The sequence below is a fragment of the Aquarana catesbeiana genome, linkage group LG12, assembly GCF_042186555.1.
Source record: "Aquarana catesbeiana isolate 2022-GZ linkage group LG12, ASM4218655v1, whole genome shotgun sequence".
Taxonomy (NCBI): Eukaryota; Metazoa; Chordata; class Amphibia; order Anura; family Ranidae; genus Aquarana; species Aquarana catesbeiana.
The window spans coordinates 143,729,134-143,801,222 of NC_133335.1; positions in this window are offsets into that span (position 1 = coordinate 143,729,134).

The window sequence follows — 72,089 nt, forward strand, 5'->3', positions numbered from 1 at the left end:
CTAGTCTCCTCCAAAAGCCCCTGTACCAGTTGGGTTTGTCACAAGATCTAATTGCCTTTTCACTTCTGTAATGTTTGGAGCATCGCTAGCTTTCCATTTTTTTTTTTTTAGATATAGAAAGCCTAGCTGTAAAGAGAACATGCATAACTACTATTTTAAGGTCAGCGGTGAATTTCTCAATTCCTAAGCTAAGGTTAGCTAGCTCAGGACTGGGTTTCAAAATATATCCTGTTATTGCAGAAACTAAAGTGGTTCTAAATTCAGAATTTTTTTTTATCTTAATACATTCTATGCAAAAACCTTCTGTGTGCAGCAGCCCCCCTCAGCCCCCCCCCAATACTTACCTGAACCCCATCTCGATCCAACGTTGCACGAGAGTCTCGGCTGTCTGGGACTCTCCCTCCTCATTGGCCGAGACAACAGCTGGGCACCATTGGCTCCCACTGCAGTCAATTTAAAATCAGTGAGCCAATGAGGAGAGAGAGGGGTCAGGGCTGAGCCGTGGCTCCATATCTGAATGAACACACAGAGCAGCGGCTCGGCTCAGGGACTCAAATAGCAAGCTGCTTGCTGAGGGGGCACTCAGCAGTAGGGAGGGGCCAGGAACGCCGGCAAAGGACCCCTAAAAGAGGAGGATCTGGGCTGCTCTGTGCAAAAACTCTGCACAGAGCAGGTAAGTATAATATGTTTGTTAGTTTTAAAAAAAATGAGACTTTAATATCACTTTAATCTAAACACTAGAAATCTAGCACAAGTGGATCAATCAACCTTAGTTAAAAAACACCTCTCTCCCAGTGCACATAGATTTACTTATAAGATATATTCCAACAGAACACGATAGCGGCTACTATAAATTGCACAATATAAACTCATATGCCTTAAAATATATTCACATAAATATCCTATAGCATTAGCAGCGCTCAGTAGGACAGTCCACCCAATGTGTTTCCAATAAATGTGTTTTGCAATAAATGAATGTCCAAACAACATACAGTAAGATTCAATCCAAATGAATGTGATATTCAGAAAGTTGTCCAAAAACAATTCACATATCCCGTCACCACACCTCGTGAGATCTCTCCCCTAAGGTATTAGACTCACCAGAATGATGACATTGCTATGTGACGCTTATGGCAGAGAGGCATTCTCCCCCACATTTGCTGTGGAGCGTTCACACCGCATGTCAGGCAGGCCTCCGCCAGTAGGGGCACCCCCTCGTACATTTATCGCCAAATGTCGCAATTTTAGAGACATGGATGTCATACTCCGTCGCAGCAGGGAAAAAGGCAATATCCCTTTTGGCAATAAGATGGTTGCCGTGTTCCCGGCTTTTTCTGCAGAAGTACAGCGTAAACGTAAAACCTTCATGGAAGCGAAACGACGCCTGCGCATTAAAAATATCAAATACGCAATGCTCTTCTCAGCCCGCCTACGAGTGGAAGGTGATGATCAAGCACACTTCTTCGAAGATCCAGAAGCGGCCATTGCGTGGCTTGAACAAAGGGAAGAACACAGATAAGTGACCTTATATTCAACACCTTTTTTATTTCCTTCATTTTCTCATCTGTTCATCCCTGTTTTGCCTGCACCCCTGATTAACTCTCCGCAAAGAGACAGGGCAACGAACTGCATCTAGACATTGCTCTCTACTATACTTGCCCCTGAGCTGAAAGCTGCTGCACTTTCAATCCAAGTATGCACATCACGGATCTAATTATTCACACACACATGGTCCTTTGACTGATGACCGTGATATCGGAGATACAATATTTCCCCTATCAGTTTCTCCACAAGAAAATTTCCTGGGAAAATCTACCCACAATTATGACCCCCATAGGGTCCAACTACACGTGACATCTGCTCACCAAATTAATATCGCTATCCTCCTCCAGCGGAGGAAAGTGATTGGCAAGTAGGCTCACTGAAGAGAGTGAGCTTAGTCCTGTAATGTGCTACGTTATGCAGTGAAGTTTCACCCCACTATCCAGGACACCCAACTCAAGATGGATTCTATCAACCACCGATATACAGACCGCATCTCCTGCCACTGTTGAGATGATGTTTACTCTCTCTGTGATGGCAGCGATAAAGGTTTTCTTTATTTTTTGTTTCACATACTTTTCTTACAGGTTGGGTAATGTTCACGCCATGTTGGCAGTTATGGGAAAAAGCCCGCACCAGTTGGGGACAGTGCAAGGCAGGGAGGGGGGTTGTAAGTTCTACACTATTGTGAGACAGAATTTTTCAATCTGCTTAATTTTGTTATTCTTTTTTTGGTACCATGATGCTATTGTTGTATTGTTGCAAATTATCCTATACTTGAGCATGTCTACACCTCTGACAAATATTAGGGTTGGTCGGAGTCCTGGAGTATCATATTATAATTACCACACCACATGGCCACATTGAAATTCCTCACATGGAATGTGCGTGGAGTGAGAGATCCAATTAAACGGTCTGCTGTTTTCGCTCTACTTAAACAACAGAGAGCAGATGTAGTAGTTTTGGTAGAAACACACGCAGAAGGCTCGGTTCAAAGAACACTTAAACGTCCCTGGCTGGGGTGGGCATACCTTTCCATCCACCCCTCACATTCTAGAGGGGTCTCGATATTTGTCGCCAAGACCACTCACTTTGAACTCCAGGACTCCGTATCAGATCCCCACGGTAGATATGTCTTTTTGAAAGCTAAAATACATGGAGATATGATACTATTAATGGCATTCTATGTACCTCCACCATTTCAATCCTCTATTTTGTCAGATGGGTTTAATTTTATGGCTCTACACCCTAATGTGTCAGCAATATGGCTAGGTGACTTCAATAATGTACTAGACCCGACATTGGACAGAATGACTAGCTCCTTTTCACCTAACCCACCTCACCATCTAACGAGATTTGCGAGACTACTTTCAGATTTCAATCTAGTTGACATGTGGCGATCTAGAAACCCTACAGCCAGGGCTTATTCCAGTTTTTCCGCATCACACCATTCTATGTCCCGCATAGACCTTATATTACTCTCTAAATCACTTCTACCCAGGCTAGTTGATGCGGGTTTCTCCCCTAGATCACTGTCTGATCATTGCCTATACTGGATTAAACTCTCTCTACAACACAACAGACCACCGGCCTTGTGGCGGTTGAACCCCTTCTGGTTAACCTTGTTTCCGGAGGCTGATGACATTACCTCGGACTGGGCACAATACTTTGAGACTAATGAGGGCTCCACATCGTCACAAATAGTCTAGGAAACATTTAAGAAACATGCACGCATGACACTTACAGCACACATTAATAGGCTAAAACGCACCTCTGAAGCGACTGTGGACGTAGCTATTGAGCGTCTGCTTTTAGCAGAAAAAGCGTTTACGGAAGATCCCACTCCAGAAAGGGCAGATGATCTTAAACTGTGCTCTAGGGCCATAGATCAACTTATATATAAAAAATCTAAGCGTAAACTTTTTTCCATTGGCAAAAGTCATTTGAACATGGGGAGAGAGCCGGGAAGTTACTGGCTTACCTTGTGCACTGTGAGGAGAGACCTCCGGTGGTGATTTCGCTTCACTCTCCTGATAATGCATTGGTGACAGAACCTACTCAAGTAACAACACTATTCCAAGATTTTTTCACCGCCCTATACACCACCAAAGCCCCGAGTGATGATACCTTAATGGAATCATTCCTAGGTGAACTATCAATCCCCCAATTAACTGAGGCCCAGATGAAGAATCTAGAAGCCCCACTAACAACGGATGAAATTTTCAAAGCCATAGCGGAATTCCCCAGATCCAAAGCTCGGATGGACTACCCATAGAGTTTTACTCCACCTATTCGGAACTATTGGTCCCCAGATTACTGTCACTATATAACTCCATATTTGATGACTCTGAACTCCCAGCATCCATGAGGGAAGCTACAATAGTGTTAATTCCCAAACCTGGCAAAGACCCACAGCATCCGGGGTCCTACCGCCCCATCTCTCTACTCCAGGTAGATGTTAAGATACTCGTGAAGGTCCTCGCTATACGTCTCAATACAGTTATCTTGTCCCTAGTGCAAGAAGACCAGGCTGGCTTCATGCCGGGATGAAACACATCTTTTAATCTCCGCAGATTGTTTATAAATTTACAGGCAACACACGACAACCCGGGGTCCAGAGTTATCGTAGCTTTGGATACGGCCAAAGCATTTGACTCAGTTGAATGGCGATACCTCTGGACCTGCCTAGACAGATTCGGTTTTGGCCCCAAATGCATAAAATGGGTCCAACTTTTATCCAACTTTTATACCAGAACCTAGTGGCAAGAGTAGTAGCAAACGGATGGCCCTCTGAACAATTTCCCCTATCTAGGGGCACAAGACAAGGGTGTCCTCTGTCGCCGCTGCTTTATGCATTGGCGGCAGAACCACTCGCAATAGCTATCCGTGCACACTCAGGAATAGTGGGACTGCAAAGGGGAGAGGTGACGGAGAAAATTAGCACATATGCAGACGACACCTGACTGTATCTAGATGACTCAGAGGAATCCCTACCATTAGTTCTAGCCCTGATAAAACGCTTTGGCATATTTTCCGGCCTTAGGATCAATTGGGACAAATCCCAGATACTCCCCTTAGACAGCTTTCCACCACCCAGAGATAGAGCCCTCCTCCCCTTGCAGAGAGTTAATACCATAAAATACTTAGGAATACAGACCACTCGAGACCCAATAGACTACATTGCACTCAATATAACACCATTATTTGAGATGCTTAAGCGAAAGACACAGGAGTGGGCTCACCTTCCACTCGGAGTGCATAAATCTTGTAAAAATGGTCCTACTTCCAAAAATTTTATATATGATCTGGCACTCACCGGTGTACTTGATACTCAGACACTTCAAAATAGTGGAAACTATACTCAAACCATTTGTCTGGGGCAACAACAGGCACAAAGTCCCATGGCATAAGTTAAAAAACCCAACTGACCTTGCTGGACTTGCATTTCCTGATTTTAACGCTCATTACCTCGCAGCTCAATTGTCACAAATCTTTCATATTGATAAAACAGATAGGAAAAGATTTCTTTATTCTTTATGCCCAAGGTGGATACAGTTGACCCTAGATCCTCTGGTGGCAGTAACAGGCGCTGGAGGTGAGGAGAGCCTAATAAACGATCGACGGTCCCTTTTATACCAATATAGGAAAATTTGGGACCTTGCCTCAGACAAACTACATATTGAATCACCACATGATTATACTTCCCTATGGCACAATGAGTCACTCCCCGAGTTCAGACTCATACAAGACAGTGGAGTGTGGAGTTCAAGAGGAATAGTCTACTTATCTCATATAACATACAATGGGAAAATGAAGTCTTTTGATACTCTAAAATCTGAATTTGCATTGCCAAATCAAATGTTCTTCAGGTACATACAACTAAGGCACGCATTTCACACACAATACCCCTTAGATGATCTTGCCTTAAAGGATAATCCCTTAATGGCAGCCATAAAATATACAGACCCTAGGAAATTAATCTCTCAATTCTACGCTAGTTTAACACTTCCACAAGCAACCACATTGGCATACGGTTTGAAATCCAGATGGGAGGAAGAGGTGGGCCTCTTAGAGGATGCCGAATGGAGTGATGCTCTAGATACATGCAAATTAGTATCCCCCAGGTTATCAGACCGACTCACCCAAATCTTCATCACACACAGAGCATACCTCACGCCACTCAGGGTCTCCAGATATAAAAGCAACCAATCAGCCAATTGTCCAATGTGTGACCAAGCAGTGGGCACCTTTTTCCATCTACTTTGGCACTGTCCTAAAATCCAGCTGTTTTGGACTCAGGTGGTACGGTTTTTGCATGACACAATGGGCTCCACTATTACGCTTCAACACAAACCTTGTCTTCTCGGAATGTTTTCTGACCCAGAATTCAATAAATTCACTAAAATATTTTTACATTAAACACTTTTCTCTGCTCGTAAGGTAATAGCTAGAGTCTGGATGAGACCCACTCCACCTGAGTTCTTGCAATGGTTGATAGAAGTCAATAACGTTTTGCCATATAAGAAACTGATATATTCTCATAGAGGATGCCCTACTAAATACGATAAGATATGGGAGAGGTGGCTCAAATCACCAGAAACTTGTACTAATAATGTCTAATATAATCTACTATACAGATCCTACTATTAGTATTTCTCTTACTTTTGCTCATGTCTCCTTTTCCACCCTACATAATGTGCCTGCTTGGGGAAATTAGAGCCAAATTAGACTTAAATTCCATGCAATATAAAAGAGACCGATTGTACATGGTACCAATGCAAATGTCTTACATTAATATATATAACAATAAGGGATGTTGTTATATGTTCTGTATAAATGATACTGTTTATTAATACTGATACCTGTTATGATGGTCTACTGAATGTATTTTCCCTTATTTGTTCAATAAAAGACTTTATAAGGAAAAAAAACAATCACCCCCTTACAGATAGATGTACACTTACAAACAGTATTTAAAAGCATGAAAAGTGGTTCGGTTCGGCTGGTATGTCTAAATCTCACCGCTCCACAGATCTCTCGGTATGCGGTGTTACCCCTGCCCCGGTCCATGTGACTGCTGGTTTTGCATTTCCGGTTTCAACGCCATTCTGGTAAACCTGGTCAAGACGGGGGTGTACCTCACATGAGATGGTGGCACGCAACCCTCGGCTGCTCCCACAGTATTCCCTGTATTATGGCAGGAAGTTAGGTGGGGAATGGAGAGGCCTACTGTGATAATATCGGCTATCCTCTGCCCAATTAGGACCCCGCTCGTGGCATACCCAGCAGCTTTTGGAGGTGTCCTGCTGGGTATATATACAGTATCTCACAAAAGTGAGCACACCCCTTACATTTTTGTAAATTTTTTTTATATCTTTTCATGTGACAACACTGAAGAAATTAAACTTTGCTAGAATGTAAAGTAGTGAGTGTACAGCTTGTATAACAGTGTAAATTTGCTGTCCCCTCAAAACAACTCAACACACAGCCATTAATGTCTAAACTGCTAAGTGAAAATGTCCAAATTGGGTTCAATTAGCAATTTTCCCTCCCTGGTGTCATGTGGCTCATTAATGTTACACGGTCTCAGGTGTGAATGGGGAGCAGGTGTGTTAAATTCAGTTCAACATGGCACCTCATGGCAAAGAGTTATCTGAAGATCTGTAAAAAAGAATTGTTGCTCTACATAAATCTGGCTATAAGAAGATTTCCAAGACCCTGAAACTGAGCTGCAGCACGGGGGCCAAGACCATGCAGCGGTTTAACAGGACAGGTTCCACTCAGAACAGGCCTCGCAATGGTTGACCAAACAAGTTGAGTGCATGTGCTCAGTGGCATATCCATAGGTTGTCTTTGGGAAATAGACCTATGAGTGCTACCAGCATTGCTGCAGAGGTTGAAGGGATGGAGGGTCAGCCTGTCAGTGCTCAGACCATACACCGCACGCTGCATCAAATTGGTCTGCATGGCTGTCGTCCCAGAAGGAAACCTCTTCTAAGATGATGCACAAGAAAGCCTGCAAACAGATTGCTGAAGACAAGCAGGCTAAGGACATGGATTACTGGAACCATGTCCTGTGGTCTGATGAGATTGAGATAAACTTATTTGGTTCAGATGTTGTCAAGCGTGTGTGGCAGCAACCAGGTGAGGAGTACAAAGACAAGTGTCTTGCCTACAGTCAAGCATGGTGGTGGTAGTGTCATGGTGCTGGACTGCACGAGTGCTGCCGCACTGGGGAGCTACAGTTCATTGAGGGAACCATGAATGCCAACATGTGCTGTGACATACTGAAGCAGAGCATGATCCTCTCCCTTTGGAGATTGGGCCGCAGGGCAGTATTTCAGCATGATAATGGCCCCAAACACACCTCCAAGATGACCACTGCCTTGTAAAAGAAGCTGAGGGTAAAGGTGATGGACTGGCCTAGCATGGCTCCTGACCTAAACCCTATTGAGCATCTGTGGGGCATGCTCAAACAGAAGTTCTAGGAGCGCAAGGTCTCTAACATCCACCAGCTCAGTGATGTCGTCATGGAGGAGTGGAAGAGGACTCCAGTGGCAACCTGTGAAGCTCTGGTGAACTCCATGTCCAAGAGGGTTAAGGCAGTGCTGGAAAATAATGGGGGCCACACAAAATATTGACACTTTAGGCCCAATTTGAACATTTTCACTTAGGGGTGTACTCACTTTTGTTGCCAGCGGTTTAGACATTAATGGCTGTGTGTTGAGCTATTTTGAGGGGACTGCAAATTTACACTGTTATACAAGCTGTACACTCACTACTTTACATTGTAGCAAAGTGTCATTTCTTCAGTGTTGTCACATGAAAAGATATAATAAAATATTTACAAAAATGTAAGGGGTGTACTCACCTTCATGAGATATTATAGTACATCCCCTCTTCCAGGTAGTTGCTTTTTCTACTCTGAAGGGGAGAGACATAACATCTTTTGATTATTGGTCTATGCATAGGTAAAACTTTATACTCCTCTTCTTCTCCTCTGCTAACACTGTCTTAACCACTTGCCCACTTGACACTTAACCACTTCAGCCCCAGAAGGATTTACCTCCTTCCTGATCAGGCAATTTTTTGCAATACGGCACTGCGTCGCTTTAACTGACAATTGCGCAGTCCTGCGATGTTGTACCCAAACAAAATTAATGTCCTTTTTTTCCCACAAATAGAGCTTTCTTTTGGTGGTATTTGATCACCTCAGCAGTTTTTATTTTTTGCCCTATAAACAAAAAAAGAGCGACAATTTTGAAAAAAAACAATATTTTTTACTTTCTGCTATAATACATATCCCAAATATATATATATAAAAAAACAAATGTATTCATCAGTTTAGGCCAATATGTATTCTGCTACAGATTTTTGGTAAAAAAAATCGCAAAAAGCGTATATTGTGTTTGGTTTGCGCAAAAGTTATAGAGTTTACAAAATAGGGGAAAGATTTAGGGACTTTTTATTTTTTTATTGTTTTTACTGGTAATGGGGGGCGATCTGTGATTTTAGAGGGACTGTGACATTGCAGCGGACAAATCTGACCCTAAGTGACACTTTTTGGGGAGCAGTGCCAATGGCACTGGCAGGGAAGGGGTTAACACTAGGGGGCAATCAAGGGGTTAACTGTGTTCCCTGGGAGGTGTTGCATATGTCGCATACACACAATCGGACTTTCCAATGCGAAATGTTGGATGTGAGCTTGTTGGCGGTAAGTCCGACTGTGTGTATGCTCGATCGGACATTTGTTGTCCGACTTTCCGCCAACAAATGTTGGCTAGCAGGTTCTCAAATTTTCCGCCAACAAATGTTTGTTGTAAAAAAGAAAAAAGAATTGCGCTAGGTGCGTGAGTACGTGGAAAAATGATTAATAAAAAAAAAACTTTGAAAAGTATCCTGCAGCTGAACACTGTAACCCCGATATGAGGGCACATAGATAACAGTATAAAAATAAGAGTGCAGCTCTAGATAAGTACCACAAATAATAAAATTGTGTATAGTAACAATTATAGAATTATGAAACTATACAATTATTTATAGTATACAAAACAAAAGCAAGTTGTGCCAATTAAAAATCAATAGAAATGAAAAATCAAGTGCGATAAACACTAACTAGAAAAGCTTCAATTTCAGGGGAAATTGTTTGAAGTGTTCTTGACTCTACAACTGGAGTGGGCGGAGTAACTGGGTGGAGTGGCTTGAGTAACTGTGAAAAGTGTTAAAAAGCTTAATATTTTTTTTTTCCACATTGGCTCCATAATTTTGCCATGTAAAAAGCTTAATATTTTTAATAGTATAAAATAGTATTTTTTATATTTACTTTTATTTTTAAAAGTATAAATAGTAGTAAAAAAGTTGAAGAAGTTCCATCCTTAGCTGAAAGAGCTGAACAATTTTTTCAAAAATGATTTTTTTTCCAAAAATGATTTTTTTCAAAAAAAAATTTTTTCAAAAATGATTTGTTTTTTTCAAAAATGATTTTTTTTTAAAAAAAATTATTATTTTTTTTTCATGGGGTGGTCATGTTTTGGCTGATCATGGGGTGGTCATAAATTATTTGGCTGATCATGGGGTGGTCATAATGTTTTGGCTGGTCACAATGTTTTGGCTGGTCATAATGTTTTGGCTGATCATGGGGTGGTCATAATGTTTTGGCTGATCATGGGGTGGTCCTAATGTTTTGGCTGATTATGGGGTGGACATAATGTTTTGGCTGATCATGGGGGGTCATAATTTTTTGGCTGATCATGGGGTTGTCAGCTTTTGTCACCTCCCACTCTAGTTTTGAACATTTCGCCATTTATTCCTATGGGACCAATTTCACCGCAAAAAACAACGATATTTCGTGAACCATTCGGTGAAACGTTCCACAAAGTAATAGCACACCAATTAAATGACTGATTCTGGATACACACTGGTATTTTTCAGCTTTTCACAAAGTTCCACAAGGTAATAGCACACCAATTAAATGACATTGAACATTTCACCATTCATTCCTATGGGACTAATTTTGCCGCAAAAACAAAGATATTTTGTGAACCATTTGGCGAAACGTTCCACAAAGTAACAGCACACCATTCGGGAACAATCCGCACGTTTCGGTATATTACTTGTCTATATAGTGTAAAAACTGTGGGAGGAGTTAGGGTGGTAAATTTGGCTATAATAATAATAAGAAGAAGAACTAGAAAAGCTACAATTTCTGGGGAAATTGTGAAGTGTTCTTGCCTCTACAACTGGAGTGGGCGGAGTAATGGTGGGGTGGAGTGGCTTGAGTAAAGGTGAAAAGTGTTAAAAAGCTTAATATTTTTAAAAGTATAAATAGTAGTAAAACAGTTGAAGTCCCATTATTAGCTGAAAGAGCTGAACATTTTTTTCAAAAATGATTTTGTTTTTGTTTTCAAAAATGATTTTTTTTTTCAAAAATGATTTTTTTTTTCAAAAAGGATTTTTTTTTCAAAAATTTTTTTTTTTTTCAAAAATTATTTTTTTTCATAAATGATTTTTTTTCCTCAAAATTAATTTTTTTTTTAAAAATGAATTTTTTTTTCAAAAATTTTTTTTTTTTTTCAAAAATTTTTTTTTTTTCAAAATTTTTTTTTTTTTCAAAAATAATTTTTTTTTTCATGGGTCGGTCATAATGTTTTGGCTGATCATGGGGTGGTCATAATGTTTTGGCTGATCATGGGGTTGTCAGCTTTTGTCACCTCCCACTCTAGTTTTGAACATTTCGCCATTCATTCCTATGGGACCAATTTTGCAGCAAAAACGACGATATTTCATGAACCATTCGGCGAAACGTTCCACAAAGTTATAGCACACCAATTAAATGACATTGAAGCCAGATTCACACTGGTATTTTTCAGCTTTTCACAAAGTTCCACAAGGTAATAGCACATCAATTAAATGACATTGAACATTTCGCCATTCATTCCTATGGGACCAAATTTCTGCAAAAACTACGATATTTCGTGAAAAATTTGTCGAAACGTTCCACAAAGTAATAGCACACCAATTAAATGACATTGATTCCGGATTCACAATGGTATTTTTCAGCTTTACAAGGTAATAGCACACCAATTAAATGACATTGAACATTTTGCCATTCATTAATATGGGACCAATTATCCGCAAAAACTACGATATTTCGTGAAAAATTTGGCGAAACGTTCCACAAAGTAATAGCACACCAATCGGGAACAATCCGAGCCTTCGGTATATTACTGTCTATGTAGTTTAAAAGCTGTGGGAGGAGTTAGGGTGGTATGATCATGGGGTTGTCAGCTTTTGTCACCTCCCACTCTAGTTTTGAACATTTCTCCATTCATTCCTATGGGACTAATTTTGACGCAAAAACAATGATATTTCGTGAACCATTCAGCAAAACTTTCCACAAAGTAATAGCACACCATTCGGGAACAATCCGCACGTTTCGGTATATTACTTGTCTATGTAGTGTAAAAACTGTGGGAGGAGTTAGGGTGGTAAATTTGGCTATAATAAGAATAATAACTAGAAAAGGTACAATTTCTGGGGAAATTGTGAAAGTGTTCTTGCCTCTACAACTGGAGTGGGCGGAGTAACTGGGTGGGGTGGAGTGGCTTGAGTAACTGTGAAAAGTGTTAAAAAGCTTAATATTTTAAAAAGTATAAATAGTAGTAAAAAAGTTCCATCATTCGCTGAAAGAGCTGAACATTTTTTTCAAAAGTAATTTTTTTTTTCAAAAATGAATTTTTTTTAATCAAAAATGATTTTTTTTCTTCAAAAATGATTTTTTTTTTCAAAAGTAATTTTTTTTTTCAAAGGTAATTTTTTTTTTCAAAAATGAATTTTTTTATTTCAAAAATAATTTTTTTTTCGAAATTATTATTTTTTTTAAAGTAATTTTTTTTTCAAAAATAATTTTTTTTTTCAAAAATATTTTTTTTTTCAAATATATATTTTTTTCAAAAATAATTTTTTTTTTAAAAGTAATTTTTTTTTCAAAAATATTTTTTTTTTTCAAAAATAATTTTTTTTTTCAAAAATATTTTTTTTTTCAAAAATATTTTTTTTTTTTTTCAAAAATGATTTTTTTTTTTTCAAAAATTATTTTTTTACTTTTTTCAAAAATTTTTTTTTTTTTTCAAAAATATGTTTTTTTTTACATGGGGCGGTCATAATGTTTTGGCTGATCATGGGGTGGTCATAATGTTTCAGCTGATCATGGGGTTGTCAGCTTTTGTCACTTCCCACTCTAGTTTTGAACATTTCGCCATTCATTCCTATGGGACCAATTTCGCCGCAAAAACGTCATTTCGTGGACCATTCGGCAAAACATTCCACAAAGTAATAACACACCAATCAGGAACAATCCGCTCGTTTCGGTATATTATTTGTCTCTGTAGTGTGAAAACTGTGGGAGGAGTCTACAAGCATTATCAAGTCTAGCAGATGAAGTCACATGCATTTGGGGTGTCTCAGCATCTTGTGTTTACAACCACTGTTTCCTAGCAACGCTCATGCCCTGTTTATGCTTCCCAAATACTGCTTCATCAAAACTGCCCCATCAGAATTACCCCATCAAAACTGCCCCATCATATTCCTCTATTATAAATCAGTACATGGTGTGTCTGTCCCCTCCCCCGGGCTCTGTAATCAGCTGAGATGCTCCAGCCACCTTCCCCCCTGTGTATAACAGAAGCTTTGGTAACCATGGCAACAAAACAAACACTAACAGTACACTCTGATTAATGGCTAAAATTTCCTGAAATGACCTCTAAACAAATGGCCGTATTTTAAAAACTATACATCCTACAGCGAAGATCTTTATATTGTGAGAATCACAAGACCCAGACCTAGATTTTGATGTATAGTATGTCTCTGAAATATTAAAAATGAAGGCACAGTCGCAGTTTAGAAATTGCCCTTCAAATTTGGAGGGGGCTAGAGTGTAGTTTCAATGAATGTCAATGGACGGCGTGAGTTACAAACAAATGGTCATATTGTGAAAACTATCAGGACTATGGCTTAGCCGTGGGCATGTTTAGTGGCAGCAGGGATAGCTGAACGTTTTGATATAAGATTTGTGTAGGTGGGCTTGAAAATGAGGGAGTGGCGGCAGTTTAGAAATCATGTTCTGATTTTCCAGCTTTTGTCATCTCCCACTCTAGTTTCCCCATTCATTCCTATGGGACCAATTTCGCCGCAAAAACGACGATATTTCGTGAACCATTCGGCGAAACGTTCCACAAAGTAATAGCACACCATTCGGGAACAATCCGCACGTTTCGGTATATTACTTGTCTATGTAGTGTAAAAACTGTGGGAGGAGTTAGGGTGGTAAATTTGGCTATAATAATAAGAATAATATATATGTGAGATAACAGTAAGTGGTCTTGCTATGCAAGAACACTTAACTAGAAAAGGTACAATTTCTGGGGAAATTGTGAAAGTGTTCTTGCCTCTACAACTGGAGTGGGCGGAGTAACTGGGTGGAGTGGCTTGAGTAACTGTGAAAAGTGTTAAAAAGCTTAATATTTTAAAAAGTATAAATAGTAGTAAAAAAGTTCCATCATTCGCTGAAAGAGCTGAACATTTTTTTCAAAAGTAATTTTTTTTTTCAAAAATGAATTTTTTTTAATCAAAAATGATTTTTTTTTCTTCAAAAATGATTTTTTTTTTCAAAAGTAATTTTTTTTTTCAAAGGTAATTTTTTTTTTTCAAAAATAATTTTTTTACTTTTTTCAAAAAATTTTTTTTTTTTTCAAAAATATTTTTTTTTTTACATGGGGCGGTCATAATGTTTTGGCTGATCATGGGGTGGTCATAATGTTTTGGCTGATCATGGGGTTGTCAGCTTTTGTCACTTCCCACTCTAGTTTTGAACATTTCGCCATTCATTCCTATGGGACCAATTTCGCCGCAAAAACGTCATTTCGTGGACCATTCGGCAAAACATTCCACAAAGTAATAACACACCAATCGGGAACAATCCGCTCGTTTCGGTATATTATTTGTCTCTGTAGTGTGAAAACTGTGGGAGGAGTCTACAAGCATTATCAAGTCTAGCAGATGAAGTCACATGCATTTGGAGTGTCTCTGCATCTTGTGTTTACAACCACTGTTTCCTAGCAACGCTCATGCCCTGTTTATGCTTCCCAAATACTGCTTCATCAAAACTGCCCCATCAGAATTACCCCATCAAAACTGCCCCATCATATTCCTCTATTATAAATCAGTACATGGTGTGTCTGTCCCCTCCCCCGGGCTCTGTAATCAGCTGAGATGCTCCAGCCACCTTCCCCCCTGTGTATAACAGAAGCTTTGGTAACCATGGCAACAAAACAAACACTAACAGTACACTCTGATTAATGGCTAAAATTTCCTGAAATGACCTCTAAACAAATGGCCGTATTTTAAAAACTATACATCCTACAGCGAATATCTTTATATTGTGAGAATCACAAGACCCAGACCTAGATTTTGATGTATAGTATGTCTCTGAAATATTAAAAATGAAGGCACAGTCGCAGTTTAGAAATTGCCCTTCAAATTTGGAGGGGGCTAGAGTGTAGTTTCAATGAATGTCAATGGACGGCGTGAGTTGCAAACAAATGGTCATATTGTGAAAACTATCAGGACTATGGCTTAGCCGTGGACATGTTTAGTGGCAGCAGGGATAGCTGAACGTTTTGATATAAGATTTGTGTAGGTGGGCTTGAAAATGAGGGAGTGGCGGCAGTTTAGAAATCATGTTCTGATTTTCCAGCTTTTGTCATCTCCCACTCTAGTTTCCCCATTCATTCCTATGGGACCAATTTCGCCGCAAAAACGACGATATTTCGTGAACCATTCGGCAAAACGTTCCACAAAGTAATAGCACACCATTCGGGAACAATCCGCACGTTTCGGTATATTACTTGTCTATGTAGTGTAAAAACTGTGGGAGGAGTTAGGGTGGTAAATTTGGCTATAATAATAAGAATAATATATATGTGAGATAACAGTAAGTGGTCTTGCTATGCAAGAACACTTAACTAGAAAAGGTACAATTTCTGGGGAAATTGTGAAAAGTGTTCTTGCCTCTACATCTGGAGTGAGCGGAGTAACTGGGGGGAGTGCCTGGAGTAACTGTTGTGTGGTTGGAGTAACTGTGGAAAGGTTGAACTGGGCAGATGGGCAGAGTAACTGTGTGGAGTGTTTGTAGTGAGTAAAGATAGTAAACATTACACTAACCAATTGATTGATCAAATTTAAAAAGTGCACAAGTGCTAATGATGTAGAAGGTAGAAATATCGGTAAATGACTTTGTCGGACACAGACTTAAGGGTTACCAGGATTTATTCCGCCCCAGCCAAAGCATAGCACCTGACGGACTCGCGTCCCAAAATCAAGTGTGTCAAAAACAGTTTACACAGTGTACATATAATTTCAATATATTGCATCACAAGCGAACTGGCGGTATATTTCCGTTATACATTAACATTAACATTAACATTTTGAACAGTCAACTTTTTGAACTTTTTGGATACAAGGCAATTCATTAAAGCATATACTTTAAACCCTTACAAATTTTCAGTTTCTCTGCAGTTTTGCTCCTTGCTGTTTCTTTGTCTTACTAATCAGCAAGCAGGCTATAGCACAGGAAGGAGAGGGTGAGTGTGATGAGGACAGTGTGATAGGGCGAGCTGACGTGCTGCATCTACCGTCTGTAGGACGGGTGATCGTTTTAGCCAGCCGGCTTCTTATGCTTATTTGAATCTGCTACACTGTAAGTGTTATTTTAATTCTTTTAATAAACCTCAAAACCAGGATTACGCTATGTTGTTTCCCTCTCTTTTCCCGGGGTACCCCTAAATGAGAACAACCCCCCAGCTAGGAGTCTTTTATTAATCTCCATGATAAGAGTGATTTCCTGTGACTTGGTGGACTAGTGGTATCATCACCCTTTGGCTGTATGAAGTGGCATGTCGTTTCCTAGAAGCCCATCCAATGAAAGGCCCTGACCGGGTTAAGGTCGCCAGCCCCCTTGTGCTTGCCGTTTGGTAAGCGCGCATTTTATTTTCAGCTACCACCGTGGTGCGGTGGAGGAATTTTTTCTATTTTACATTTCCTGCTTTAAAAAAATGGGGTCTGAGCCTATGTATTTTCACAACATTTATTTGGACTTTATTCACTGTGTTAGGACTGTCCAGTGAACACTTATTAATTTAGGTTTCAAGAACTGTGTTAGTTATTTAATTTGGGTTCTAACCAATTAGTCCTATTCAACACTGGTACTAGTATTTACTCCTATTTACAGCGCTGCTATATTTGTTATATTGTTGTATTAGTGTGTGTATCTCACATAGAGTGGCTGCTTTTGTTATTATGTAGTTTTTTTTAATTTTTTTTCACTAAGTTATTTTCATCACTATTTTGGTTATCCCCTATTTGGTCATTCACAATATTTCACGAACAGGTACCCTTTTTGGGTGCACTACAGCGCGGTATTCCTCTTACTATATGATGAGGACAGATGTCTGTGATGGATGGGGGGGAGTAAGTGAGTTCAGTGTCTAACAAGTACACCGAACATGAAATATAGAGAATGATGTTTAGCTAATTGTAAATGGTCCCACATAACTATGGCCACGTAAACTGACCCTCATTGCCACTTTATCTGTTTGATGACCACTGTCTCACAACCACTGTTTCCTGGCAACACTCATGCCCTGTTTATGCAGGCTCTAAGCGTGTTCACAACCACTGCTCAAAACACAATACACAGGATAATGGTAGCTGTAATAACTGTGCAGTACTCCTGACTGGAGACACTGCTGCACCCTGGAGATGTAAATGTGATCCAACAGTGTGTTTTTTTCTGTGGTGGCTGCCCAGACCAGTTGAGTATATCCTCTTGAGTGAAGAAGGTCAGATATTGGCTTCTTTTCTCTGCACAGAAAATCTTCATTGAAATCTCCACAGAGTATTATAGGTTGGCAATCCATTATTTCCAAAGATTCCAAGAGGCCCAGCAGGTTAGTAAGGAATTGGCCAATACTGTAATCCGGTGGCCTGTAAACGACAGCGATCAAAGCTTGTACAGGGGACTCCAGTTTGACAACTAAGAACTCCAAGTCAGTCACATTGTGATGATACTGCTTTTCATAGGCCTTGAAATGGTTTCTGACATACAAGGCGACACCTCCGCCACTTTTACTTGCAATGTCAGGAAGGTTTGTGTACGAGAGGTGTCTGTTGCGTTTGAACAGGTTGTAGCCCTCCAGCTGGAGACTTTCAGCAACAGAAGAGCCTGAGAGATGAGTTTCAGTGAAACATAAAACATCTCCAAGTGTCAACTCATGGTGAGATTTGATATCTTCAATGTGAGCTGGTAATCCTTCCGTGTTGTGATGGATAATTGTTAATGTTTGCTGTTTGTCTGTTGTCTGTAGAAACTTTAAGAGGGGCATAACACTTTCCAGTGATGCATTCTTCATTGAATCCAGGGAAGCTGTGATTTCAGGATCAGCAAAGATCTTCTTCTCATCAAAGTCGGTTATGTACAGTCCTTGTAGTGTAGTCGTTCTACTCAGAGCAACATAGGCCATTCCCGGTTGGAAGACCCGTTTCAATGAGACCACTGCCGACTGTATCGACATCCCCTGACACTTATGAATCGTACATCCAAAAGCCAACTTCAGGGGGAACTGCCTGCGAACAACTCCTTTCTGTCTCAGGTTTTCCTCTACCCTTTCTATGTACACCAAGTTGTCAGCATCACAAGACGACTTGTTACGGTATCTCTGTCCTGCATTTGGATTGTCCAGCACAAGCCCAAGCTTGTTTACCGTAGTAGCACCATTCTCAGTCTGGATGATTATTCTTGCAATCTTGCCAAATGTCCCGTTAACAAGCCCGTCTTCTACATCAATGTTTCTTGTGATCATGATACGGGCACCTTCAGCTGCTTGCAGTGTGTCAATCAGATTGTCTTTGTGTCCTTTGAAAGGTTGGTGTTGCCTCAGCATCACTCCTGTCTTAGGGTCTTTTCTGTAATCGTCGGCATCTATGTTGGTGACGTTTGAATGGAGAACAGACACAGTTGCAGCATTATGTTTGTGAACCTCTTTGTTGGTGGCAAATATGTGTAGCACGTCATTAGGGCAGTGGGTGGGATCTGTAAAAGCCTGAGCAAGCAGAGCTTTGTGATCATTGCTTAAGGTGCCAGTCTTCTGCTTGACTCTGATTCTATTCAAAAGCTCAGCAAATGAAATGTCTTCCTTCTGTCGCATGATCTCTGTCAGCGTGATCATCTGAAAGTTGTCTTTCCAGACGTCATTGGTATTTTCCTCAAACACGCAGAGTGGCTTACTTTTTCCCAGCGGGGGGACCTGGTAAAAGTCTCCTACTGCTAGTACTGACATACCACCAAAAGGTTTCTTACTGCCTTTGATTTGCTGTAATCTCCAGTTGATGTAGGCAAACAGGGGCTTTGAAATCATTGACACCTCGTCAATAACAATGATCTCCGCATTTGACAGCTGTGCCCTCACTTCATCTATTAGATTTCCAAGTCCTTGGTAGGGTGGCTTCAAGCTTCTTGGCAACTTCAGCAGAGAATGCAATGTGTTGCCTGAAATGTTGAAAGCTGCTGTTCCTGTAAATGCAGTTAGTAAAACGCTGGGCATGGATATGTCTGCTTCCTCACGTAGTCTGGTAAGTTTACAGAGTATCTTTGTCGCCTCAGCATAGATGCACTTTATCAGGTGTGATTTGCCTGTCCCTGCACCACCAGTGACAAAGTAATAGAATGGGTCAGGATTTAGGCCACGCACACGGTTAGTGCACCAGTCACAAACTGAGTAGAATGTCTGAGCTTGTGTCCGGTTAAGGTTTCTGTACATTTTCCGAAGGAAATCAGGGCACATTTGTGGGGCTTTCACAGTAAGCGCAATTCCACCTGTTTGTTTGTGACGTGTATACTCCGGAACATCATCTTGTTCATTCTCATGAAGTGGCTCCCCTTCTTTGCGTTCCTCTACACATTCCAACCTATCCAACTCAGCTTCTGGGGCAAAGGTGTTCCAAGCATCTTCAACAGGTCCGTTTTTTACAAAGTCATCCAAGACTTGTTCCACAATTTTGTTGTGTTGTTCGAACTTCTTTTGGTTGCTGGTAACAATTGCAGACACTGCTTGGATTGCTTCTTCTCCTGGTAAGCTCACACAGGCGCCTTTGTAAAAATCCTGGTGTGTTGGGAACCTTACAGTTTTCAGTGATGACTCTGAACGGTGGGGGAGGTACAGTTTAAGCAGTCTGCCGTAGTAGTTCTCAGGGTCCTTCTTCTCTGAGAAGCGTGCGTACCTGATGATTGCAGGCTTCCCTCTCGTGCGTTTTTGAATCATTCCCATTTCATTCAATAGGCTGACACGCTTGCTGTCTTCCTTTTGCTTGCCATCTTCCTTCTGCTTGCCATAGACAACCCTGTAATGGGATGCAAAGTCTGCCAGACACATGGACTCAAACTCTGGTGTTTCAGGTCTGGCTCTGTATTTGTCGACAAAACTCGTCATCCACACATTAAGAGAATCGGCTGGTTTGTTCTGCAATGCACTGAGCGGGAGACTCATTTTCAGTGCGTTGTCACCAGTTGGCAGAAAAACAACCTCACGTGAGCAAGACTTCATTTTCAGGCTGCACGTACGGGCCACAGACTCCTGGGCGCTGACCTCTCTGTGTTTTGAATAAGCCTGAAGAACCTCTTTCATTTCTTCTCGTTCTGTCGCTGTTTCTGGGCTCATTTCTTTGACTATTGTTTTGAGATAGTCACTCAGCTCCCGTTCTGGCTTGGATATGTAGGACAACATGTACATGATGCAACCATACTCATCAAGAATGTACTGGATGTCCATGTTGGCGTTCCAGGCCGTCAGCAAATGTGGATTATAGTTGTTCACCCAGCAGTCCTTGACATCACGCTTCATTAGAATCACGCTTGAGGAGGTCAATGCCTGAATGTACGAGTTGTACTGATTCAAAGTCATATCACACTGTGCCAGTAGCTGTGACATGTCTTCAAGCTGCACTTTTGGGTTATTAAGCAAATCCCAGACTGGTTTCAGTTTGTTTTTGGCTGCTTGTGGTTTCATTGCACAATCTCCTTGTTCTTCTGGCATCGGGTAAGTTATCCTCGTTTTTCTAATAGGTGGCTTTGGAAATCCAAATCTGCATACTCTGTTACCTTTCTTGCATGATTTTGAATGAGATCTGCTGTGCATTTGAAGTTCTGTTACAAATCTGTGAAGTAAGGCCTGTTTGGCTTCATCAGGCAGCTGGCATGAGATGTTATGATCTATAAAGGCACACACCTTGTCATCACTGTCTTGTCCAAATATAGGAGCTCCTGCTACCCAACAGAGACAATGTATATGAGGGCTCCCTCTCGCCTGAAATTCAACCCGGTAAAAGTAATCGATAACTTCACCAATTGGCTGTGCAGGACCCAACAGCAGCTCTCGCATCAGAGCATCAACCCGTTTGTCAAACATGCGCATGGTGGTCACTGGGTTGCCTCGAAGAATGTCACACTTTTCAGCCCAGTCTAGCCCCGCAAAATCCACCTTTTGACCTTGTTGTGCCTTTATTGCCGTTATTACCTCTGGCCATCTGAATTCTGCAGCAGAGAAGGTAAGAAAAAATGTTGGCTTACCCAATTGTCTGACCATGGCTAGCAAATTCTTCAGATTTTTATCCCAGTAAGCTGGACTCCCTCTCAGTGGTTGCATGAACCTTGTGGCATCTCGGTTTCGCACCAACCTCTCAACCTCACACTTGTCCTGTAGCAGCTTGTTGGATATTTTCCGTCCATCCCTGGTATTGGGTTTTCCTTTCCTTAACTGGATGGACATGCTGCTTTTGGCCATGTGTGTTTCTGTGACAAACTGCGCAAAGAAGAGGTAGCTTGTGTCTCTTGCAAAACGAGTATCAACACAAAAAAGCCTTGCATTGAAATACATGCTCGGGGACAGTTTGACTTGTCTTGCCTGGTCCAATGTATTCTGTCCAGTAGGGAACTGAACAGGGAAAGCCATTGCCTCAAGCCTAGGAACTTTAAAGAAGCTGACAGGTGTGTTTCCTTGTGCAGGTGCAATGCTGAATATTCCATCACCGTGTGTCAGTGCTTCCTCTCCAAGGTCAGATGGCTGCAAACAACTGTCTAGGCCAATTCCAGGTCTTAGTGTATCCTTCTCATCCTCTGCATTGGGAGGTTGTTGGTCATGGCCTTCCTGTTGCTCAGAAGCAGCCGGTAAACATGCAGACTGTACCTCTGATGGATCACAATTTTCGATGCGTTCAAGTATCTCCATCATTTCAGTTTCGTCACAACTGTCGAGTTCCATCCCATCATCATTATCATCATCATCAGCGATTGTCTCATCCACTCTAATTGAAATGTCACTGTAGTCGGGGTGTGTGTCAATGAGTTTTGACAGACCTGCTACTACATTTCCCATGTTGACATAATGAAACAGCTGGTGGCCTTTGTAAGTCAGACGTCTTTTCAGCTTGACTCTGTGTAACTGGGATTTGCTGTGCGATCTTGGTAGAGTATTGACCGTGGTTTCCACCTCGGATGGCACACACACTACAGCGCCATGTATAGCTGCCTGTCGACCTTTGGGAAGTGTGATGATCTTGGCAAATGGCAGTATTTTGGCCAAAAGTTGTCTTTCCAGCACATTCAAATCGCAGAGCTCTGGGGGAATGGGCGCCAGCTCCATGTTGTTAGCTACAGCGATGGATGATTTGTGTCCTGCTTTTAAATGTAAATCACAGTTGTGACAAATCCATTCTTTGGTCCTTTCATCTGGTACGGTGCATTGTTCAGGTCCTTGACAGTGATTGTTGCACACATGGACATATTTCCCTGTCAAACAGGCAGCAACAATGTGTAGATTCTTCTTGTAATTGCTGTGAATGCAATGTTTCACTTGGTTAGGGAAAAGGGTGCGATGACACATCGTGCACACAAATGTTGGCCCAGCTTTAATGCATTCATGGAAAGTGGATATAGCTGTCTGCATTAGGCTGTTGTCCACTGGTTGACTGCATTCCCGCATGACACGAGTCCATCGTCTGTATTTCATTCTTATTTTGAAGGCACATTGCATCTTATGGGTTATGCGAAAATCTGCTTGAGTTTGACGCTTCATTTTCATGTAACTCATGCAATGTTGCAAGTGACGTTTTCTGAAAGCAGGATCATTATGATATTTTCTGGTGATGTATTGCTTCTGCTTCAACTTGAAATCGACATTTGTGGCATATTTTCTGGTGATGTATTGCTTCTTCTTCAAGTTGTAATCTGCATTTGTCGCATATTTTCTGGTGGTGTACTGCTTCTGTTTCAAGTTGAAATCTGCATTTGTCGCATATTTTCTGGTGATGTATTGCTTCTGCTTCAAGTTGAAATTGGCATCTGTTGCATATTTGCGAATGATATATTGCTTCTGCTTCAACTTAAAATCAGCATCTGCTCTGTATCGGCTGGTGATGTATGTCCTTTTCTTATTGGTGACAGACATCTTTGTAGCCTTGAAATCACGCCTTCTTTCATTTCTGTGTCTTGTCTTCAGTTTTTGTCGTCTCTGTGCATTTAATTTGGACAATGCCTTACTGTCCTTCCATATGCCCTGTGAGGATTTCGCATCAACTGACCGTGGAGAATGCTTGCTGGCTGGGAATCCAGTGTGTGTTACATCTTTGGTCATCTGTGTCACTTTGTTCTCCACATGCTTTGCATTATGTGGTTTGTCAGATTGCACCAGTGGGGACAGCAAACCATCTGACAGACGTCTTGCACGATGAAATGAGACTGGCATGAAGTCATACTGCAGTCCATCAATAGGGCCTCTGGTGTCTGTAAGGAGCAATTCATACAACTTATAAATCCTTGCCCCCATATCACTCAAATGTGTAAAAGTGATCATAACAGCTTTTCCTTTTCCAGTGGCAGGAAGTCCATCCTTATTTCGACTATGAGAATCAAACAGTCCATATCTCCCAGACTTGTCTCTGAACAATGCAATGCAATATGGCACTACTATAAAAAGTGCATGTGTAACATCTGCATTGAGGCACTGAAGTCTTGTGGAGAGGTCAACAAACCAACCTTGGTTGTCACTGTCTCTCATACATCCCGATAACACTGGAGATTTAACAACGTTATACTCATATTTGTCAGTGTTGACTCTGAGGGGCACTTCTTCCATTGTCAAGTGTTGATGCTGATAGACATTTCTTTGTTTTAGCTGTTTTATTGTTGAGCCATACAAGCTGTTGCCCTTCTTCAGTATTTGATCAAGATCACCCTTTCTCACATCATCAAGCTCACTGTGGTATGCCAAAAATGTCAGAGCCATGCATGTACACTGTTTGTTCCTTAACCTTCCATAGCCATGATGACCCTGATGAAATGATGCCTGCACAGAAATCTCACTTGGTACACATGGTTCTTGCATGCCATGGTTTTCAGAAGTGCCCATCACACTGTCACTGTGCTCTTGAACTTGACACTGAGTTGAACATGAAAATGACACCACAGGTTCACTATGTACCTCCTGGGCACATTCACTGTCACAAACCTCCATATCCACTATGCTGCTGTGGGGCTCCGGATCCAGTTTAGTCCAGCGTATCTTTGCAGCTTTAGATCTCTTTCCTTTAGATGGCATGATGATATTTGTGGAAGGAGCTATAATTCTCCTCAGAGCTTTGTTCGAAGAGCTATAATTCCCCTCAGAGTTGTGTTGGAGGAGGAGCTATAATTCGCCTCAGAGCTGTGTGGGAGGAGCTATAACTCCCCTCTGAGCTGTGTGGGAGGAGCAATAATGCTATAATTCCCCTCAGAGCTGTGTGGGAGGAGATACAATTCCCCTTAGTGTTGTGTGGGAGGAGCTATAATTCCCCTTAGAGCTGTGTGGGAGAAGCTATATTTCCCCTCAGAGCTGTGTGGGAGAAGCTACATTTCCCATCAGAGTTGTGTGGGAGAAGCTATAATTCCCCTCAGAGCTGTTTAAAAGGAGCTATAATTCCCCTCACAGCGGTGTGGAAGAAACTATAATTCCTCTCAGAGTTGTGTGGGAGGAGCTCTAATTCTCCTCAGCTGTGTGGGAGGAGCTATAATGCTAAGCTGTAATTCCCCTCAGAGCTGTGTAGGAGGAGCTATAATTCCCCTCACAGCGGTGTGGGAGAAACTATAATTCCCCTCAGAGTTGTGTGGGAGGAGCTATAATGCTAAGCTATAATGCTATAATTCCCCTTTGAGCTGTGTGGGAGGAGCTATAATTCCCCTCAAAGCTGTATTGGAGGAGCTATAACTTCCCTCCAAGCTGTGTGGGAGGAGCTATAATGCTATAATTGTCCTTAGAGCTGTGTGAGAGGAGCTATAATTCCCCTCAGAGCTTTGTGATTTTTTTTTTTCAAAAATGATTTTGTTTTTTTGTTTTTTCAAAAATGATTTTGTTTTTTTGTTTTTTCAAAAATGATTTTTTTAAATGATTTTTTTTTTCAAAAATGAAATTTTTTTTTTCAAAAATGATTTTTTTTTTAATTTTTTTTTTCAAAAGTAATTTTTTTTTCAAAAATATATATTTTTTTCAAAAATATTTTTTTTTCAAAAATATTTTTTTTTCAAAAATTAATTTTTATTTTTTTTAAAAATATTTTTTTTTTTTTACATGGGGCGGTCATAATGTTTTGGCTGATCATGGGGTGGTCATAATGTTTTGGCTGATCATGGGGTTGTCAGCTTTTGTCACCTCCCACTCTAGTTTTGAACATTTCGCCATTCATTCCTATGGGACCAATTTTGCCGCAAAAATGACGATATTTCGTGGACCATTCGGCGAAACGTTCCACAAAGTAATAGCACACCAATCGGGAAAAATCCGCACGTTTCGGTATATTACTTGTCTCTGTAGTGTGGAAAATGTGGGAGGAGTCTACAAGCATTATCAAGTCTAGCAGATGAAGTCACATGCATTTGGGGTGTCTCAGCATCTTGTGTTTACAACCACTGTTTCCTAGCAACATTTCCTTTTGAACATTTTGCCATTCATTCCTATGGGACCAATTTCGCCGCAAAAACGACGATATTTCGTGGACCATTTGGCGAAACGTTCCACAAAGTGATAGCACACCAATCGGGAACAATCCGCACGTTTCGGTATATTACTTGTCTCTGTAGTGTAAAAACTGTGGGAGGAGTCTACAAGCATTATCAAGTCTAGCAGATGAAGTCACATGCATTTGGGGTGTCTCAGCATCTTGTGTTTACAACCACTGTTTCCTAGCAACGCTCATGCCCTGTTTATGCTTCCCAAATACTACTTCATCAAAACTGCCCCATCAGAATTACCCCATCAAAACTGCCCCATCATATTCCTCTATTATAAATCAGTACATGGTGTGTCTGTCCCCTCCCCCGGGCTCTGTAATCAGCTGAGATGCTCCAGCCACCTTCCCCCCCTGTGTATAACAGAAGCTTTGGTAACCATGGCAACAAAACAAACACTAACAGTACACTCTGATTAATGGCTAAAATTTCCTGAAATGACCTCTAAACAAATGGCCGTATTTTAAAAACTATACATCCTACAGCGAAGATCTTTATATTGTGAGAATCACAAGACCCAGACCTAGATTTTGATGTATAGTATGTCTGTGAAATATTAAAAATGAAGGCACGGTCGCAGTTTAGAAATTGCCCTTCAAATTTGGAGGGGGCTAGAGTGTAGTTTCAATGAATGTCAATGGACGGCGTGAGTTGCAAACAAATGGTCATATTGTGAAAACTATCAGGACTATGGCTTAGCCGTGGACATGATTAGTGGCAGCAGGGATAGCTGAACGTTTTGATATAAGATTTGTGTAGGTGGGCTTGAAAATGAGGGAGTGGCGGCAGTTTAGAAATCATGTTCTGATTTTCCAGCTTTTGTCATCTCCCACTCTAGTTTCCCCATTCATTCCTATGGGACCAATTTCGCCGCAAAAACGACGATATTTCGTGAACCATTCGGCGAAACGTTCCACAAAGTAATAGCACACCATTCGGGAACAATCCGCACGTTTCGGTATATTACTTGTCTATGTAGTGTAAAAACTGTGGGAGGAGTTAGGGTGGTAAATTTGGCTATAATAATAAGAATAATATATATGTGAGATAACAGTAAGTGGTCTTGCTATGCAAGAACACTTAACTAGAAAAGCTACAATTTCTGGGGAAATTGTGAAAAGTGTTCTTGCCTCTACAACTGGAGTGGGCGGAGTAACTGGATGGAGTGGCTTGAGTAACTGTGAAAAGTGTTAAAAGGCTTAATATTTTAAAACGTATAAATAGTAGTAAAAAAGTTGAAGTCCCATCATTAGCTGAAAGAGCTGAACGTTTTTTCAAAAGTTTTTTTTTTTTCAAAAATGAATTTTGTTTTTTTTTCAAAAATATTTTTTTTTTTTTTTTTTCAAAAATACATTTTTTTTCAAAAATAATTTTTTTCTCAATAGTTTTTTTTTTCAAAAATATTTTTTTTTCAAAATTAAATTATTTTTATTTTTTCAAAAATAATTTTTCTTTTTTTAAAAATATTTTTTTTTTCAAAAATATTTTTTTTCTCAATAATAATTTTTTTTTTTCAAAAATTTTTTTTTTTCAAAAATAATTTTTTTTTCTTCAAAAATAATTTTTTTTTCAAACATACAATTTTTTTTTCAAAAATGAATTTTTTTTTTCAAAAATGATTTTTTTTTTTTTAAAAATGAATTTTTTTTTTCAAAAATATTTTTTTTTTCAAAAATGAATTTTTTTTTCTCAAAAATGAATTTTTTTTTTCAAAATTTGGCTATAATAATAATAATAATAACTAGAAAAGCTACAATTTCTGGGGAAATTGTGAAAAGTGTTCTTGCCTCTACAACTGAAGTGGGTGGAGTAACTTGTGTGGTTGGAGTGGCTGTAGTAACTGTGAAATGTGTTAAAAAGCTTAATATTTTAAAAAGTATAAATAGTAGTAAAAAAGTTGAAGTCCCATCATTAGCTGAAAGAGCTGAACATTTTTTTCAAAAGTTAATTTTTTTTTTCATAAATAAATTTTTTTTTTCGAAAATGAATTTTTTTTCTTCAAAAATGAATTTTTTTTCTTCAAAAATGATTTTTTTTCTTCAAAAATGGTTTATTTTTCAAAAATATTTTTTTTTTCAAAAATAATTTTTTTTTCAAAAATATATATTTATTTTTTCAAAAGTAATTTTTTTTTCAAAAATAATTTTTTTTTTCAAAAATAATTTTTTTTTTTTTCAAAAATGAATTTTGTTTTTCAAAAATGAATTTTTTTTCAAAAGTAATTTTTTTTTCAAAAATAATTTTTTTTTTCAAAAATAATTTTTTTTTTTCAAAAATAATTTTTTTATTTTTCAAAAATGATTTTTTTTTTTTCAAAAATGAATTTTTTTATTTTTTTTTTCGAAAATGATTTTTTTTTTCGAAAATGAATTTTTTTTTTTCAAAAATGTTTTTTTTTTTTCATAGGGCGGTCATAATGTTTCGGCTGATCATGGGGTTGTCAGCTTTTGTCACCTCCCACTCTAGTTTTGAACATTTCACCATTAATTTCTATGGGACCAATTTCGCCTCAAAAACGACGATATTTCGTGAACTATTCGGCGAAACGTTCCACAAAGTAATAGCACACCAATTAAATGACATTGAGGCCGGATTCACACTAGTATTTTTCAGCTTTTCACAAAGTTCCACAAGGTAATAGCACACCAATTAAATGACATTGAACATTTCGCCATTCGTTCCTATGGGACCAATTTTCCGTAAAAAACTACGATATTTCGTGAAAAATTCGGTAAAACGTTCCACAAAGTAATAGCACACCAATCGGGAACAATCCGCATCTTCGGTATATTACTGTCTATGTTGTTTAAAAGCTGTGGGAGGAGTTAGGGTGGTATGATCATGAGGTTGTCAGCTTTTTTCACCTCCCACTCTAGTTTTGAACATTTCCCCATTCATTCCTATGGGACCAATTTCGCCGCAAAAACAACGATATTTCGTGAACCATATGGTGAAACGTTCCACAAAGTAATAGTACACCATTCAGGAACAATCCGCACGTTTCAGTATATTACTTGTCTATGTAGTGTAAAAACTGTGGGAGGAGTTAGGGTGGTAAATTTGGCTATAATAAGAATAATAACTAGAAAAGCTACAATTTCTGGGGAAATTGTGAAAGTGTTCTTGCCTCTACAACTGGAGTGGGCGGAGTAACTGGGTGGGGTGGAGTGGCTTGAGTAACTGTGAAAAATGTTAAAAAGCTTAATATTTTAAAAAGTATAAATAGTAGTAAAAAAGTTCCATCATTAGCTGAAAGAGCTGAACATTTTTTTCAAAATGAATTTTTTTTTTTTCAAAAATGAATTTTTTTTTTTCAAAAATGAATTTTTTTTTTTCAAAAATGAATTTTTTTTCTTCAAAAATGATTTTTTTTTTCAAAAGTAATTTTTTTTTCAAAAGTAATTTTTTTTTTTCAAAAATATTTTTTTTTTTTCAAAAATGAATTATTTTTTTTCAAAAATGATTTTTTTTTTCAAAAATGATTTCTTTTTTCAAAAATGATTTTTTTTTTTTTTCAAAAATAATTTTTTCTTTTAAAAAATGTATTTTTTTTTCAAAAATCAATTTTTTTTTTCAAAAATGAATTATTTTTTTTCAAAAATGAATTTTTTTTCAAAAATTATTTTTTTTTTTCAAAAATATTTTTTTTTAATGGGGCGGTCATAATGTTTTGGCTGATCATGGGGTTGTCAGCTTTTGTCACCTCCCACTCTAGTTTTGAACATTTCGCCATTCATTCCTATGGGACCAATTTCGTCGCAAAAACGACGATATTTCGTGAACCATTCGGCAAAACGTTCCAGAAAGTAATAGCACACCAATTAAATGACATTGATTCCGGATTCACACTGGTATATTTCAGCTTTTCACAAAGTTCCACAAGGTAATAGCACACCAATTAAATGACATTGAACATTTCACCATTCATTCCTATGGGACCAATATTGCCGCAAAAACTACAATATTTCGTGAACCATTCGGTGAAACGTTCCACAAAGTAATAGCACACCAATCGGGAACAATCCGCACGTTTCGGTATATTACTTGTCTCTGTAGTGTAAAAACTGTGGGAGGAGTCTACAAGCATTATCAAGTCTAGCAGATGAAGTCACATGCATTTGGGGTGTCTCAGCATCTTGTGTTTACCACTGTTTCCTAGCAACGCTCATGCCCTGTTTATGCTTCACAAATACTGCTCCATACACAGTACACAGGATCATGATAGATGTAGTAACTATGCAGTAATTCAAATGGCCGTATTTTAAAAACTATAAATCCTACAGTGAAGATCTTTATATTGTGAGAATCACAAGACCCAGACCTAGATTTTGATGTATAGTATGTCTCTGAAATATTAAAAATGAAGGCACGGTCGCAGTTTAGAAATTGCCCTTCAAATTTGAAGGGGCTAGAGTGTAGTTTCAATGAATGTCAATGGACGGCGTGAGTTGCAAACAAATGGTCATATTGTGAAAACTATCAGGACTATGGCTTAGCCGTGGACATGTTTAGTGGCAGCAGGGATAGCTGAACGTTTTGATATAAGATTTGTGTAGGTGGGCTTGAAAATTAGGGAGTGGTGGCAGTTTAGAAATCATGTTCTGATTTTTCAGCTTTTGTCACCTCCCACTCTAGTTTCCCCATTCGTTCCTATGGGACCAATTTCGCCGCAAAAATGACGATATTTCGTGAACCATTTGGCGAAACGTTCCACAAAATAATAGCACACCATTCGGGAAAAATCCGCACGTTTCGGTATATTACTTGTCTATGTAGTGTAAAAACTGTGGGAGGAGTTAGGGTGGTAAATTTGGCTATAATAATAATAAGAACTAGAAAAGGTACAATTTCTGGGGAAATTGTGAAAAGTGTTCTTGCCTCTACAACTGGAGTGGGCGGAATAACTGGATGGAGTGGCTTGAGTAACTGTGAAAAGTGTTAAAAAGTTTAATATTTTAAAAAGTATATATAGTAGTAAAAAAGTTGAAGTCCCATCATTAGCTGAAAGAGCTGAACATTTTTTTCAAAAGTTTTTTTTTTTCAAAAATGAATTATTTTTTTTCAAAAATGATTTTTTTTTTTTTAAATGAATTTTTTTTTTCAAAAATGATTTTTTTTTTCAAAAATGATTTTTTTTTTTTTCAAAAATGATTTTTTTTTTCAAAAATGATTTTTTTTTTCAAAAATGATTTTTTTTTTCAAAAATAATTTTTTCTTTTAAAAAATGTATTTTTTTTTCCAAAATGAATTTTTTATTTCAAAAATGAATTTTTTTTTCAAAAATGAATTATTTTTTTTCAAAAATTAATTTTTTTTCAAACATGATTTTTTTTTTTCAAAAATATTTTTTTTTTATGGGGCGGTCATAATGTTTTGGCTGATCATGGGGTTGTCAGCTTTTGTCACCTCCCACTCTAGTTTTGAACATTTCGCCATTCATTCCTATGGGACCAATTTTGTCGCAAAAACGATGATATTTCGTGAACCATTCGGCGAAACGTTCCAGAAAGTAATAGCACACCAATTAAATGACATTGATTCCAGATTCATACTGGTATATTTCAGCTTTTCACAAAGTTCCACAAGGTAATAGCACACCAATTAAATGACATTGAACATTTCAACATTCATTCCTATGGGACCAATATTGCCGCAAAAACGACGATATTTCGTGAACCATTCGGCGAAAAAAGTTCCACAAAGTAATAGTACACCAATTAAATGACATTGAACATTTCGCCATTCATTCCTAAGGGACCAATTTCGCCGCAAAAACTACGATATTTCGTGAACCATTCGGTGAAACGTTCCACAAAGTAATAGCACACCAATCGGGAACAATCCGCACGTTTCGGTATATTACTTGTCTCTGTAGTGTAAAAACAGTGGGAGGAGTCTACAAGCATTATCAAGTCTAGCAGATGAAGTCACATGCATTTGGGGTGTCTCAGCATCTTGTGTTTACAACCACTGTTTCCTAACAACGCTCATGCCCTGTTTATGCTTCACAAATACTGCTCCATACACAGTACACAGGACCATGATAGATGTAGTAACTATGCAGTAATTCAAATGGCCGTATTTTAAAAACTATAAATCCTACAGTGAAGATCTTTATATTGTGAGAATCACAAGACCCAGACCTAGATTTTGATGTATAGTATGTCTCTGAAATATTAAAAATGGAGGCACGGTCGCAGTTTAGAAATTGCCCTTCAAATTTGAAGGGGCTAGAGTGTAGTTTCAATGAATGTCAATGGACGGCGTGAGTTGCAAACAAATGGTCATATTGTGAAAACTATCAGGACTACGGCTTAGCCGTGGACATGTTTAGTGGCAGCAGGGATAGCTGAACGTTTTGATATAAGATTTGTGTAGGTGGGCTTGAAAATGAGGGAGTGGCGGCAGTTTAGAAATCATGTTCTGATTTTTCAGCTTTTGTCACCTCCCACTCTAGTTTCCCCATTCATTCCTATGGGACCAATTTCGCCGCAAAAATGACGATATTTTGTGAACCATTTGGCGAAACATTCCACAAAATAATAGCACACCATTCGGGAACAATCCGCATGTTTCGGTATATTACTTGTCTATGTAGTGTAAAAACTGTGGGAGGAGTTAGGGTGGTAAATTTGGCTATAATAATAATAATAACTAGAAAAGGTACAATTTCTGGGGAAATTGTGAAAGTGTTCTTGCCTCTACAACTGGAGTGGGCGGAGTAACTGGGTGGGGTGGAGTGGCTTGAGTAACTGTGAAAAGTGTTAAAAAGCTTAATATTTTAAAAAGTATAAATAGTAGTAAAAAAGTTCCATCATTCGCTGAAAGAGCTGAACATTTTTTTCAAAAGTAATTTTTTTTTTCAAAAATGAATTTTTTTTAATCAAAAATGATTTTTTTTTCTTCAAAAATGATTTTTTTTTTCAAAAGTAATTTTTTTTTTCAAAGTTATTTTTTTTTTTCAAAAATGAATTTTTTAATTTCAAAAATAATTTTTTTTCGAAATTATTATTTTTTTTAAAGTAATTTTTTTTCAAAAATAATTTTTTTTTTTCAAAAATATTTTTTTTTTTCAAATATATTTTTTTTTCAAAAATATTTTTTTTTTTAAAAGAAATTTTATTTTCAAAAATATTTTTTTTTTCAAAAATTTTTTTTTTCAAAAATATTTTTTTTTTCAAAAATATTTTTTTTTTTTCAAAAATGATTTTTTTTTTTTTCAAAAATTATTTTTTTACTTTTTTCAAAATTTTTTTTTTTTTTTCAAAAATATTTTTTTTTTTACATGGGGCGGTCATAATGTTTTGGCTGATCATGGGGTGGTCATAATGTTATGGCTGATTATGGGGTTGTCAGCTTTTGTCACTTCCCACTCTAGTTTTGAACATTTCGCCATTCATTCCTATGGGACCAATTTCGCCGCAAAAACGTCATTTCGTGGACCATTCGGCAAAACATTCCACAAAGTAATAACACACCAATCGGGAACAATCCGCTCGTTTCGGTATATTATTTGTCTCTGTAGTGTGAAAACTGTGGGAGGAGTCTACAAGCATTATCAAGTCTAGCAGATGAAATCACATGCATTTGGGGTGTCTCAGCATCTTGTGTTTACAACCACTGTTTCCTAGCAACGCTCATGCCCTGTTTATGCTTCCCAAATACTGCTTCATCAAAACTGCCCCATCAGAATTACCCCATCAAAACTGCCCCATCATAATTGCCCCATCAAAACTGCCCCATCAGAATTACCCCATCAAAACTGTCCCATCATATTCCTCTATTATAAATCAGTACATGGTGTGTCTGTCCCCTCCCCCGGGCTCTGTAATCAGAGCTGAGATGCTCCAGCCACCTTCCCCCCTGTGTATAACAGAAGCTTTGGTAACCATGGCAACAAAACAAACACTAACAGTACACTCTGATTAATGGCTAAAATTTCCTGAAATGACCTCTAAACAAATGGCCGTATTTTAAAAACTATACATCCTACAGCGAAGATCTTTATATTGTGAGAATCACAAGACCCAGACCTAGATTTTGATGTATAGTATGTCTCTGAAATATTAAAAATGAAGGCACAGTCGCAGTTTAGAAATTGCCCTTCAAATTTGGAGGGGGCTAGAGTGTAGTTTCAATGAATGTCAATGGACGGCGTGAGTTGCAAACAAATGGTCATATTGTGAAAACTATCAGGACTATGGCTTAGCCGTGGACATGTTTAGTGGCAGCAGGGATAGCTGAACATTTTGATATAAGATTTGTGTAGGTGGGCTTGAAAATGAGGGAGTGGCGGCAGTTTAGAAATCATGTTCTGATTTTCCAGCTTTTGTCATCTCCCACTCTAGTTTCCCCATTCATTCCTATGGGACCAATTTCGCCGCAAAAACGACGATATTTCGTGAACCATTCGGCGAAACGTTCCACAAAGTAATAGCACACCATTCGGGAACAATCCGCACGTTTCGGTATATTACTTGTCTATGTAGTGTAAAAACTGTGGGAGGAGTTAGGGTGGTAAATTTGGCTATAATAATAAGAATAATATATATGTGAGATAACAGTAAGTGGTCTTGCTATGCAAGAACACTTAACTAGAAAAGTTACAATTTCTGGGGAAATTGTGAAAAGTGTTCTTGCCTCTACAACTGGAGTGGGCGGAGTAACTGGGTGGAGTGGCTTGAGTAACTATTTTAAAAAATATCAATAGTAGTAAAAAAGTTGAAGAAGTCCCATAATTAGCTGAAAGAGCTGAACATTTTTTTCAAAAATGAATTTTATTTTTTTTCAAAAATGATTTTTTTTTCAAAAATGAATTTTTTTTTTTCAAAAATTGTTTTGTTTTTTAAATATTTTTTTTCAAAAAAAATTTTTTTTTTTAAATGAATTTTTTTTTTTTCAAAAATGAATTTTATTTTTTTTTTTCAAAAATGATTTTTTTTTCAAAAATGATTTTTTTTTTCAAAAAATTTTTTTTTTTTTTCAAAAATGATTTTTTTTTTTTTTTTCAAAAATGAATTTTTTTTTTCAAAAATGAATTTTTTTTTTCAAAAATTGTTTTTTTTTTAAATGATTTTTTTTTCAAACTTTTTTTTTTTAATTTTTTTTTCTTTAAATGAATTTTATTTTTTTTCAAAAATTAATTTTATTTTTTTTTCAAAAATGATTTTTTTTTTTTTTCAAAAATATATATTTTTTTTTTATTAGGTGGTCATAATGTTTTTCTGATCATGGGGTGGTCGTAATGTTTTGGCTGATCATGGGGTTGTCAGCTTTTGTCACCTCCCACTCTAGTTTTGAACATTTCGCCATTCATTCCTATGGGACCAATTTCGTCACAAAAACGACGATATTTCGTGAACCATTCGGTGAGACGTTCCACAAAGTAATAGCACACCAATCGGGAACAATCCGCACCTTCGGTATATTACTGTCTATGTAGTTTAAAAGCTGTGGGAGGAGTTAGGGTGGTATGATCATGGGGTTGTCAGCTTTTGTCACCTCCCACTCTAGTTTTGAACATTTCGCCATTCATTCCTATGGGACCAATTTCGCCGCAAAAACGACGATATTTCCTGAACCATTCGGCGAAAAAAGTTCCACAAAGTAATAGCACACCAATCGGGAACAATCCGCACGTTTCAGTATATTACTGTCTATGTAGTGTAAAAACTGTGGGAGGAGTTAGGGTGGTAAATTATCAGCATTATCAAGCCTATCAGAGGAAGGTATGACCAAATGCATTTGGGGGGTTTCAGCATCTTGTGTTTACAACCACTGTTTCCTAGCAACACTCATGTACTGTTTATGCTTCACACCCACTGCTCATACACAATACAAAGGATCATAGCTGTAACAACTGTGCAGTAATTCAAACGGTCGTATTTTAAAAACTATAAATCCTACAGCGAAAAGCTTTATATTGTGAGAATCACAAGACCCAGACCTAGATTTTGATACATAGTATGTCTCTGAAATATTAAAAATGGAGGCACAGTCGCAGTTTAGAAATTGCCCTTCAAATTTGAAGGGGCTAGAGTGTAGTTTCAATGAATGTCAATGGACGGCATGAGCTGCAAACAAATGGTCATATTGTGAAAACTATCAGGACTATGGCTTAGCCGTGGACATGTTTAGTGGCAGCAGGGATAGCTGAACGTTTTGATATAAGATTTGTGTAGGTGGGCTTGAAAATGAGGGAGTGGCGGCAGTTTAGAAATCATGTTCTGATTTTCCAGCTTTTGTCATCTCCCACTCTAGTTTCCCCATTCATTCCTATGGGACCAATTTCGCCGCAAAAACGACGATATTTCGTGAACCATTCGGCGAAACGTTCCACAAAGTAATAGCACACCATTCGGGAACAATCCGCACGTTTCGGTATATTACTTGTCTATGTAGTGTAAAAACTGTGGGAGGAGTTAGGGTGGTAAATTTGGCTGTAATAATAAGAATAAGAACTAGAAAAGGTACAATTTCTGGGGAAATTGTGAAAAGTGTTCTTGCCTCTACAACTGGAGTGGGCGGAGTAACTGGGGGGAGTGCCTGGAGTAACTGTTGTGTGGTTGGAGTAACTGTGGAAAGGTTGAACTGGGCAGATGGGCAGAGTAACTGTGTGGAGTGTTTGTAGTGAGTAAAGATAGTAAACATTACACTAACCAATTGATTGATCAAATTTAAAAAGTGCACAAGTGCTAATGATGTAAAAGGTAGAAATATCGGTAAATGACTTTGTCGGACACAGACTTAAGGGTTACCAGGATTTATTCCGCCCCAGCCAAAGCATAGCACCTGACGGACTCGCGTCCCAAAATCAAGTGTGTCAAAAACAGTTTACACAGTGTACATATAATTTCAATATATTGCATCACAAGCGAACTGGCGGTATATTTCCGTTATACATTAACATTAACATTTTGAACAGTCAACTTTTTGAACTTTTTGGATACAAGGCAATTCATTAAAGCATATACTTTAAACCCTTACAAATTTTCAGTTTCTCTGCAGTTTTGCTCCTTGCTGTTTCTTTGTCTTACTAATCAGCAAGCAGGCTATAGCACAGGAAGGAGAGGGTGAGTGTGATGAGGACAGTGTGATAGGGCGAGCTGACGTGCTGCATCTACCGTCTGTAGGACGGGTGATCGTTTTAGCCAGCCGGCTTCTTATGCTTATTTGAATCTGCTACACTGTAAGTGTTATTTTAATTCTTTTAATAAACCTCAAAACCAGGATTACGCTATGTTGTTTCCCTCTCTTTTCCCGGGGTACCCCTAAATGAGAATAACCCCCCAGCTAGGAGTCTTTTATTAATCTCCATGATAAGAGTGATTTCCTGTGACTTGGTGGACTAGTGGTATCATCACCCTTTGGCTGTATGAAGTGGCATGTCGTTTCCTAGAAGCCCATCCAATGAAAGGCCCTGACCGGGTTAAGGTCGCAAGCCCCCTTGTGCTTGCCGTTTGGTAAGCGCGCATTTTATTTTCAGCTACCACCGTGGTGCGGTGGAGGAATTTTTTCTATTTTACATTTCCTGCTTTAAAAAAATGGGGTCTGAGCCTATGTATTTTCACAACATTTATTTGGACTTTATTCACTGTGTTAGGACTGTCCAGTGAACACTTATTGATTTAGGTTTCAAGAACTGTGTTAGTTATTTAATTTGGGTTCTAACCAATTAGTCCTATTCAACACTGGTACTAGTATTTACTCCTATTTACAGCGCTGCTATATTTGTTATATTGTTGTATTAGTGTGTGTATCTCACATAGAGTGGCTGCTTTTGTTATTATGTAGTTTTTTTTAATTTTTTTTCACTAAGTTATTTTCATCACTATTTTGGTTATCCCCTATTTGGTCATTAACAATATTTCACGAACAGGTACCCTTTTTGGGTGCACTACAGCGCGGTATTCCTCTTACTATATGATGAGGACAGATGTCTGTGATGGATGGGGGGGAGTAAGTGAGTTCAGTGTCTAACAAGTACACCGAACATGAAATATAGAGAATGATGTTTAGTTAATTGTAAATGGTCCCACATAACTATGGCCACGTAAACTGACCCTCATTGCCACTTTATCTGTTTGATGACCACTGTCTCACAACCACTGTTTCCTGGCAACACTCATGCCCTGTTTATGCAGGCTCTAAGCGTGTTCACAACCACTGCTCAAAACACAATACACAGGATAATGGTAGCTGTAATAACTGTGCAGTACTCCTGACTGGAGACACTGCTGCACCCTGGAGATGTAAATGTGATCCAACAGTGTGTTTTTTTCTGTGGTGGCTGCCCAGACCAGTTGAGTATATCCTCTTGAGTGAAGAAGGTCAGATATTGGCTTCTTTTCTCTGCACAGAAAATCTTCATTGAAATCTCCACAGAGTATTATAGGTTGGCAATCCATTATTTCCAAAGATTCCAAGAGGCCCAGCAGGTTAGTAAGGAATCGGCCAATACTGTAATCCGGTGGCCTGTAAACGACAGCGATCAAAGCTTGTACAGGGGACTCCAGTTTGACAACCAAGAACTCCAAGTCAGTCACATTGTGATGATACTGCTTTTCATAGGCCTTGAAATGGTTTCTGACATACAAGGCGACACCTCCGCCACTTTTACTTGCAATGTCAGGAAGGTTTGTGTACGAGAGGTGTCTGTTGCGTTTGAACAGGTTGTAGCCCTCCAGCTGGAGACTTTCAGCAACAGAAGAGCCTGAGAGATGAGTTTCAGTGAAACATAAAACATCTCCAAGTGTCAACTCATGGTGAGATTTGATATCTTCAATGTGAGCTGGTAATCCTTCCATGTTGTGATGGATAATTGTTAATGTTTGCTGTTTGTCTGTTGTCTGTAGAAACTTTAAGAGGGGCATAACACTTTCCAGTGACGCTTTCTTCATTGAATCCAGGGAAGCTGTGATTTCAGGATCAGCAAAGATCTTCTTCTCATCAAAGTCGGTTATGTACAGTCCTTGTAGTGTAGTCGTTCTACTCAGAGCAACATAGGCCATTCCCGGTTGGAAGACCCGTTTCAATGAGACCACTGCCGACTGTATCGACATCCCCTGACACTTATGAATCGTACATCCAAAAGCCAACTTCAGGGGGAACTGCCTGCGAACAACTCCTTTCTGTCTCAGGTTTTCCTCTACCCTTTCTATGTACACCAAGTTGTCAGCATCACAAGACGACTTGTTACGGTATCTCTGTCCTGCATTTGGATTGTCCAGCACAAGCCCAAGTTTGTTTACCGTAGTAGCACCATTCTCAGTCTGGATGATTATTCTTGCAATCTTGCCAAATGTCCCGTTAACAAGCCCGTCTTCTACATCAATGTTTCTTGTGATCATGATACGGGCACCTTCAGCTGCTTGCAGTGTGTCAATCAGATTGTCTTTGTGTCCTTTGAAAGGTTGGTGTTGCCTCAGCATCACTCCTGTCTTAGGGTCTTTTCTGTAATCGTCGGCATCTATGTTGGTGTTGTTTGAATGGAGAACAGACACAGTTGCAGCATTATGTTTGTGAACCTCTTTGTTGGTGGCAAATATGTGTAGCACGTCATTAGGGCAGTGGGTGGGATCTGTAAAAGCCTGAGCAAGCAGAGCTTTGTCATCATTGCTTAAGGTGACAGTCTTCTGCTTGACTCTGATTCTATTCAAAAGCTCAGCAAATGAAATGTCATCCTTCTGTCGCATGATCTCTGTCAGCGTGATCATCTGAAAGTTGCCTTCCAGACGTCATTGGTATTTTCCTCAAACACGCAGAGTGGCTTACTTTTTCCCAGCGGGGGGACCTGGTAAAAGTCTCCTACTGCTAGTACTGACATACCACCAAAAGGTTTCTTACTGCCTTTGATTTGCTGTAATCTCCAGTTGATGTAGGCAAACAGAGGCTTTGAAATCATTGACACCTCGTCAATAACAATGATCTCCACATTTGACAGCTGTGCCCTCACTTCATCTATTAGATTTCCAAGTCCTTGGTAGGGTGGCTTCAAGCTTCTTGGCAACTTCAGCAGAGAATGCAAAGTGTTGCCTGAAATGTTGAAAGCTGCTGTTCCTGTAAATGCAGTTAGTAAAACGCTGGGCATGGATATGTCTGCTTCCTCACGTAGTCTGGTAAGTTTACAGAGTATCTTTGTCGCCTCAGCATAGATGCACTTTATCAGGTGTGATTTGCCTGTCCCTGCACCACCAGTGACAAAGTAATAGAATGGGTCAGGATTTAGGCCACGCACACGGTTAGTGCACCAGTCACAAACTGAGTAGAATGTCTGAGCTTGTGTCCGGTTAAGGTTTCTGTACATTTTCCGAAGGAAATCAGGGCACATTTGTGGGGCCTTCACAGTAAGCGCAATTCCACCTGTTTGTTTGTGACGTGTATACTCCGGAACATCATCTTGTTCATTCTCATGAAGTGGCTCCCCTTCTTTGCGTTCCTCTATACATTCCAACCTATCCAACTCAGCTTCTGGGGCAAAGGTGTTCCAAGCATCTTCAACAGGGCCGTTTTTTACAAAGTCATCCAAGACTTGTTCCACAATTTTGTTGTGTTGTTCGAACTTCTTTTGGTTGCTGGTAACAATTGCAGACACTGCTCGGATTGCTTCTTCTCCTGGTAAGCTCACACAGGCGCCTTTGTAAAAATCCTGGTGTGTTGGGAACCTTACAGTTTTCAGTGATGACTCTGAACGGTGGGGGAGGTAGAGTTTAAGCAGTCTGCCGTAGTAGTTCTCAGGGTCCTTCTTCTCTGAGAAGCGTGCGTACCTGATGATTGCAGGCTTCCCTCTCGTGCGTTTTTGAATCATTCCCATTTCATTCAATAGGCTGACACGCTTGCTGTCTTCCTTTTGCTTGCCATCTTCCTTCTGCTTGCCATAGACAACCCTGTAAAGAGATGCAAAGTCTGCTAGACACATGGACTCAAACTCTGATGTTTCGGGTCTGGCTCTGTATTTGTCGACAAAACTCGTCATCCACACATTAAGAGAATCGGCTGGTTTGTTCTGCAATGTACTGAGCGGGAGACTCATTTTCAGTGCGTTGTCCCCAGTTGGCAGAAAAACAACCTCACGTGAGCAAGACTTCATTTTCAAGCTGCACGTACGGGCCACAGACTCCTGGGCGCTGACCTCTCTGTGTTTTGAATAAGCCTGAAGAACCTCTTTCATTTCTTCTCGTTCTGTCGCTGTTTCTGGGCTCATTTCTTTGACTATTGTTTTGAGATAGTCACTCAGCTCCCGTTCTGGCTTGGATATGTAGGACAACATGTACATGATGCAACCATACTCATTAAGAATGTACTGGATGTCCATGTTGGCGTTCCAGGCCGTCAGTAAATGTGGATTGTAGTTGTTCACCCAGCAGTCCTTGACATCACGCTTCATTAGAATCACGCTTGAGGAGGTCAATGCCTGAATGTACGAGTTGTACTGATTCAAAGTCATATCACACTGTGCCAGTAGCTGTGACATGTCTTCAAGCTGCACTTTTGGGTTATTAAGCAAATCCCAGACTGGTTTCAGTTTGTTTTTGGCTGCTTGTGGTTTCATTGCACAATCTCCTTGTTCTTCTGGCATCGGGTAAGTTATCCTCGTTTTTCTAATAGGTGGCTTTGGAAATCCAAATCTGCATACTCTGTTACCTTTCTTGCATGATTTTGAATGAGATCTGCTGTGCATTTGAAGTTCTGTTACAAATCTGTGAAGTAAGGCCTGTTTGGCTTCATCAGGCAGCTGGCATGAGATGTTATGATCTATAAAGGCACACACCTTGTCATCACTGTCTTGTCCAAATATAGGAGCTCCTGCTACCCAACAGAGACAATGTATATGAGGGCTCCCTCTCGCCTGAAATTCAACCCGGTAAAAGTAATCGATAACTTCACCAATTGGCTGTGCAGGACCCAACAGCAGCTCTCGCATCAGAGCATCAACCCGTTTGTCAAACATGCGCATGGTGGTCACTGGGTTGCCTCGAAGAATGTCACACTTTTCAGCCCAGTCTAGCCCCGCAAAATCCACCTTTTGACCTTGTTGTGCCTTTATTGCCGTTATTACCTCTGGCCATCTGAATTCTGCAGCAGAGAAGGTAAGAAAAAATGTTGGCTTACCCAATTGTCTGACCATGGCTAGCAAATTCTTCAGATTTTTATCCCAGTAAGCTGGACTCCCTCTCAGTGGTTGCATGAACCTTGTGGCATCTCGGTTTCGCACCAACCTCTCAACCTCACACTTGTCCTGTAGCAGCTTGTTGGATATTTTCCGTCCATCCCTGGTATTGGGTTTTCCTTTCCTTAACTGGATGGACATGCTGCTTTTGGCCATGTGTGTTTCTGTGACAAACTGCGCAAAGAAGAGGTAGCTTGTGTCTCTTGCAAAACGAGTATCAACACAAAAAAGCCTTGCATTGAAATACATGCTCGGGGACAGTTTGACTTGTCTTGCCTGGTCCAATGTATTCTGTCCAGTAGGGAACTGAACAGGGAAAGCCATTGCCTCAAGCCTAGGAACTTTAAAGAAGCTGACAGGTGTGTTTCCTTGTGCAGGTGCAATGCTGAATATTCCATCACCGTGTGTCAGTGCTTCCTCTCCAAGGTCAGATGGCTGCAAACAACTGTCTAGGCCAATTCCAGGTCTTAGTGTATCCTTCTCATCCTCTGCATTGGGAGGTTGTTGGTCATGGCCTTCCTGTTGCTCAGAAGCAGCCGGTAAACATGCAGACTGTACCTCTGATGGATCACAATTTTCGATGCGTTCAAGTATCTCCATCATTTCAGTTTCGTCACAACTGTCGAGTTCCATCCCATCATCATTATCATCATCATCAGCGATTGTCTCATCCACTCTAATTGAAATGTCACTGTAGTCGGGGTGTGTGTCAATGAGTTTTGACAGACCTGCTACTACATTTCCCATGGTGACATAATGAAACAGCTGGTGGCCTTTGTAAGTCAGACGTCTTTTCAGCTTCACTCTGTGTAACTGGGATTTGCTGTGCGATCTTGGTAGAGTATTGACCGTGGTTTCCACCTCGGATGGCACACACACTACAGCGCCATGTATAGCTGCCTGTCGACCTTTGGGAAGTGTGATGATCTTGGCAAATGGCAGTATTTTGGCCAAAAGTTGTCTTTCCAGCACATTCAAATCGCAGAGCTCTGGGGGAATGGGCGCCAGCTCCATGTTGTTAGCTACAGCGATGGATGATTTGTGTCCTGCTTTTAAATGTGAATCACAGTTGTGACAAATCCATTCTTTGGTCCTTTCATCTGGTACGGTGCATTGTTCAGGTCCTTGACAGTGATTGTTGCACACATGGACATATTTCCCTGTCAAACAGGCAGCAACAATGTGTAGATTCTTCTTGTAATTGCTGTGAATGCAATGTTTCACTCGGTTAGGGAAAAGGGTGCGATGACACATCGTGCACACAAATGTTGGCCCAGCTTTAATGCATTCATGGAAAGTGGATATAGCTGTCTGCATTAGGCTGTTGTCCACTGGTTGACTGCATTCCCGCATGACACGAGTCCATCGTCTGTATTTCATTCTTATTTTGAAGGCACATTGCATCTTATGGGTTATGCGAAAATCTGCTTGAGTTTGACGCTTCATTTTCATGTAACTCATGCAATGTTGCAAGTGACGTTTTCTGAAAGCAGGATCATTATGATATTTTCTGGTGATGTATTGCTTCTGCTTCAACTTGAAATCGACATTTGTGGCATATTTTCTGGTGATGTATTGCTTCTTCTTCAAGTTGTAATCTGCATTTGTCGCATATTTTCTGGTGGTGTACTGCTTCTGTTTCAAGTTGAAATCTGCATTTGTCGCATATTTTCTGGTGATGTATTGCTTCTGCTTCAAGTTGAAATTGGCATCTGTTGCATATTTGCGAATGATATATTGCTTCTGCTTCAACTTAAAATCAGCATCTGCTCTGTATCGGCTGGTGATGTATGTCCTTTTCTTATTGGTGACAGACATCTTTGTAGCCTTGAAATCACGCCTTCTTTCATTTCTGTGTCTTGTCTTCAGTTTTTGTCGTCTCTGTGCATTTAATTTGGACAATGCCTTACTGTCCTTCCATATGCCCTGTGAGGATTTCGCATCAACTGACCGTGGAGAATGCTTGCTGGCTGGGAATCCAGTGTGTGTTACATCTTTGGTCATCTGTGTCACTTTGTTCTCCACATGCTTTGCATTATGTGGTTTGTCAGATTGCACCAGTGGGGACAGCAAACCATCTGACAGACGTCTTGCACGATGAAATGAGACTGGCATGAAGTCATACTGCAGTCCATCAATAGGGCCTCTGGTGTCTGTAAGGAGCAATTCATACAACTTATAAATCCTTGCCCCCATATCACTCAAATGTGTAAAAGTGATCATAACAGCTTTTCCTTTTCCAGTGGCAGGAAGTCCATCCTTATTTCGACTATGAGAATCAAACAGTCCATATCTCCCAGACTTGTCTCTGAACAATGCAATGCAATATGGCACTACTATAAAAAGTGCATGTGTAACATCTGCATTGAGGCACTGAAGTCTTGTGGAGAGGTCAACAAACCAACCTTGGCTGTCACCGTCTACTGTGTCTCTCATACATCCCGATAACACTGGAGATTTAACAACGTTATACTCATATTTGTCAGTGTTGACTCTGAGGGGCACTTCTTCCATTGTCAAGTGTTGATGCTGATAGACATTTCTTTGTTTTAGCTGTTTTATTGTTGAGCCATACAAGCTGTTGCCCTTCTTCAGTATTTGATCAAGATCACCCTTTCTCACATCATCAAGCTCACTGTGGTATGCCAAAAATGTCAGAGCCATGCATGTACACTGTTTGTTCCTTAACCTTCCATAGCCATGATGACCCTGATGAAATGATGCCTGCACAGAAATCTCACTTGGTACACATGGTTCTTGCATGCCATGGTTTTCAGAAGTGCCCATCACACTGTCACTGTGCTCTTGAACTTGACACTGAGTTGAACATGAAAATGACACCACAGGTTCACTATGTACCTCCTGGGCACATTCACTGTCACAAACCTCCATATCCACTATGCTGCTGTGGGGCTCCAGATCCAGTTTAGTCCAGCGTATCTTTGCAGCTTTAGATCTCTTTCCTTTAGATGGCATGATGATATTTGTGGAAGGAGCTATAATTCTCCTCAGAGCTTTGTTCGAAGAGCTATAATTCCCCTCAGAGTTGTGTTGGAGGAGGAGCTATAATTCGCCTCAGAGCTGTGTGGGAGGAGCTATAACTCCCCTCTGAGCTGTGTGGGAGGAGCAATAATGCTATAATTCCCCTCAGAGCTGTGTGGGAGGAGATACAATTCCCCTTAGTGTTGTGTGGGAGGAGCTATAATTCCCCTTAGAGCTGTGTGGGAGAAGCTATATTTCCCCTCAGAGCTGTGTGGGAGAAGCTACATTTCCCATCAGAGTTGTGTGGGAGAAGCTATAATTCCCCTCAGAGCTGTTTAAAAGGAGCTATAATTCCCCTCACAGCGGTGTGGAAGAAACTATAATTCCTCTCAGAGTTGTGTGGGAGGAGCTCTAATTCTCCTCAGCTGTGTGGGAGGAGCTATAATGCTAAGCTGTAATTCCCCTCAGAGCTGTGTAGGAGGAGCTATAATTCCCCTCACAGCGGTGTGGGAGAAACTATAATTCCCCTCAGAGTTGTGTGGGAGGAGCTATAATGCTAAGCTATAATGCTATAATTCCCCTTTGAGCTGTGTGGGAGGAGCTATAATTCCCCTCAAAGCTGTATTGGAGGAGCTATAACTTCCCTCCAAGCTGTGTGGGAGGAGCTATAATGCTATAATTGTCCTTAGAGCTGTGTGAGAGGAGCTATAATTCCCCTCAGAGCTTTGTGATTTTTTTTTTTCAAAAATGATTTTGTTTTTTTGTTTTTTCAAAAATGATTTTGTTTTTTTGTTTTTTCAAAAATGATTTTTTTAAATGATTTTTTTTTTCAAAAATGAATTTTTTTTTTTCAAAAATGAATTTTGTTTTTTTCAAAAATGATTTTTTTTTTAATTTTTTTTTTTCAAAAGTAATTTTTTTTTCAAAAATATATTTTTTTTTCAAAAATATTTTTTTTTTTCAAAAATATTTTTTTTTTCAAAAATTAATTTTTATTTTTTTCAAAAATATTTTTTTTTTTACATGGGGCGGTCATAATGTTTTGGCTGATCATGGGGTGGTCATAATGTTTTGGCTGATCATGGGGTTGTCAGCTTTTGTCACCTCCCACTCTAGTTTTGAACATTTCGCCATTCATTCCTATGGGACCAATTTTGCCGCAAAAACGACGATATTTCGTGGACCATTCGGCGAAACGTTCCACAAAGTAATAGCACACCAATCGGGAAAAATCCGCACGTTTCGGTATATTACTTGTCTCTGTAGTGTGGAAAATGTGGGAGGAGTCTACAAGCATTATCAAGTCTAGCAGATGAAGTCACATGCATTTGGGGTGTCTCAGCATCTTGTGTTTAAAACCATTGTTTCCTAGCAACATTTCCTTTTGAACATTTTGCCATTCATTCCTATGGGACCAATTTCGCCGCAAAAACGACGATATTTCGTGGACCATTCGGTGAAACGTTCCACAAAGTGATAGCACACCAATCGGGAACAATCCGCACGTTTCGGTATATTACTTGTCTCTGTAGTGTAAAAACTGTGGGAGGAGTCTACAAGCATTATCAAGTCTAGCAGATGAAGTCACATGCATTTGGGGTGTCTCAGCATCTTGTGTTTACATCCACTGTTTCCTAGCAACGCTCATGCCCTGTTTATGCTTCCCAAATACTGCTTCATCAAAACTGCCCCATCAGAATTACCCCATCAAAACTGCCCCATCATATTCCTCTATTATAAATCAGTACCTGGTGTGTCTGTCCCCTCCCCCGGGCTCTGTAATCAGAGCTGAGATGCTCCAGCCACCTCCCCCCCTGTGTATAACAAAAGCTTTGGTAACCATGGCAACAAAACAAACACTAACAGTACACTCTGATTAATGGCTAAAATTTCCTGAAATGACCTCTAAACAAATGGCCGTATTTTAAAAACTATACATCCTACAGCGAAGATCTTTATATTGTGAGAATCACAAGACCCAGACCTAGATTTTGATACATAGTATGTCTCTGAAATATTAAAAATGAAGGCACGGTCGCAGTTTAGAAATTGCCCTTCAAATTTGAAGGGGCTAGAGTGTAGTTTCAATGAATGTCAATGGACGGCGTGAGTTGCAAACAAATGGTCATATTGTGAAAACTATCAGGACTATGGCTTAGCCGTGGACATGTTTAGTGGCAGCAGGGATAGCTGAACGTTTTGATATAAGATTTGTGTAGGTGGGCTTGAAAATGAGGGAGTGGCGGCAGTTTAGAAATCATGTTCTGATTTTTCAGCTTTTGTCATCTCCCACTCTAGTTTCCCCATTCATTCCTATGGGACCAATTTCGCCGCAAAAACGACGATATTTCGTGAACCATTCGGCGAAACGTTCCACAAAGTAATAGCACACCATTCGGGAACAATCCACACGTTTCGGTATATTACTTGTCTATGTAGTGTAAAAACTGTGGGAGGAGTTAGGGTGGTAAATTTGGCTATAATAATAAGAATAATATATATGTGAGATAACAGTAAGTGGTCTTGCTATGCAAGAACACTTAATACTAGAAAAGGTACAATTTCTGGGGAAATTGTGAAAGTGTTCTTGCCTCTATAACTGGAGTGGGCGGAGTAACTGGGTGGGGTGGAGTGGCTTGAGTAACTGTGAAAAGTGTTAAAAAGCTTAATATTTTAAAAAGTATAAATAGTAGTAAAAAAGTTCCATCATTCGCTGAAAGAGCTGAACATTTTTTTCAAAAGTAATTTTTTTTTTCAAAAATGAATTTTTTTTAATCAAAAATGATTTTTTTTTCTTCAAAAATGATTTTTTTTTTCAAAAGTAATTTTTTTTTTCAAAAATGAATTTTTTTATTTCAAAAATATTTTTTTTTTCAAAATTATTATTTTTTTTAAAGTAATTTTTTTTTCAAAAATAATTTTTTTTTTTCAAAAATATTTTTTTTTTTCAAATATATTTTTTTTTCAAAAATAACTTTTTTTTTAAAAGAAATTTTTTTTTCAAAAATATTTTTTTTTTCAAAAATATATATTTTTTTTTTTCAAAAATGATTTTTTTTTTTCAAAAATTATTTTTTTACTTTTTTCAAAAATTTTTTTTTTTTTCAAAAATATTTTTTTTTTTACATGGGGCGGTCATAATGTTTTGGCTGATCATGGGGTGGTCATAATGTTTTGGCTGATCATGGGGCGGTCATAATGTTTTGGCTGATCATGGGGCGGTCATAATGTTTTGGCTGATCATGGGGCGGTCATAATGTTTTGGCTGATCATGGGGCGGTCATAATGTTTTGGCTGATCATGGGGTTGTCAGCTTTTGTCACTTCCCACTCTAGTTTTGAACATTTCGCCATTCATTCCTATGGGACCAATTTCGCCGCAAAAACGTCATTTCGTGGACCATTCGGCAAAACATTCCACAAAGTAATAACACACCAATCGGGAACAATCCGCACGTTTCGGTATATTACTTGTCTCTGTAGTGTAAAAACTGTGGGAGGAGTCTACAAGCATTATCAAGTCTAGCAGATGAAGTCACATGCATTTGGGGTGTCTCAGCATCTTGTGTTTACAACCACTGTTTCCTAGCAACGCTCATGCCCTGTTTATGCTTCCCAAATACTACTTAATCAAAACTGCCCCATCAGAATTACCCCATCAAAACTGCCCCATCATATTCCTCTATTATAAATCAGTACATGGTGTGTCTGTCCCCTCCCCCGGGCTCTGTAATCAGCTGAGATGCTCCAGCCACCTCCCCCCTGTGTATAACAGAAGCTTTGGTAACCATGGCAACAAAACAAACACTAACAGTACACTCTGATTAATGGCTAAAATTTCCTGAAATGACCTCTAAACAAATGGCCGTATTTTAAAAACTATACATCCTACAGCGAAGATCTTTATATTGTGAGAATCACAAGACCCAGACCTAGATTTTGATGTATAGTATGTCTCTGAAATATTAAAATTGAAGTTTAGAAATTGCCCTTCAAATTTGGAGGGGGCTAGAGTGTAGTTTCAATGAATGTCAATGGACGGCGTGAGTTGCAAACAAATGGTCATATTGTGAAAACTATCAGGACTATGGCTTAGCCGTGGACATGTTTAGTGGCAGCAGGGATAGCTGAACGTTTTTATATAAGATTTGTGTAGGTGGGCTTGAAAATGAGGGAGTGGCGGCAGTTTAGAAATCATGTTCTGATTTTCCAGCTTTTGTCATCTCCCACTCTAGTTTCCCCATTCATTCCTATGGGACCAATTTCGCCGCAAAAACGACGATATTTCGTGAACCATTCGGCGAAACGTTCCACAAAGTAATAGCACACCATTCAGGAACAATCCGCACGTTTCGGTATATTACTTGTCTATATAGTGTAAAAACTGTGGGAGGAGTTAGGGTGGTAAATTTGGCTATAATAATAAGAATAATATATATGTGAGATAACAGTAAGTGGTCTTGCTATGCAAGAACACTTAATAATATATATGTGAGATAACAATAAGTGGTCTTGCTATGCAAGAACACTTAATAATATATATGTGAGATAACAGTAAGTGGTCTTGCTATGCAAGAACACTTAACTAGAAAAGCTACAATTTCTGGGGAAATTGTGAAAGTGTTCTTGCCTCTACAACTGGAGTGGGCGGAGTAACTGGGTGGGGTGGAGTGGCTTGAGTAACTGTGAAAAGCGTTAAAAAGCTTAATATTTTAAAAAGTATAAATAGTAGCAAAAAAGTTCCATCATTAGCTGAAAGAGCTGAACATTTTTTTCAAAAGTATTTTTTTTTTTTCAAAAATGAATTTTTTTTTTCCAAAAATGAATTTTTTTTATTCAAAAATGATTTTTTTTCTTCAAAAATGATTTTTTTTTTCTTCAAAAATGATTTTTTTTTTAAAAGTAATTTTTTTTTCTCAAAAATAATTTTTTTTTTCGAAATTATTTTTTTTTTAAGTAATTTTTTTTTTCAAAAATATTTTTTTTTTTTTCAAAAATATTTTTTTTTTTTCAAAAATATTTTTTTTTCAAAAATAATTTTTTTTTCAAAAATATTTTTTTTTTTCAAAAATATATATATTTTTTTTCAAAAATATTTTTTTTTTTTTCATGGGGCGGTCATAATGTTTCAGTTGATCATGGGGTTGTCAGCTTTTGTCACCTCCCGCTCTAGTTTTGAACATTGCACCATTCATTCCTATGGGACCAATTTCACCGCAAAAACGACGATATTTCGTGAACCATTCGGCGAAACGTTCCACAAAGTAATAGCACACCAATTAAATGACATTGAGGCCGGATTCACACTGGTATTTTTCAGCTTTTCACAAAGTTCCACAAGGTAATAGGACACCAATTAAATGACATTGAACATTTCACCATTCATTCCTATGGGACCAATTTTGCCGCAAAAAACTACGATATTTCGTGGACCATTCGGCGAAATATTCCACAAAGTAATAGCACACCAATCGGGAACAATCCACTCGTTTCGGTATATTACTTGTCTCTGTAGTGTAAAAACTGTGGGAGGAGTCTACAAGCATTATCAAGTCTAGCAGATGAAGTCACATGCACTTGGGGTGTCTCAGCATCTTGTGTTTACAACCACTGTTTCCTAGCAACGCTCATGCCCTGTTTATGCTTCCCAAATACTACTTCATCAAAACTGCCCCATCATATTCCTCTATTATAAATCAGTACATGGTGTGTCTGTCCCCTCCCCCGGGCTCTGTAATCAGAGCTGAGAAGCTCCAGCCACCTCCCCCCCTGTGTATAACAGAAGCTTTGGTAACCATGGCAACAAAACAAACACTAACAGTACACTCTGATTAATGGCTAAAATTTCCTGAAATGACCTCTAAACAAATGGCCGTATTTTAAAAACTATACATCCTACAGCGAAGATCTTTATATTGTGAGAATCACAAGACCCAGACCTAGATTTTGATACATAGTATGTCTCTGAAATATTAAAATTGAAGGCACGGTCGCAGTTTAGAAATTGCCCTTCAAATTTGAAGGGGCTAGAGTGTAGTTTCAATGAATGTCAATGGACGGCGTGAGTTGCAAACAAATGGTCATATTGTGAAAACTATCAGGACTATGGCTTAGCCGTGGACATGTTTAGTGGCAGCAGGGATAGCTGAACGTTTTGAAATAAGATTTGTGTAGGTGGGCTTGAAAATGAGGGAGTGGCGGCAGTTTAGAAATCATGTTCTGATTTTCCAGCTTTTGTCATCTCCCACTCTAGTTTCCCCATTCATTCCTATGGGACCAATTTCGCCGCAAAAATGACGATATTTCGTGAACCATTCGGTGAAACGTTCCACAAAGTAATAGCACACCATTCGGGAACAATCCGCACGTTTCGGTATATTACTTGTCTATGTAGTGTAAAAACTGTGGGAGGAGTTAGGGTGGTAAATTTGGCTATAATAATAATAAGAACTAGAAAAGGTAAAATTTCTGGGGAAATTGTGAAAGTGTTCTTGCCTCTACAACTGGAGTGGGCGGAGTAACTGGGTGGGGTGGAGTGGCTTGAGTAACTGTGAAAAGTGTTAAAAAGCTTAATATTTTAAAAAGTATAAATAGTAGTAAAAAAGTTCCATCATTCGCTGAAAGAGCTGAACATTTTTTTCAAAAGTAATTTTTTTTTTTCAAAAATGAATTTTTTTTAATCAAAAATGATTTTTTTTTCTTCAAAAATGATTTTTTTTTTCAAAAGTAATTTTTTTTTTCAAAGGTAATTTTTTTTTTCAAAAATGAATTTTTTTATTTCAAAAATAATTTTTTTTTCGAAATTATTATTTTTTTTAAAGTAATTTTTTTTCAAAAATAATTTTTTTTTTCAAAAATATTTTTTTTTTTCAAATATATATTTTTTCCAAAAATAATTTTTTTTTTAAAAGAAATTTTTTTTTCAAAAATATTTTTTTTTTTCAAAAATAATTTTTTTTTTCAAAAATATTTTTTTTTTTCAAAAATATATATATTTTTTTTCAAAAATGATTTTTTTTTTTTCAAAAATTATTTTTTTACTTTTTTCAAAAATATTTTTTTACTTTTTTCAAAAATATTTTTTTTTTTCAAAAATATTTTTTATTTTTACATGGGGCGGTCATAATGTTTTGGTTGATCATGGGGTGGTCATAATGTTTTGGCTGATCATGGGGTTGTCAGCTTTTGTCACTTCCCACTCTAGTTTTGAACATTTCGCCATTCATTCCTATGGGACCAATTTCGCCGCAAAAACGTCATTTCGTGGACCATTCGGCAAAACATTCCACAAAGTAATAACACACCAATCGGGAACAATCCGCTCGTTTCGGTATATTATTTGTCTCTGTAGTGTGAAAACTGTGGGAGGAGTCTACAAGCATTATCAAGTCTAGCAGATGAAGTCACATGCATTTGGAGTGTCTCAGCATCTTGTGTTTACAACCACTGTTTCCTAGCAACGCTCATGCCCTGTTTATGCTTCCCAAATACTGCTTCATCAAAACTGCCCCATCAGAATTACCCCATCAAAACTGCCCCATCATATTCCTCTATTATAAATCAGTACATGGTGTGTCTGTCCCCTCCCCCGGGCTCTGTAATCAGCTGAGATGCTCCAGCCACCTTCCCCCCTGTGTATAACAGAAGCTTTGGTAACCATGGCAACAAAACAAACACTAACAATACACTCTGATTAATGGCTAAAATTTCCTGAAATGACCTCTAAACAAATGGCCGTATTTTAAAAACTATACATCCTACAGCGAAGATCTTTATATTGTGAGAATCACAAGACCCAGACCTAGATTTTGATGTATAGTATGTCTCTGAAATATTAAAAATGAAGGCACAGTCGCAGTTTAGAAATTGCCCTTCAAATTTGGAGGGGGCTAGAGTGTAGTTTCAATGAATGTCAATGGATGGCGTGAGTTGCAAACAAATGGTCATATTGTGAAAACTATCAGGACTATGGCTTAGCCGTGGACATGTTTAGTGGCAGCAGGGATAGCTGAACGTTTTGATATAAGATTTGTGTAGGTGGGCTTGAAAATGAGGGAGTGGCGGCAGTTTAGAAATCATGTTCTGATTTTCCAGCTTTTGTCATCTCCCACTCTAGTTTCCCCATTCATTCCTATGGGACCAATTTCGCCGCAAAAACGACGATATTTCGTGAACCATTCGGCGAAACGTTCCACAAAGTAATAGCACACCATTCGGGAACAATCCGCACGTTTCGGTATATTACTTGTCTATGTAGTGTACAAACTGTGGGAGGAGTTAGGGTGGTAAATTTGGCTATAATAATAAGAATAATATATATGTGAGATAACAGTAAGTGGTCTTGCTATGCAAGAACACTTAATAATATATATGTGAGATAACAATAAGTGGTCTTGCTATGCAAGAACACTTAATAAGAACTAGAAAAGCTACAATTTCTGGGGAAATTGTGAAAAGTGTTCTTGCCTCTACAACTGGAGTGGGCGGAGTAACTGGGTGGAGTGGCTTGAGTAACTATTTTAAAAAATATCAATAGTAGTAAAAAAGTTGAAGAAGTCCCATAATTAGCTGAAAGAGCTGAACATTTTTTTCAAAAATGAATTTTATTTTTTTTTCAAAAATGATTTTTTTTTCAAAAATGAATTTTTTTTTTAAAAATTGTTTTGTTTTTTAAATGATATTTTTTTTTCAAAAAAATTTTTTTTTTTAAATGAATTTTATTTTTTTTTTCAAAAATGAATTTTATTTTTTTTTTTTCAAAAATGATTTTTTTTTCAAAAATTATTTTTTTTTTTTTTCAAAAATGAATTTTTTTTTTCAAAAATTGTTTTTTTTTTTTCAATGATTTTTTTTTTCAAAAATTTTTTTTTTAATTTTTTTTTCTTTAAAATGAATTTTATTTTTTTTCAAAAATTAATTTTGTTTATTTTTTTTTTTTCAAAAATGATTTTTTTTTTTTCAAAAATATATTTTTTTTTTTATTAGGTGGTCATAATGTTTTTTCTGATCATGGGGTGGTCATAATGTTTTGGCTGATCACAGGGTTGTCAGCTTTTGTCACCTCCCACTCTAGTTTTGAACATTTCGCCATTCATTCCTATGGGACCAATTTCGTCGCAAAAACGACGATATTTCGTGAACCATTCGGTGAAACGTTCCACAAAGTAATAGCACACCAATCGGGAACAATCCGCACCTTCGGTATATTACTGTCTATGTAGTTTAAAAGCTGTGGGAGGAGTTAGGGTGGTATGATCATGGGGTTGTCAGCTTTTGTCACCTCCCACTCTAGTTTTGAACATTTCGCCATTCATTCCCATGGGACCAATTTCGCCGCAAAAACGACGATATTTCGTGAACCATTTGGAGAAAAAAGTTCCACAAAGTAATAGCACACCATTCAGGAACAATCCGCACGTTTCGGTATATTACTTGTCTATGTAGTGTAAAAACTGTGGGAGGAGTTAGGGTGGTAAATTTGGCTATAATAAGAATAATAAGAATAATATATATGTGAGATAACAGTAAGTGGTCTTGCTATGCAAGAACACTTAATAATATATATGTGAGATAACAGTAAGTGGTCTTGCTATGCAAGAACACTTAATAATAATATATATATGAGATAACAGTAAGTGGTCTTGCTATGCAAGAACACTTAATAACTAGAAAAGGTACAATTTCTGGGGAAATTGTGAAAAGTGTTCTTGCCTCTGCAACTGGAGTGGGCGGAATAACTCGATGGAGTGGCTTGAGTAACTGTGAAAAGTGTTAAACAGCTTAATATTTTAAAAAGTATAAATAGTAGTAAAAAAGTTGAAGTCCCATCATTAGCTGAAAGAGCTGAACATTGTTTTCAAAAGTTTTTTTATTTTTTTAAAAATAATTTTTTTTTTTTTCAAAAATAATTTTTTTTTTTCAAAAATAATTTTTTTTTTCAAAAATAATTTTTTTTTCTCAATAATTTTTTTTTTTCAAAAATTTTTTTTTTTCAAAATTTTTTTTTATTTCAAAAATATTTTCTTTATTTTTTCAAAAATAATTTTTTTTTTTCAAAAATATTTTTTTTTTTTCAAAAATAATTTTTTTTTTTTCAAAAATATTTTTTTTTTCAAAAATATTTTTTTTTTCAATAATATTTTTTTTTTTCAAAATGTTTTTTTTCAGAAATAATTTTTTTTTAATCAAAAATAATTATTTTTTTTTCAATGAATTTTTATTTTTTTAAATATTTTTTTTTTCATGGGGCGGTCATAATGTTTTGGCTGATCATGGGGTGGTCATAATGTTTTGGCTGATTATGGCGTGGTCATAATGATTTGGCTGATTATGGCGTGGTCATAATGTTTTGGCTGATCATGGGGGGGGTCATAATGATTTGGCTGATTATGGCGTGGTCATAATGTTTTGGCTGATCATGGGGGGGGTCATAATGTTTCGGCTGATCATGGGGGGGTCATAATGTTTTGGCTGATAATGGCGTGGTCATAATGATTTGGCTGATTATGGCGTGGTCATAATATTTTGGCTGATCATGGGGGGGTCATAATGATTTGGCTGATTATGGCGTGGTCATAATGTTTTGGCTGATCATGGGGGGGTCATAATGTTTTGGCTGACAATGGCGTGGTCATAATATTTTGTCTGATCATGGTGGGGTCATAATGTTTTGGTTGATCATGGGGGGGTCATAATGTTTTGGCTGATCATGTTGTGGTCATAATGTTTGGGCTGATCATGGGGGGGTCATAATGTTTTTGCTGATAATGGGGGGGTCAGCTTTTGTCATACCTTCATCTAGCAGATGAAGGTATGACCACATGCATTTGGGGAGTCTCAGCATCTTGTGTTTACAACCACTGTTTCCTAGCAACGCTCATGTCCTGTTTATGCTTCACAAATACTGCTCAATACACAATACACAGGACCATGATAGATGTAGTAACTGTACAGTAATTCAAATGGCCGTATTTTAAAAACTATTAATCCTACAGCGAAGATCTTTATATTGTGAGAATCACGGGACCCAGACCTAGATTTTGATGTATAGTATGTCTCTGAAATATTAAAAATGGAGGCACAGTCGCAGTTTAGAAATTGCCCTTCAAATTTGAAGGGGCTAGAGTGTAGTTTCAATGAATGTCAAAGGACGGCGTGAGTTGCAAAAAAATGGTCATATTGTGAAAACTATCAGGACTATGGCTTAGCTGTGGACATGTTTAGTTGCAGCAGGGATAGCTGAACGTTTTGATATAAGATTTGTGTAGGTGGGCTTGAAAATGAGGGAGTGGTGGCAGTTTAGAAATCATGTTCTGATTTTTCAGCTTTTGTCACCTCCCACTCTAGTTTCCCCATTCATTCCTATGGGACCAATTTCACCGCAAAAACGACGATATTTCGTGAACCATTTGGCGAAACGTTCCACAAAGTAATAGCACACCATTCGGGAACAATCCGCACGTTTCGGTATATTACTTGTCTATGTAGTGTAAAAACTGTGGGAGGAGTTAGGGTGGTAAATTTGGCTATAATAATAATAAGAAGAAGAATATATATGTGAGATAACAGTAAGTGGTCTTGCTATGCAAGAACACTTAATAATAATAATAATAATATATATGTGAGATAACAGTAAGTAGTTTTTCTATGCAAGAACACTTAACTAGAAAAGCTACAATTTCTGGGGAAATTGTGAAAAGTGTTCTTGCCTCTACAACTGGAGTGGGCCGAGTAACTGGGTGGAGTGGAGTGGCTTGAGTAACTGTGAAAAGTGTTAAAAAGCTTAATATTTTAAAAAGTATAAATAGTTGTAAAAAAGTTATAGTCCCATCATTAGCTGAAAGAGCTGAACATTTTTTTCAAAAGTTTTTTTTTTCAAAAATGAATTATTTTTTTTCAAAAATGAATTTTTTTTTTCAAAAATGAATTATTTTTTTTCAAAAATGATTTTTTTTTAACCACTTCCCACCCGGCCACTGCACATATATTCGGCCGGGTGGGCGCTCTCTCCTTCTGAGTGGACGTTCAGGAACGTCCCTCAGAAGGAATGGGATCGCGCGTGCCCGCGCAGCGGCGCAATCCCAATGCGCTCGTGTCACCTGGACACGGCGCATCTGCGATCGGCAGGAGGGCTCTGCGATTGGCCCTCCTGATCACATGACGGCCGTGTCGAATCACAGCCGTCATGTGATGTAAACACAGAGCCTGTTGCTAGGCAATCTGCTCTGCTCTCCTCACACGGAAGTTGTCAGTGAGGAGAGGAGAGCGGATCGCTGCAGCCGGCTGGTGATCAGTGAGTATGAGCTGTGTTTTACAGCTTTTTACTCACTGATCACCAGTCTAGTGACCCCACACAATGTAAAAACACAAAACAAACACTAAGTAAACACACAATGTCCCCAAAACACATCCCCAAAACACATGTCCCCAAAACACATGTCCCCACATAGTAAAAACACATGTCCCCCACATAAGTCCCAGTAAAATAACATGTCCCAATGATTATCTGCACACATATGTCACCTGCGCACATCTATACATGATCATTTGCGCACGTGTCCGTGATCACACAAACCAATTATTATACACTTAACGGGATTTTTTTTACCAAAAACATGTAGCAGAATATGTTTTGGCTTAAATTTATGACAAAATTAGATTTTATTGGATTTGTTTTAAAATAGAAAGAAGAAAATATTGTTTTTTTTTCAAAATTTCTGCTCTTTTTTCGCTTATATCGCAAAAAATAAAAAACAGAGTCATGAATAAATACCACCAAAAGAAAGCTCTATTTGTGTGAACAAAATGATAAAAATTTAATTTGGGTACAGCGTAGCATGACCGCGCAATTGTCTTTGAAAATGTGAGAGCACTGAAAGCTGAAAATTGGGCTGGGAAGGAGGGGGGCGAAAGTGCCCAGTATTGAGGTGGTTAAATGAAATTTTTTTTTTCAAAAATAATTTTTTTTTTCAAAAATGAATTTTTTCTTTTCAAAAATGAAATTTTTTTTTTTCAAAAATGAATTATTTTATTTCAAAAATGAATTATTTTATTTCAAAAATGAATTTTTTTTTCAAAAATTATTATTTTTTTTTTCAAAAATGATTTTTTTTTTTTCAAAAATGATTTTTTTTTTTTCAAAAATTATTTTTTTTTCATGGGGCGGTCATAATGTTTTGGCTGATCATGGGGTTGTCAGCTTTTGTCACCTCCCACTCTAGTTTTTAACATTTCACCATTCATTCCTATGGGATCAATTTCGCCGCAAAAACGACAATATTTCGTGAACCATTCGGCGAAACGTTCCACAAAATAATTTTTTTTTTCATGGGGCGGTCATAATGTTTTGGCTAATTATGGGGTGGTCATAATGTTTTGGCTGATCATGGGGTTGTCAGCTTTTGTCACCTCCCACTCTAGTTTTGAACATTTCGCCATTCATTCCTATGAGACCAATTTCACCGCAAAAACGACGATATTTTGTGAACCATTCGGCGAAACGTTCCACAAAGTAATAGCACACCAATTAAATGACAATGAACATTTCGCCATTCATTCCTATGGGACCAATTTCACCGCAAAAACGACAATATTTCGTGGACCATTCGGCGAAACGTTCCACAAAGTAATAGCACACCAATCGGGAACAATCCACACGTTTCGGAATATTACTTTTCTCTGTAGTGTAAAAACTGTGGGAGGAGTCTACAAGCATTATCAAGTCTAGCAGATGAAGGTATGACCACATGCATTTGGGGGTCTCAGCATCTTGTGTTTACAACCACTGTTTCCTAGCAACGCTCATGCCCTGTTTATGCTTCACAAATACTGCTCAATAAACAATACACAGGACCATGATAGCTGTAGTAACTGTGCAGTAATTCAAATGGCCGTATTTTAAAAACTATAAATCCTACAGCGAAGATCTTTATATTGTGAGAATCACAAGACCCAGACCTAGATTTTGATGCATAGTATGTCTCTGAAATATTAAAATTGAAGGCACGGTCACAGTTTAGAAATTGCCCTTCAAATTTGAAGGGGCTAGAGTGTAGTTATAATGAATGTCAATGGACAGTGTGAGTTGCAAACAAATGGTCATATTGTGAAAACTATCAGGACTATGGCTTAGCCATGGACATGTTTAGTGGCAGCAGGGATAGCTGAACGTTTTGATATAAGATTTGTGTAGGTGGGCTTGAAAATGAGGGAGTGGCGGCAGTTTAGAAATCATGTTCTGATTTTTCAGCTTTTGTCACCTCCCACTCTAGTTTCCCCATTCATTCCTATGGGACCAATTTCGCCGCAAAAACAATGATATTTCGTGAACCATTTAGCGAAACGTTCCACAAAGTAATAGCACACCATTCGGGAACAATCCACACATTTCGGTATATTACTTGTCTATGTAGTGTAAAAATTGTGGGAGGAGTTAGGGTGGTAAATTTGGCTATAATAATAATAATATATATGTGAGATAACAGTAAGTGGTCTTGCTATGCAAGAACACTTAACTAGAAAATGCATTTCCTGGGGAAAATGCGTGGGAATGCTGAATAGCTGAATTGCTAAAATGGCCCCCATCATACTGCCATCAGAATTGCCCCATCCGAATTGCCCCATCAAAACTGCCCCATCAAAATTGCCCCATCAAAACTGCCCCATCAAAACTGCCCCATCATATTGCCACCATCAAAACTGCCCCATCAGAATTGCCCCATCAAAACTGCCCCATCATATTGCCACCGTCAAAACTGCCCCATCAGAATTGCCCCATCAGAACTGCCCCATCATATTGCCACCATCAAAACTGCTCCATCAAAATTGTCCCCATCAAAACTGCTCCATCAAAATTGTCCCCATGAAAACTGCCCCATCATATTCCTCTATTATAAATCAGTACATGGTGTGTCTGTCCCCTCCCCCGGGCTCTGTAATCAGAGCTGAGATGCTCCAGCCACCTTCCCCCCTGTGTATAACAGAAGCTTTGGTAACCATGGCAACAAAATCAACACAGTACACTGTGTTTAATAGCTAAAATTTCCTGAAATGACCACTAAACAAAAAGCTTTTTCACAAAAACTGTAAAAGATATAAAACTGAAAAGATATAGCCAGATAGCTGAATATTTTGTGAACATTTTAAAGTTTCTTTGGCGTCTGTAGGTGAAAGTATGAAGGAGCTGAAACTTTTGGGAGCGGAAGAAGATTTTAAGGATTTCAAGCATGCTCCCATTGACTTCAATGTTAAAAAAAAGAGTTAAAAAGCTTAATATTTTAAAAAGTATAAATAGTAGAAAAATAGTTGAAAAAGTCCCATCATCAGCTGAAAGAGACGAACATTTTAATAGTTGAATGGTTTTAATAGCTGAAAGTATGCAGAAGTTATGCAGAGCCAAAAAACATACGGAATAAAATTAAAAATAAATAAAATCGAATAACAATAGTGGGACTGCTAAAGCATTCCCACTAATAATATATATGTGAGATAACAGTAAGTGGTCTTGCTATGCAAGAACACTTAATAATAATATATATGTGAGATAACATTAAGTGGTCTTGCTATGCAAGAACACTTAATAATATATATGTGAGATAACAGTAAGTAGTCTTGCTATGCAAGAACACTTAATAATATATATGTGAGATAACAGTAAGTGGTCTTGCTATGCAAGAACACTTAATAATAATAATAATAATAATATATATGTGAGGTAACAGTAAGTGGTCTTTCTATGCAAGAACACTTAACTAGAAAAGCTACAATTTCTGGGGAAATTGTGAAAAGTGTTCTTGCCTCTACAACTGGAGTGGGCCGAGTAACTGGGTGGAGTGGAGTGGCTTGAGTAACTGTGAAAAGTGTTAAAAAGCTTAATATTTTAAAAAGTATAAATAGTTGTAAAAAAGTTATAGTCCCATCATTAGCTGAAAGAGCTGAACATTTTTTTCAAAAGTTTTTTTTTTCAAAAATGAATTATTTTTTTTCAAAAATGAATTTTTTTTTTCAAAAATGAATTATTTTTTTTCAAAAATGATTTTTTTTTAACCACTTCCCACCCGGCCACTGCACATATATTCGGCCGGGTGGGCGCTCTCTCCTTCTGAGTGGACGTTCAGGAACGTCCCTCAGAAGGAGTGGGATCGCGCGTGCCCACGCGTGCCCGCGCAGCGGTGCAATCCCAATGCGCTCGTGTCACCTGGACACGGCGCATCTGCGATCGGCAGGAGGGCTCTGCGATTGGCCCTCCTGATCACATGACGGCCGTGTCGAATCACAGCCGTCATGTGATGTAAACACAGAGCCTGTTGCTAGGCAATCTGCTCTGCTCTCCTCACACGGAAGTTGTCAGTGAGGAGAGGAGAGCGGATCGCTGCAGCCGGCTGGTGATCAGTGAGTATGAGCTGTGTTTTACAGCTTTTTACTTACTGATCACCAGTCTAGTGACCCCACACAATGTAAAAACACAAAACAAACACTAAGTAAACACACAATGTCCCCAAAACACATCCCCAAAACACATGTCCCCAAAACACATGTCCCCACATAGTAAAAACACATGTCCCCCACATAAGTCCCAGTAAAATAACATGTCCCAATGATTATCTGCACACATATGTCACCTGCGCACATCTATACATGATCATTTGCGCACGTGTCCGTGATCACACAAACCAATTATTATACACTTAACGGGATTTTTTTTACCAAAAACATGTAGCAGAATATGTTTTGGCTTAAATTTATGACAAAATTAGATTTTATTGGATTTGTTTTAAAATAGAAAGAAGAAAATATTGTTTTTTTTTCAAAATTTCTGCTCTTTTTTCGCTTATATCGCAAAAAATAAAAAACAGAGTCATGAATAAATACCACCAAAAGAAAGCTCTATTTGTGTGAACAAAATGATAAAAATTTAATTTTAACACCAATCGGGAACAATCCACACGTTTCGGAATATTACTTTTCTCTGTAGTGTAAAAACTGTGGGAGGAGTCTACAAGCATTATCAAGTCTAGCAGATGAAGGTATGACCACATGCATTTGGGGGTCTCAGCATCTTGTGTTTACAACCACTGTTTCCTAGCAACGCTCATGCCCTGTTTATGCTTCACAAATACTGCTCAATAAACAATACACAGGACCATGATAGCTGTAGTAACTGTGCAGTAATTCAAATGGCCGTATTTTAAAAACTATAAATCCTACAGCGAAGATCTTTATATTGTGAGAATCACAAGACCCAGACCTAGATTTTGATGCATAGTATGTCTCTGAAATATTAAAATTGAAGGCACGGTCACAGTTTAGAAATTGCCCTTCAAATTTGAAGGGGCTAGAGTGTAGTTATAATGAATGTCAATGGACAGTGTGAGTTGCAAACAAATGGTCATATTGTGAAAACTATCAGGACTATGGCTTAGCCGTGGACATGTTTAGTGGCAGCAGGGATAGCTGAACGTTTTGATATAAGATTTGTGTAGGTGGGCTTGAAAATGAGGGAGTGGCGGCAGTTTAGAAATCATGTTCTGATTTTTCAGCTTTTGTCACCTCCCACTCTAGTTTCCCCATTCATTCCTATGGGACCAATTTCGCCGCAAAAACAATGATATTTCGTGAACCATTTAGCGAAACGTTCCACAAAGTAATAGCACACCATTCGGGAACAATCCACACATTTCGGTATATTACTTGTCTATGTAGTGTAAAAATTGTGGGAGGAGTTAGGGTGGTAAATTTGGCTATAATAATAATAATATATATGTGAGATAACAGTAAGTGGTCTTGCTATGCAAGAACACTTAACTAGAAAATGCATTTCCTGGGGAAAATGCGTGGGAATGCTGAATAGCTGAATTGCTAAAATGGCCCCCATCATACTGCCATCAGAATTGCCCCATCCGAATTGCCCCATCAAAACTGCCCCATCAAAATTGCCCCATCAAAACTGCCCCATCAAAACTGCCCCATCATATTGCCACCATCAAAACTGCCCCATCAGAATTGCCCCATCAAAACTGCCCCATCATATTGCCACCGTCAAAACTGCCCCATCAGAATTGCCCCATCAGAACTGCCCCATCATATTGCCACCATCAAAACTGCTCCATCAAAATTGTCCCCATCAAAACTGCTCCATCAAAATTGTCCCCATGAAAACTGCCCCATCATATTCCTCTATTATAAATCAGTACATGGTGTGTCTGTCCCCTCCCCCGGGCTCTGTAATCAGAGCTGAGATGCTCCAGCCACCTTCCCCCCTGTGTATAACAGAAGCTTTGGTAACCATGGCAACAAAATCAACACAGTACACTGTGTTTAATAGCTAAAATTTCCTGAAATGACCACTAAACAAAAAGCTTTTTCACAAAAACTGTAAAAGATATAAAACTGAAAAGATATAGCCAGATAGCTGAATATTTTGTGAACATTTTAAAGTTTCTTTGGCGTCTGTAGGTGAAAGTATGAAGGAGCTGAAACTTTTGGGAGCGGAAGAAGATTTTAAGGATTTCAAGCATGCTCCCATTGACTTCAATGTTAAAAAAAAGAGTTAAAAAGCTTAATATTTTAAAAAGTATAAATAGTAGAAAAATAGTTGAAAAAGTCCCATCATCAGCTGAAAGAGACGAACATTTTAATAGTTGAATGGTTTTAATAGCTGAAAGTATGCAGAAGTTATGCAGAGCCAAAAAACATACGGAATAAAATTAAAAATAAATAAAATCGAATAACAATAGTGGGACTGCTAAAGCATTCCCACTAATAATATATATGTGAGATAACAGTAAGTGGTCTTGCTATGCAAGAACACTTAATAATAATATATATGTGAGATAACATTAAGTGGTCTTGCTATGCAAGACCACTTAATAATATATATGTGAGATAACAGTAAGTAGTCTTGCTATGCAAGAACACTTAATAATATATATGTGAGATAACAGTAAGTGGTCTTGCTATGCAAGAACACTTAATAATAATAATAATAATAATATATATGTGAGATAACAGTAAGTGGTCTTTCTATGCAAGAACACTTAACTAGAAAAGCTACAATTTCTGGGGAAATTGTGAAAAGTGTTCTTGCCTCTACAACTGGAGTGGGCCGAGTAACTGGGTGGAGTGGAGTGGCTTGAGTAACTGTGAAAAGTGTTAAAAAGCTTAATATTTTAAAAAGTATAAATAGTTGTAAAAAAGTTATAGTCCCATCATTAGCTGAAAGAGCTGAACATTTTTTTCAAAAGTTTTTTTTTTCAAAAATGAATTATTTTTTTTCAAAAATGAATTTTTTTTTCAAAAATGAATTATTTTTTTTCAAAAATGATTTTTTTTTAACCACTTCCCACCCGGCCACTGCACATATATTCGGCCGGGTGGGCGCTCTCTCCTTCTGAGTGGACGTTCAGGAACGTCCCTCAGAAGGAGTGGGATCGCGCGTGCCCGCGCAGCGGCGCAATCCCAATGCGCTCGTGTCACCTGGACACGGCGCATCTGCGATCGGCAGGAGGGCTCTGCGATTGGCCCTCCTGATCACATGACGGCCGTGTCGAATCACAGCCGTCATGTGATGTAAACACAGAGCCTGTTGCTAGGCAATCTGCTCTGCTCTCCTCACACGGAAGTTGTCAGTGAGGAGAGGAGAGCGGATCGCTGCAGCCGGCTGGTGATCAGTGAGTATGAGCTGTGTTTTACAGCTTTTTACTTACTGATCACCAGTCTAGTGACCCCACACAATGTAAAAACACAAAACAAACACTAAGTAAACACACAATGTCCCCAAAACACATCCCCAAAACACATGTCCCCAAAACACATGTCCCCACATAGTAAAAACACATGTCCCCCACATAAGTCCCAGTAAAATAACATGTCCCAATGATTATCTGCACACATATGTCACCTGCGCACATCTATACATGATCATTTGCGCACGTGTCCGTGATCACACAAACCAATTATTATACACTTAACGGGATTTTTTTTACCAAAAACATGTAGCAGAATATGTTTTGGCTTAAATTTATGACAAAATTAGATTTTATTGGATTTGTTTTAAAATAGAAAGAAGAAAATATTGTTTTTTGTTCAAAATTTCTGCTCTTTTTTCGCTTATATCGCAAAAAATAAAAAACAGAGTCATGAATAAATACCACCAAAAGAAAGCTCTATTTGTGTGAACAAAATGATAAAAATTTAATTTGGGTACAGCGTAGCATGACCGCGCAATTGTCTTTGAAAATGTGAGAGCACTGAAAGCTGAAAATTGGGCTGGGAAGGAGGGGGGCGAAAGTGCCCAGTATTGAGGTGGTTAAATGAAATTTTTTTTTTCAAAAATAATTTTTTTTTTCAAAAATGAATTTTTTCTTTTCAAAAATGAAATTTTTTTTTTTCAAAAATGAATTATTTTATTTCAAAAATGAATTATTTTATTTCAAAAATGAATTTTTTTTTCAAAAATTATTATTTTTTTTTTCAAAAATGATTTTTTTTTTTTCAAAAATGATTTTTTTTTTTTCAAAAATTATTTTTTTTTCATGGGGCGGTCATAATGTTTTGGCTGATCATGGGGTTGTCAGCTTTTGTCACCTCCCACTCTAGTTTTTAACATTTCACCATTCATTCCTATGGGATCAATTTCGCCGCAAAAACGACAATATTTCGTGAACCATTCGGCGAAACGTTCCACAAAATAATTTTTTTTTTCATGGGGCGGTCATAATGTTTTGGCTAATTATGGGGTGGTCATAATGTTTTGGCTGATCATGGGGTTGTCAGCTTTTGTCACCTCCCACTCTAGTTTTGAACATTTCGCCATTCATTCCTATGAGACCAATTTCACCGCAAAAACGACGATATTTTGTGAACCATTCGGCGAAACGTTCCACAAAGTAATAGCACACCAATTAAATGACAATGAACATTTCGCCATTCATTCCTATGGGACCAATTTCACCGCAAAAACGACAATATTTCGTGGACCATTCGGCGAAACGTTCCACAAAGTAATAGCACACCAATCGGGAACAATCCACACGTTTCGGAATATTACTTTTCTCTGTAGTGTAAAAACTGTGGGAGGAGTCTACAAGCATTATCAAGTCTAGCAGATGAAGGTATGACCACATGCATTTGGGGGTCTCAGCATCTTGTGTTTACAACCACTGTTTCCTAGCAACGCTCATGCCCTGTTTATGCTTCACAAATACTGCTCAATAAACAATACACAGGACCATGATAGCTGTAGTAACTGTGCAGTAATTCAAATGGCCGTATTTTAAAAACTATAAATCCTACAGCGAAGATCTTTATATTGTGAGAATCACAAGACCCAGACCTAGATTTTGATGCATAGTATGTCTCTGAAATATTAAAATTGAAGGCACGGTCACAGTTTAGAAATTGCCCTTCAAATTTGAAGGGGCTAGAGTGTAGTTATAATGAATGTCAATGGACAGTGTGAGTTGCAAACAAATGGTCATATTGTGAAAACTATCAGGACTATGGCTTAGCCGTGGACATGTTTAGTGGCAGCAGGGATAGCTGAACGTTTTGATATAAGATTTGTGTAGGTGGGCTTGAAAATGAGGGAGTGGCGGCAGTTTAGAAATCATGTTCTGATTTTTCAGCTTTTGTCACCTCCCACTCTAGTTTCCCCATTCATTCCTATGGGACCAATTTCGCCGCAAAAACAATGATATTTCGTGAACCATTTAGCGAAACGTTCCACAAAGTAATAGCACACCATTCGGGAACAATCCACACATTTCGGTATATTACTTGTCTATGTAGTGTAAAAATTGTGGGAGGAGTTAGGGTGGTAAATTTGGCTATAATAATAATAATATATATGTGAGATAACAGTAAGTGGTCTTGCTATGCAAGAACACTTAACTAGAAAATGCATTTCCTGGGGAAAATGCGTGGGAATGCTGAATAGCTGAATTGCTAAAATGGCCCCCATCATACTGCCATCAGAATTGCCCCATCCGAATTGCCCCATCAAAACTGCCCCATCAAAATTGCCCCATCAAAACTGCCCCATCAAAACTGCCCCATCATATTGCCACCATCAAAACTGCCCCATCAGAATTGCCCCATCAAAACTGCCCCATCATATTGCCACCGTCAAAACTGCCCCATCAGAATTGCCCCATCAGAACTGCCCCATCATATTGCCACCATCAAAACTGCTCCATCAAAATTGTCCCCATCAAAACTGCTCCATCAAAATTGTCCCCATGAAAACTGCCCCATCATATTCCTCTATTATAAATCAGTACATGGTGTGTCTGTCCCCTCCCCCGGGCTCTGTAATCAGAGCTGAGATGCTCCAGCCACCTTCCCCCCTGTGTATAACAGAAGCTTTGGTAACCATGGCAACAAAATCAACACAGTACACTGTGTTTAATAGCTAAAATTTCCTGAAATGACCACTAAACAAAAAGCTTTTTCACAAAAACTGTAAAAGATATAAAACTGAAAAGATATAGCCAGATAGCTGAATATTTTGTGAACATTTTAAAGTTTCTTTGGCGTCTGTAGGTGAAAGTATGAAGGAGCTGAAACTTTTGGGAGCGGAAGAAGATTTTAAGGATTTCAAGCATGCTCCCATTGACTTCAATGTTAAAAAAAAGAGTTAAAAAGCTTAATATTTTAAAAAGTATAAATAGTAGAAAAATAGTTGAAAAAGTCCCATCATCAGCTGAAAGAGACGAACATTTTAATAGTTGAATGGTTTTAATAGCTGAAAGTATGCAGAAGTTATGCAGAGCCAAAAAACATACGGAATAAAATTAAAAATAAATAAAATCGAATAACAATAGTGGGACTGCTAAAGCATTCCCACTAATAATATATATGTGAGATAACAGTAAGTGGTCTTGCTATGCAAGAACACTTAATAATAATATATATGTGAGATAACATTAAGTGGTCTTGCTATGCAAGAACACTTAATAATATATATGTGAGATAACAGTAAGTAGTCTTGCTATGCAAGAACACTTAATAATATATATGTGAGATAACAGTAAGTGGTCTTGCTATGCAAGAACACTTAATAATAATAATAATAATAATATATATGTGAGATAACAGTAAGTGGTCTTTCTATGCAAGAACACTTAACTAGAAAAGCTACAATTTCTGGGGAAATTGTGAAAAGTGTTCTTGCCTCTACAACTGGAGTGGGCCGAGTAACTGGGTGGAGTGGAGTGGCTTGAGTAACTGTGAAAAGTGTTAAAAAGCTTAATATTTTAAAAAGTATAAATAGTTGTAAAAAAGTTATAGTCCCATCATTAGCTGAAAGAGCTGAACATTTTTTTCAAAAGTTTTTTTTTTCAAAAATGAATTATTTTTTTTCAAAAATGAATTTTTTTTTTCAAAAATGAATTATTTTTTTTCAAAAATGATTTTTTTTTAACCACTTCCCACCCGGCCACTGCACATATATTCGGCCGGGTGGGCGCTCTCTCCTTCTGAGTGGACGTTCAGGAACGTCCCTCAGAAGGAGTGGGATCGCGCGTGCCCGCGCAGCGGCGCAATCCCAATGCGCTCGTGTCACCTGGACACGGCGCATCTGCGATCGGCAGGAGGGCTCTGCGATTGGCCCTCCTGATCACATGACGGCCGTGTCGAATCACAGCCGTCATGTGATGTAAACACAGAGCCTGTTGCTAGGCAATCTGCTCTGCTCTCCTCACACGGAAGTTGTCAGTGAGGAGAGGAGAGCGGATCGCTGCAGCCGGCTGGTGATCAGTGAGTATGAGCTGTGTTTTACAGCTTTTTACTTACTGATCACCAGTCTAGTGACCCCACACAATGTAAAAACACAAAACAAACACTAAGTAAACACACAATGTCCCCAAAACACATCCCCAAAACACATGTCCCCAAAACACATGTCCCCACATAGTAAAAACACATGTCCCCCACATAAGTCCCAGTAAAATAACATGTCCCAATGATTATCTGCACACATATGTCACCTGCGCACATCTATACATGATCATTTGCGCACGTGTCCGTGATCACACAAACCAATTATTATACACTTAACGGGATTTTTTTTACCAAAAACATGTAGCAGAATATGTTTTGGCTTAAATTTATGACAAAATTAGATTTTATTGGATTTGTTTTAAAATAGAAAGAAGAAAATATTGTTTTTTTTTCAAAATTTCTGCTCTTTTTTCGCTTATATCGCAAAAAATAAAAAACAGAGTCATGAATAAATACCACCAAAAGAAAGCTCTATTTGTGTGAACAAAATGATAAAAATTTAATTTTAACACCAATCGGGAACAATCCACACGTTTCGGAATATTACTTTTCTCTGTAGTGTAAAAACTGTGGGAGGAGTCTACAAGCATTATCAAGTCTAGCAGATGAAGGTATGACCACATGCATTTGGGGGTCTCAGCATCTTGTGTTTACAACCACTGTTTCCTAGCAACGCTCATGCCCTGTTTATGCTTCACAAATACTGCTCAATAAACAATACACAGGACCATGATAGCTGTAGTAACTGTGCAGTAATTCAAATGGCCGTATTTTAAAAACTATAAATCCTACAGCGAAGATCTTTATATTGTGAGAATCACAAGACCCAGACCTAGATTTTGATGCATAGTATGTCTCTGAAATATTAAAATTGAAGGCACGGTCACAGTTTAGAAATTGCCCTTCAAATTTGAAGGGGCTAGAGTGTAGTTATAATGAATGTCAATGGACAGTGTGAGTTGCAAACAAATGGTCATATTGTGAAAACTATCAGGACTATGGCTTAGCCGTGGACATGTTTAGTGGCAGCAGGGATAGCTGAACGTTTTGATATAAGATTTGTGTAGGTGGGCTTGAAAATGAGGGAGTGGCGGCAGTTTAGAAATCATGTTCTGATTTTTCAGCTTTTGTCACCTCCCACTCTAGTTTCCCCATTCATTCCTATGGGACCAATTTCGCCGCAAAAACAATGATATTTCGTGAACCATTTAGCGAAACGTTCCACAAAGTAATAGCACACCATTCGGGAACAATCCACACATTTCGGTATATTACTTGTCTATGTAGTGTAAAAATTGTGGGAGGAGTTAGGGTGGTAAATTTGGCTATAATAATAATAATATATATGTGAGATAACAGTAAGTGGTCTTGCTATGCAAGAACACTTAACTAGAAAATGCATTTCCTGGGGAAAATGCGTGGGAATGCTGAATAGCTGAATTGCTAAAATGGCCCCCATCATACTGCCATCAGAATTGCCCCATCCGAATTGCCCCATCAAAACTGCCCCATCAAAATTGCCCCATCAAAACTGCCCCATCAAAACTGCCCCATCATATTGCCACCATCAAAACTGCCCCATCAGAATTGCCCCATCAAAACTGCCCCATCATATTGCCACCGTCAAAACTGCCCCATCAGAATTGCCCCATCAGAACTGCCCCATCATATTGCCACCATCAAAACTGCTCCATCAAAATTGTCCCCATCAAAACTGCTCCATCAAAATTGTCCCCATGAAAACTGCCCCATCATATTCCTCTATTATAAATCAGTACATGGTGTGTCTGTCCCCTCCCCCGGGCTCTGTAATCAGAGCTGAGATGCTCCAGCCACCTTCCCCCCTGTGTATAACAGAAGCTTTGGTAACCATGGCAACAAAATCAACACAGTACACTGTGTTTAATAGCTAAAATTTCCTGAAATGACCACTAAACAAAAAGCTTTTTCACAAAAACTGTAAAAGATATAAAACTGAAAAGATATAGCCAGATAGCTGAATATTTTGTGAACATTTTAAAGTTTCTTTGGCGTCTGTAGGTGAAAGTATGAAGGAGCTGAAACTTTTGGGAGCGGAAGAAGATTTTAAGGATTTCAAGCATGCTCCCATTGACTTCAATGTTAAAAAAAAGAGTTAAAAAGCTTAATATTTTAAAAAGTATAAATAGTAGAAAAATAGTTGAAAAAGTCCCATCATCAGCTGAAAGAGACGAACATTTTAATAGTTGAATGGTTTTAATAGCTGAAAGTATGCAGAAGTTATGCAGAGCCAAAAAACATACGGAATAAAATTAAAAATAAATAAAATCGAATAACAATAGTGGGACTGCTAAAGCATTCCCACTAATAATATATATGTGAGATAACAGTAAGTGGTCTTGCTATGCAAGAACACTTAATAATAATATATATGTGAGATAACAGTAAGTGGTCTTGCTATGCAAGAACACTTAATAATAATAATAATAATAATATATATGTGAGATAACAGTAAGTGGTCTTTCTATGCAAGAACACTTAACTAGAAAAGCTACAATTTCTGGGGAAATTGTGAAAAGTGTTCTTGCCTCTACAACTGGAGTGGGCCGAGTAACTGGGTGGAGTGGAGTGGCTTGAGTAACTGTGAAAAGTGTTAAAAAGCTTAATATTTTAAAAAGTATAAATAGTTGTAAAAAAGTTATAGTCCCATCATTAGCTGAAAGAGCTGAACATTTTTTTCAAAAGTTTTTTTTTTCAAAAATGAATTATTTTTTTTCAAAAATGAATTTTTTTTTTCAAAAATGAATTATTTTTTTTCAAAAATGATTTTTTTTTAACCACTTCCCACCCGGCCACTGCACATATATTCGGCCGGGTGGGCGCTCTCTCCTGAGTGGACGTTCAGGAACGTCCCTCAGAAGGAGTGGGATCGCGCGTGCCCGCGCAGCGGCGCAATCCCAATGCGCTCGTGTCACCTGGACACGGCGCATCTGCGATCGGCAGGAGGGCTCTGCGATTGGCCCTCCTGATCACATGACGGCCGTGTCGAATCACAGCCGTCATGTGATGTAAACACAGAGCCTGTTGCTAGGCAATCTGCTCTGCTCTCCTCACACGGAAGTTGTCAGTGAGGAGAGGAGAGCGGATCGCTGCAGCCGGCTGGTGATCAGTGAGTATGAGCTGTGTTTTACAGCTTTTTACTTACTGATCACCAGTCTAGTGACCCCACACAATGTAAAAACACAAAACAAACACTAAGTAAACACACAATGTCCCCAAAACACATCCCCAAAACACATGTCCCCAAAACACATGTCCCCACATAGTAAAAACACATGTCCCCCACATAAGTCCCAGTAAAATAACATGTCCCAATGATTATCTGCACACATATGTCACCTGCGCACATCTATACATGATCATTTGCGCACGTGTCCGTGATCACACAAACCAATTATTATACACTTAACGGGATTTTTTTTACCAAAAACATGTA